The following is a 60,948-nucleotide window of genomic DNA, read 5'->3' as shown; positions in this document are numbered from 1 at the left end:
AAAAATATGCAAACAAGAAGTTCTTTTAATTACTTTTACTTTGCGCAAGTGAATAACACGGCACTGGCGACACTTATAACTCACGCTTAAAATCGATCAAATTTCTAATGAGCTTAATTAATAATTTGGATTTTTGTAAACCTTAAGAAAAAGAAACCAACTTCCTTGATCTTGATGTTATCAAAGTCATGAGTAATGTTCCCTGAGTAACGTTCAAAAGATTGTAGCCATCGGTCGTTTATTAAAAAGTTATAAACAAAATAATTTTTACAAATTATATTTCGGATGTAATTTTCAGACACTATGTGTATTCTATAAAATATATTAGCAAATTTATATATATATATAATACGACTATATAATATTATATGTATATTGTTATATAATATTAACAATAATTAAAACACCAATATTTATTATTTGAGTATAAAATAAATATCAATTTATAACAGTAATTTCAAATAATAAATTATCGCTAATGATAAAAAAAAATAAATAATTCAATTTATATAATTTAAAAATATAGAGGAAGCAGTAACTATACTGCACATACACACGCACACGCATAAAATTAAACAAATATGCAGAACCTTACATACTTCAGAAATGTCAAAAATTGAAAAATAAATTTATAATTGATAAATATAATGAGAAAACTCGTTAATGTAAATTACAAAAATAAGAAAGTATTATATAGCCTGAAACGAGCCAAACTGTAAATGAACAGTCAGTATTTAATTTATGTATAGGTCACATTTATTAAATAAAGATAGATTACAGACTTCAACTAGATTTACTAAACAAAGTCTAGTCCATATCTGTAAAAAAACTTAAGACGATCTGGTTTATTTCACATTGTCCCGTGCTTTCAGTATGAGAAACGAGTTTCATAATTATATGGTTTTACATCGAATATTGTTATACTTTGTAACTTTTTTTACAAACTACGATTTTTAAAACATTGTCTAGTGCTTGAAAGATATTTTTTTTACTATCTATTTTTGATAAGCAATACAGATTACTCCATTTTATGCGAGAGAAAATGTAAACTCATATAGAATCGTACATTTTTACTATTGATGAATACATATAACTTCATTACGCAAGTTCATTGTTTCAAATTTGACTTGTATTTCCGGTTTATTAATAATTCCACTCATATGCTTAGCTCTTTATATATAATCAAAATATGACTACTGTTTAGTAACAATCTTGATTTGAAGGAGACAATAACGTTTTTAAATACAAGTGTATTTAAGAACGTTATTATAAACATATTTATTACTATTATTTTAATGCTAGTTCTGTTTTTTTTATTTTCATAACTATGGATAAAAATTCAATTGATCCAGCCATGTCGATTCCGGCGTTTTACGCTGGACAAAGTATATTTTTGACAGGCGGGACAGGATTTCTTGGCAAAGTATACATCGAGAAGATACTGAGATCTTGTCCGGATGTTCGAGAAATATTTATATTAATGCGTCCGAAAAAAGGAGTACCTAACCTTAATGAAAGACTCGAAAAAATGTTAAACTTACCGGTAAGTTAGATATAAATATGTATATACACAATATTTCTTCAAAAATTGTTATAACGTATTAATAAAAAAAGTTTCTGAATAATTTTTATTATACTGTTATTTTAATAAAAAATTGACATTAATAACTTTAAAATTAGAAAGGGAAAAGTAGAAGTATAAAATCTCGAAAAAAAATTTTTTTAAAATAATAAATTGTAAGAAAAGTCATTAAAGGTTTTAAGCTTTTTGCGTAATAATATTTTAACAATTATTTAACAATTATGGCAAATTTTCTTACAAATAATTTTTATATATAATATTCTTTTATTTTAGTTATACGATAAATTACGAGAGGAACAACCTTCAAATTTCAAGAAATTAATTTTGATTTCTGGCGATACCAGTCAGGAAAATTTAGGTTTGTCGACTATCGATAGACAAATGCTGATTGAAAGAGTGACAATAATAATTCATAACGCGGCAAGCGTGAAATTTAACGACAGCTTAAAGTACGCTATCCTTACCAATACCAGATCAACGAGGGATGTATGTATCTTAGCCGAAAGTATAAAGAATCTAATAGTAAGTAAACACAGATTGAGAGAGATTCTGCATTCGCATATTTGTATAAAAAACTTTTTCTTTGTATTTCATTAAGTAAATTATCTTACATAGGATTTTATGCGATATATTAACATTATATTTATTTCTAAAATAATTTTTTATAAAAAATATAATTTTCAAACTTATATATATTCAAAGAATCTTAAAGAGACGTCTTTTTACATGAGAGCCATATTCATTTCTTAAATTGTGAACATTCTTCAATCTTTTACTATAAACTTCTTAATTATAGCATTTTGAGCAAGGTATAATTTTAATATTAATTGTTTTTATCTGTTAAAGGCTTTAGTATATGTTAGTACTGCATATACACATTTGGATAATCCGTTTATAGAGGAAAAGACGTATCCACCTATAGCCGATTGGCGAAAAATGATCAAAATGGCCGAGTCATTGGATGAGCATATCTTGAGTATTTTTACAGCTAAGTGAGTGTGACAAATATAAATTCAATATACATATGTAAGTACGTATGTAAATTTTAAATAGTGTTAATTGGAAAGAGAAATTACTGTTTCCATTTATAATATAATATTACAATTACTTTTTCAAGTTTTTTTTGCTATTTTTATTTGAAATTATGTACAGATGTTTGAATAATATTCCCAACACATACTTATTCTCGAAAAACTTAGCGGAGGGTGTAATACAGGAATATTCTTCATTTTTGCCTTGTGCGATTGTAAGACCATCTGTGGGTACGTAGGTTTTTTCGTGAATATTAAAAAGAAGTGAAGAAACAAAATTTGTGTCCCTAGAATACGGAGTCTGGACTCATAGATATCTTTTCATTTCACGTTCTTAATTCTGTTCAAAATGTCGAATGTGTAGCGGGAACATACTAAAGCATTCACGTATACATTCATGCATACATATATTGCATTTTGCGGACTTTGAGTCGAACTTTCAGACTCTGTATTCCGGGGACATTATAAAACATAAGTTTTCCTTTCTCTTTCTCTATCTTTTTTTCTCTTTGAATTTTATACAGAAAATCTTAAAATATGATATATTTGTATTGATATATTATAATAAAATACAGCATGTGTGTGTATGGATGTAATATACATATAAATATAAATAGCGCGAAAAAAAATATTCCAAAATTCTAAATTTTATCTAAATTTTAAATCTTACAAATGGTGATTTATCTTAACTCTTTTACTCTGCCTTTGCGCGCACGCGTATAATAGTTATATAAATATTATTTAAAAGTATTGTTATTGTTGTTGAAACAATTTATTTAATTATTTTATACAACAATATATTTACTAAATTAAGCAAAAATTAAAAGTAAGTTTTCGGGTTTGCACTTTTACTATTTTTTTCCATTTTTGGTTTATAAGAAAAGAGAAGATATGTCATTCTATGTACATATATCATAGTAGTCATGTCAAAATTTAATAATAATACGATAAAAACATATATTTTGTTTAATAGTGGTAAATTCGCTGAGGGATCCAATGCCGGGATGGATAGATAATTTTAATGGTCCTATGGGACTGATTGCTGCTGGAGGAAAAGGATTAGTACCAGTTTTGTATGCTAGTAACAATATTTTACAAGATGACATACCAGTAGACATTGTTATCAACACTATAATTCTCGTAACTTGGAAACTTGGATTGACAACGTATGATCATCAATTTATGTATTAATGCACATCTCTATCTGCGTTAAGTTACTAACGGAAATTAAATTTACGTTATACGTATTAATTTTTGTTATACATATATAAGTACTATTCAATTTGCTTCATTTTTTGCATTAGAGTTTAAAAAATTAAAAAGTCACATTTTTTTCGATTAAATTTATATATGATTTTCTCTCGGATAAAATTAGATAAAGATGTTTAAAATAATTAAATAATTTTTTTTTATCTATATTCTTAAAACTTAATTCGTTAATGTATGATATGTTAAAATAAACTTTTTTATATTTTGTAATAATATCTTGTAATATTCTCACTATCTCGTATTTGTCTAATTGTAAGATATTTTTTAAACTTAATGCAGTTTCTATAAAATTTTATATTTAATGCATTTATTTATAATATTATTTATTACTATTAGTTTCACACCACAGTCTACGTGTTTTGTTGTAAACTGTACTTTTCCAAATGAAAAAAGTATATTATTTCGAGAAGTTTCCAACATAGGATTCAAAGTTTTTAAAGAGATACCTTTTGAAGGAGTTCTCTGGACCCCTAGTACATTATTTGTTGAGAATTTAATTATATATTATACATTGACAATATTGTGGCATATCTTACCAGCTGTGATAATAGATTCAGTTTTAAAACTTTCGGGACATAAACCTATGTAAGTACTGAACAAATCAATTGCTTTTTAAATAATAGGTTATTTATGAGAGAGAAAGAGAGAGAGAGAGAGAGGGAGAGAGAGAGAGAGAGAGAGAGAGAGAGTGAGAGAGGGGTGGAGGAAGGGAGAAAGTAAGTGAGGGAGAGGAAAAAAGAGAGAAGGAAAAGAGGAGAAGGGGAAAAATTGATTGATTGATTGATTGAGCTTTATTAGCTCTCTCAGCTATTTGTAAAACTTGTTTTTTTCATATTTTTTTTAACATATAATCACAATGATGATTTTTCTATTATTATAAATGCTATATCCATTTTATTCTCTAATTCCGCACTGCTTACTCCATTTACATATATTAATGTATCATCTGCAAACATTTTTATACTACATTCTTCCAGGCAGATTTTAATTATATCGTTTATATATAAAATAAATAATAAAAGCCCTAAAACTGACCCTTGTGACACTTCATATTCTGTGGCAATTAGTTCTGACTATTTATTATTGAAACGAACCTGTTGTGTTCTATTATTTAAATACGATTTTAACCATTTTAATATTTTAATATTAATCATTCCTCTAATTCCGTTTTGATATATATATATATATATATATATATATATATATATATACAATTCATATAAACACATAACTACAAGATATTATACTTACAGGTAGATTTCTTAAAGTATAAAAGTAATCAAGGATAAGCAAAACATTTAATGTAACACAAAACATATATCTAATTATTTATTTTTTTATCAACTCAGAATATTAATTTTCATGTATTTTTTTACGCAGTGTTTTACAAATATTAGTTTGTAACGCCATTTTAAAATTGCACATTTTTTCAAATACTTTTTTTATTGTGGTGGTTTTGTGGATTCAACTTTCCCAGGACTCATAATAACTAAAGTTATGCCATTGAATATGTAAATTGTCTTATATAAACATGTTATATGTACTAGGCTCTTGGGATTGTAGAAGAAGATATATGTGGCTAATCGTGCTCTGGAACATTTTACGTTTAACGAATGGAAATTTGATAATACAAATAGTCGAGCTTTAATGTCATCAATCCCATTTGATGACCGAGAAGCGTTTTCAATCGATCTTTCTGATTTCGACATAGAAAAGTATATTAGGTAAGTATTCAATTCTCTCTTAACTTTAAATGAAAGAAAAAAGTATTAAATTTTAAAATCGATTCAGCACATTATTTAGAGCATATTTTTTTAGACTTTCATTTTTAATTAAAAACTCATTTCCATAAATATTTACTGTATTTTGCTGTTTATTAAATTATGTATCATAATTTTAAAAATATTGTCCTAAATTTTTAAACGAATTGCTTTTTCGTAAAACGCACAAAAATTGAAATTTACGAAAATAATTATTAAAATAATATTTATTGATAACAATATAAAAATATAATAATAAATAAAAAATAAAGTACTGTCACGTATTGAATGATATAACTTATACACTTCAATTTTAATATAAAATTACATTTTTTTTTATTTAACGTACTTAAAAATATAACATTTCTGATAATTAACACACATTCTTTCTTTTTCTATTCTTATCTTGAAAATTTGAAATTTTTAATAAAGAAACTTTTTATATATCTATAAAATAAAAATTTGAATAAATCCGTCGGATAAATTTATTTACATGTTTTAATTGGTACTGTATTAAAATAAAATATTAATGTATGAATTACAAGTTATGTTAGTTTATGAAACATTTTAATATCTAATTCTACTAATCGCACTGCGAGAGAACGAAGAAAAATGAAAACAAGAATAAATTAAATTTTTGTAACTTACACAAGCTGACAGAATATTACCAAAAAATATACTTATTGCTAATTAAAATATATATTAAAAATATAATAAATTTTAAAAATATAGAAAAGAAATTTTTGAATTTTAAATAATTCCTGTATAAGTCAATTTAACATATTGTGTAAATAAGCAACAAATGCATAATAAATTAATTAATTAAGCTTATCAGATTTATTTCAACTTTACGTTACTGAAAGTTTTTAATTGCTGTAAGATAGTAGTAGTATATTGATTTATAATATTGTTTAATTTTAACACCTTTCCTCTAATGTTTACATTATGTATGGAAAAAATTTTAAGGTATTAAGTATTTATTTTGTTGTTTAAAGAAATGGAATAATAGGTATAAAAAAATATCTTTTACACGAAGACATGAATCGATTAGATGCAGCCAAAACACATTGCAAAAGGTAAGTGTTAAATATAAACAAAACATTGTTGTTTATATGTTAGATATTAAGTATTTATTTGTAAAATGTATTTGTAAGATTAATTTATTAAATTATTAAATATCTATTTCAGAGTGGATCGATTCGTCGCAACTTTTAAAACTATTATTGCTATCGGTATGCTATGGATGATATATAAGTGGATATGTTTTTAAAGATTTTAAAAAGAAAAAGAAGGCCACTAATTTATAAATATTGTGCAATTTTTATAAATTAGTAATTACCTTTCTCTAAAATGTTTAATAAATTCTATAACTGTACATTTGTTGTATAATTCATTAATTATAATTTCTAACAATTACAATAAAAATTAAAACTATAAAGACATAAACAAATAGAATACGTATTATATTTTGTTCTCTTTCTCTTTTTCCCCCTTTTTTTTATTTTGCGTCAGAAAGATATGTATATATATATATAATTTTATTTTCTACAAACTCTGTTTTATTTCATACTTTTTCTATCTCTATATTGTATTTGTTTCACAAAACTGCGTGTATATGTACATAGAGCAGATATCTAATTTTTACAGTTTAACAATTAAAACAAAAATTATAAATAAGGCAACTTATAAAAGAAAAGAAAATGATTAAGTAAGTATGTCTAAAAGTTTCTTATTATTAAATCTCATATTAACACCTTTCATCTTTCATTGAAGACAATTATGACCTATATAAGATTTGATTAGAGCAGTAACATTTTTTATATATCATTTTAATATAATTTTTATAGGAGAAAATAATTTTAAAAGATAAATAAGAGCAGAGCAAAAATTCACGTGGAAGGTAATTATACACAATAGCTGTGTTTCCTTTAGATGCACGCACTGAAAGCATCAGTCTACTTTTGTTACTTATTATATCTCGTAGAAAAGTAAAATAACGCTTTTAGTGCGTGAGCGTCCAAAGAAAACAGCCACAGATAAAACATGACAAAATAATATTATTTATTAACAAAGTATTGTAAAATAAAGAATATAATGATTAATTACTAAATAAGCTAAATAGTATTGAAAAACATAAATATTATTAAAACGTAAAAATTTAAATATTTTAATTTTAATTAATTTTTTATAATTAATTTTTTTACATAATGACGATTTTTTTATAGTAACAAACATATAAATAAGTTCTTAACCCGAATAATGTTCTGATAAAATTACATAAACTATTAATAAAGAATTAACCAGTGAATAATATTTTTAATTCTTTTGTTAGTGTATGTTTTTAAAAATGTATATATATATATAATACTCTCATAAAACAGTTTACATTTACAAAAAAGAACGAATTAAAAATATCTCAAAAAAAAGCAAATAAAAAATTCTTTACGTATAGAGTACTCATATCATAATGATGGATAGTAACAAAATAGAGTTATTTATTAACAAAAAATCGTAAATTAAAGAAACATGATAATAAATCATTAAAATAATTATACATATAAAATTATATTCCATTTAACACACAGAATTATAGGAACAATTTCGGGAACAATTACGCTCAATGTTCAGAATTGAGTGTAGAAATTTCCGTTATGATATGTGCCTTGCTATTATTGGTCCACATATCGAAATTTAGTGAATAAGAAATACAACAAATTTAAAAAACTGCTTGAGTTGCTGATTATTACTAAAAAAATTTATATTAATATTTAGTTTGTGTTATTTATGAAAATTGATAGAATTCTCGTGTTACATCCAGGCCCAGAGAAGGATGTGCCAAAAGAAGAACATAACAATTACTGCATTAAAGTCAGACGTCTTATGGTGAATGATCGGGTCGAACAAATCGCAAAGTTCGAGAAGCAAGTAAGATACGGTTCTGTCGCTATTATTCCGCTTTTCCAAAAGCCTGTTCTGTGGTTTTTTTTGTAATAGAATTTAATCTCTTTTAGACGGAACGGAACCAAATGTAATCTTCAGACTGGGAGTGAGAGAAAGTTAATGAGAAAATAATAATTTAAACATAAAATCTAAATATATTTGCAAGTTAAAAAACAAAGTATTCATTAAATTCGTATATAATTTTATAATATTCATACATAATTTTATAATATATTAAATAACACTTTGTTTATTAAATGTTGAGTGTAAATCCATGTGTGCAGGTTTGAGTGTGTATGTTGTCTCGCAAATGTTACAATATATTTGTACGGAGGTTTTCAGTCAGAATGACATCAAAATGATTCCAACATTAAGTTATATATAGGTTTTGACTAATTATGTTATTTTTTATATAAATAAAATTAAATGTAACCAAAAGTGTAAATGTGTCCTGTGTGAAAATATGAATAATATCGAGGAAAGTGGTCAATAAAGAAGTGTAAATGTGTCCTGTGTGAAAATATGAATAATTTGAGATAAACACAAACAAACGTTTCGTTTAAAAACTCATGCTGACATGACGTGTCTCGTTGTTTGTGTTTATCTCAAATTAATTAACCGTTGATTTTAACTAAGTGACATATTTAATTGTTCCATAATTAAGTTCTACTTTTAAATTGGATTCTTTCTTCTCTTTCTTAATTTACGTTTACACTTGAAAAGGACCATAACCATATGGTCGAAACGTCGTGTGAATAAATTGAATGATTTTGGCTAGTCAGGTCGTTTTAATTAACCCGTTGTTTATAATTAAATACTAGCGACTTTAATCTCTAACTTATCTATTACTCTTATTATAATTTATCATATATTTTTAATAATATATTTACTTAATCCTTTATTCTTATTACATATACGTATTTATTATTACATATACGTATATATATATGTATATATATATGTATATATATATGTGAGTGTGTGTATTATATATTATATATTTAATAAAAACTGTTTGTATCTTTTTATTTTTATTATAAATATATATTATATTTATTTTATTGTTATTATATTTTATATATCTATATTTAATAATAACTACAAAAAAATTACCAATTATAGGCTCTATAATAATATATAATTTAAATTAAATATAACAAAGGCAATCAAGAGCCAACGTGGGTAAAGGATGTGAAAAAACTTCTCTCTCAATCGTGTTGAGTGTAAATCATCTATATTTTCTCAAACGTTTTGGGCTCTATTTTTGAGCCTTCTTCAGTGAATCATACCGCCGTTAACGTATGACGTGACGTATAGCGGTACGTTAACGGCGATAGATGATTTACAGCCAACACGATTAAGAGAGAAGTTTTTTCACGCCCTCCACCCGAGTTGGCTCTTGATTGCCTTTGTTGTATTTAATTTAAATTAATAAGAACTGTCGGCATTTTAATAAAACAATTAAAAAACTTGAAATCGTTTTATTTATTATTTTCCGTTTTTAAAATTCTCATTTCAAAAGTTTTTAATTTTAATTATATTTTAATTCAATTAAATTTATTTAAAATTTATAGCTCTTTTTGTTAAATATTTCTATATTGGAGAAAAATATTTTAAATCTATCATGATGTATATGAAAGAAAAAATTCAATTAATATTAATAATTAATAATAAAAACATAATTTATTTATTAAGTTTAACACTTATAAACAATTTTGACTTTGACATATATTGTCAAGATCATGATTCTAAATAATGAAAAAAATTCAACCGCTTGTTGTTAGTTAAAATAAATTATTATGGTAATATTAAGATTTTATTTATTTATTATTGGTTTGATGTTAGCGAATGGAACTAGTACAGTCCTTGGTTTATTAGACCTGGATCTTAAAGTTTCTTCGACAATGAGACTCTATTATTAAAAGTTTAAATAATAAATTAAGTTTAAATAATAAAATATTACTACGTAGTAATATTTATTGTTATACTAAAGTGTATCTAATTTAAAATTTTTTAAGCATTTAAATTTAAACTTTTTTATGTATCTTGTTTGTTAAGTATTAATTATGTGTAATATAAGTATCCTACACACATACACATACAATTAAACAAATATATAGATCTTTACATAAAATGTTTAAAAATAAGAAAAATTAAGAAATGAATATTTGAGCGACGAATAGGCTGTGCATGGACTTGTCAAATGAGATCCACTTCACATTACATGCTTTCAGTGCAAAAAAAGTTTATAGTCATATAGTTTATTTCACATTTTTCCATTTCATTATTTAGTGCTTTCAGTAATACAAGTGTACATAATTATATGATTCATGTGGGATTTTTATATTTTGTAATTTTTGCGTGATATAAGATTTTTTCAACATTATCTGCTTGAACAAGATATTTCTTTTCTATCTACTTTTAACCTGAAAGCACTGGCGATGTAAAATGTGGATCTAGCTTCCAGCAGAATATTAAACATTCATGTAAAAATCTCTTACGGAGATTGCAAATCCTCTCAACTATAACCTATTTTGGAACACTCTATAGGTATATATGTATAACGATTTATAAAGGTTTATAAACGCCTAAGTGTCTACATAATATAAGTATTAAAATCTACACAAGTAGCGTTAAAAATTGCATTTTTTATTTTGCCTTTTCCTCAGGCTGTATTTGATACGGGTGTATAGATTTATTCGTTCTCAACGTTTTTTAAATGATATATATATATATTTGCGAAACGAGTGTGATAATTTAATAATGATATCTGAGGCCCGTTGATTCGTGATGTTCTTCTCAATATTCTCCTTTTCTTAAAAGTATTGCGAGAGAGCCTCGAATTCTCTTTATATATGATACAATCCCTAGTCTTTTTCCTCCCTTAAAAAATCGGTCCAATTACCTATCTGATTTCAATGTCAGTACGTTAGTGGGGGTTGACACCTCCGCATTTCGATTCGCACACTTGAGACGATCGATTCGAACGAGAGCTTGATAAACATGCGACCGTTAGGATTGAGATGTAAACACGTTAAACAACAGTCGCACGACTACAATATATATATATATATATATATATATATATATATATATATATATATATATATACATACATACAATTCAGATAAACACATAACTACAAGATATTTTACTTACAGATAGATTTCTTAAAGTATAAAAGTAATCAAGGATAAGCAAAACATTTAATGTAACACAAAACATATATCTAATTATTTATTTTTTTATCAACTCAGAATATTAATTTTCATGTATTTTTTTACGCAAAGTGTTTTAGAAATATTAGTTTGTAACGCCGTTTTAAAATTGTACATTTTTTCAAATACTTTTTTTATTGTGGTGGTTTTGTGGATTCAACTTTCCCAGGACTTATAATAACTAAAGTTATGCCATTGAATATGTATATTATCTTATATAAACATGTTATATGTAATAGGCTTTTGGGATTGCAGAAGAAGATATATGTGGCTAATCGTGCTCTGGAACATTTTTTGTTTAACGAATGGAAATTTGACAATACAAATAGTCGAGGTTTCATTAATCTCATTTGATGACCGAGAAGTTTTCAATCGATTTTTCTGATGCCGACATAGAAAAGTGTATTAGGCAAGTATTCAATTCTCTCTTAACTTTAAATAAAAGAAAACAGTATTAAATTTTAAAATCGATTCAGCACATTATTTAGAGCATATTTTTTTAGGCTTTCATTTTTAATTAAAAACTCATTTCCATAAATATTTACTGTATTTTGCTGTTTATTAAATTATGTATCATAATTTTAAAAATATTGTCCTAAATTTTTAAACAAATTGCCTTTTTGTAAAACGCACAAAAATTGAAATTTACGAAAATAATTATTAAAATAATATTTACTGATAACAATATAAAAATATGATAATAAATAAATAATAAAGTACTGTCACATATTGAATGATATAACTTACCATATACACTTCAGTTTTAATATAAAATTACATTTTTTTTTTATTTAACGTACTTAAAAATATAACATTTTTGATAATTAATACACATTCTTTCTTTTTCTTTTCTTATCTTGAAATTTTTAATAAAAAAACTTTTTATATATCTATAAAATAAAAATTTGAATAAATCCGTCGGATAAATTTATTTACATGTTTTAATTGGTACTGTATTAAAATAAAATTTTAATGTATGAATTACAAATTATGTTAGTTTATGAAACATTTTAATATCTAATTCTATTAATCGCACTGCGAGAGAACGAAGAAAAATGAAAACAAGAATAAATTAAATTTTTGTAACTTACACAAGCTGACAGAATATTACCAAAAAATATACTTATTGCTAATTAAAATATATATTAAAAATATAATAAATTTTAAAATTATAGAAAAGAAATTATTGAATTTTAAATAATTCCTGTATAAGTCAATTTAACATATTGTGTAAATATGCAACAAATGCATAATAAATTAATTAATTAAGCTTATCAGATTTATTTCAATTTTACGTTACTGAAAGTTTTTAATTGCTGTAAGATAGTAGTAGTATATTGATTTATAATATTGTTTAATTTTAACACCTTTCCTCTAATGTTTACATTATGTATGGAAAAAATTTTAAGATATTAAGTATTTATTTTGTTGTTTAAAGAAATGGATTAATAGGTGTAAAAAAATATCTTTCACACGAAGACATGAATCGATTAGATGCAGCCAAAACACATTGCAAAAGGTAAGTGTTAAATACAAACAAAACGTTGTTGTTGTTTATATGTTAGATATTAAGTATTTATTTGTAAGATTAATTTATTGAACGCAATAAATATTTCTATTTCAGAGTGGATCGATTTGTCGCAACTTTTAAAACTATTATTGCTATTGGTATGCTATGGATGATATATAAGTGGATATGTTTTTAAAGGTGGTATATTTAAAAAAAAAAGAGAAAAGGCCACTAATTTATAAATATAGTGCGATTGTTATAAATCAATAATTATCTCTGTAATTATTATATTTATAAAAAATCTTTAATAAATTTTATAATTAATTATACAATTGTTGTATAGTTGTTTAATTATAATTATAATTTATACCAATTAAAATAAAAATTAAAGCTATAAAGACTATATAAATAAATGAAATACGTATTATATCTTGTTCTTCTTCTCTTTTTCGCTCTTTCTTTTTTATTTTGCATCAGAAAGATATGTGTGTGTATATAATTTTATTTCCTACAAACTCTCTTTTATTTCATACTTTTTCTATCTCTATATTGTATTTGTTTCACTAAACTGCATGTATATGTATGTACATAGAGCAGACATCTAATTTTTACAGTTTAACAATTAAAACAAAAATTAAAGCAATTTATGAAAGAAAAAGATAAGTTTATGTAAGTATGTCTTAAAAATTTATTATTATTAAAACTCATTTTAACATTTTTATACATTATTTTGATATAATTTTTATAAAAGAAAATAATTTTAGAGAAGATGAATAAGTGCAGAGCAAATTTACGTGGAAGATACTTATATCACAATGGCTGTATTTCCTTTAGATGCACGCATTGAAAGCATAATACTATCTTTGTTACTCATTATACCTCGTAAATAGTAAAATAATGCTTTCAGCGCTTGAGGGTCCATAGAAAACACAACCATAGGTAAAACATAACAAAATAATATTATTTATATTAACGAAACATTGTAAATTAAAAAATTGTTGTGTTCCCTTTAGATGCTCACGCACTAAAAGCATTTTCTTTTTGGAAATGTGAATTGTTTTATGGGAGTATCATATTTGTAAAAAGAAAGAAACGAGTTAAAAATATCCTAAAAAACAAATAAAATATATTCTAAAAATAATAATATCTGTAATAATGTGTAAATCCTTTACGTATATGTAAAGAACTCATATTATAATGATGGGCAATAACAATATAGAGTTATTTATTAAGAAAGAATTGTAAATTAAAAAAACATGATAATAAATCATTAAAATAATTATGCATATAAAATTATATTCCATTTAAGACATAGAATTATAAAAACAATTCCGGGAATTACATTCAATGTTCAGGATCGAGTATAGAAATTGAAGAGTGTTGAAATTTCTATTACGACATGTGCCCTGCTATTAATGGCACATGTTGAAATTTAGTGAATAAGAAATAAAACTGAAATTTAACAAACTTTTGAGTTGCTGATTATTATTTTAAAAAATTTAAAAATATTTAGTTTATCGTTTATGAAAATTGATGGAATCCTCACGTTACAGCCAGGCCCAGAGAAGAATGTGTTAAAGGAAGAACGTAACGATTACTGTTATAAAGTCGTCTTACGGTGAATATGATCGGGTTGAACAAACCGCTAGATTCGAAAAGCAGGTAAGCGACGTTTCTGTCTATTATTCTGTTTTTCCGAAAGTTTGTTCTGTGGTTTCCTTTTGATAGGAAAATTTGGTCTCTTTTCGATAGGACGGGACCAAATGTGACCTTCAGACTGAGAGTGAGAGAAAGTAAATGAGAAAATAATAATGCAAACATAAAATATAAATTTATTTGCAAATTGAAAAACGAAGTATTCATTAAATTCGTATATATAATTTTATAATATTCGTACATGATTTTATTATATATTAAATAATAATTTGATTATTAAATGTTGAGTGTGAATCCATGTGTGCAGGTTGAGTGTGTATGTTTGTCTTGCAGATGTTACAATACATCAGTACGGAGGTTGTCAGTCAGAATGGCATCGGAATGACTCTAACGTTAAGTTATACGTTTTGACTGGTAGTTATGTCATTTTTTATATAATTAAAATTAAATGTAACCAAAAGTGTAAATGTGTTCTTTGTGAAAATATGAATAACATCATGAAGAAAGTGGTGATTAAAGAAACTGGTCATTGAGTTAGAAAATAAGCGAGGGAATGGGAAAAAATTGATTCGAAAGATCGATATATTAGCATTAGAATATTGAATTAATTTATGCCTAAAAAAATTAACTTAATTTTAATGAGAAAAAAATATGAGAAAGGTTCAGTTGATTTATTATTTGAGCTACGATATGGCGATATGACTGTTTTTTTATTACCAAACGGTTATTATCACGACTTTGCGAAAGGAAGGAAACGTGAGTCCGACAGATTATAACATTCATTATTTATTCTCGGACATCCTGCATACAATCATTTTCATAAATGTTTTTTCTTTTTATTTTTTTCTTTAGATATTTGAACTGTTTTATAAAAATTAATATTCAAAAATATCTAATATTTAAATATTCAAAATAATTAGTCATTTAAATAATATTTGAATGTTAGCATTTTGGAAAACATAAATTTTTATTATCTATTTAATTAAATTTAAACTTTTTGTTCTTTTATTTGTTAATTATTAATTATGTGTTGTTAAATAATTAATTATTTAATATGAGTGTACTATACACACACGCACACATATATAATTATTAATAATTAATTAGTGTGGTATGAGCATACTACATACATACACATATAATTAAATAAATATCTTTATTAAATAAATCTTTATATAAGTGTTCAAAAATGGCAAAAATTGAGAAATGAATATATGAGCGACAAAGAGGTTGCAAAGTGCAAAAGATGTTTATAATTATATAGTTTATTTCACAATGTTTACTTCATATTATCTAGTGCTTTCATTAATGCAAGCATACATAATTATATTTATATGGAATTTTTATATTTTGTGTGATATAAGGTTTTTCAACATTGTTTGCTTGAAAAATATTTCTTCTTTTACTGTCTATTTTTAACCTAAAAAAAGGCGCACTAGAATATCATACAATTATAAACCTCGTTGAATTTTGTGTATGTGTATGGATGGATTGTGGCTCTAACTTCCAATAGAAAATTAAAAACTCATGTAGAATCTTTCACAGAGAAACTCTCTTAACTATTATATAACATAGTTTTAAATACTCTATACCATATATAAAGATTTAGAAAGATATTTGTCTAAGTATCAGCATAATATAAATCTATATAAACTGTGTTAAAAATTGTACATATTTTTTATTAGTCTACGTTTGAATTAGATTTGGACGCATGAATATCGATTTTTCTTAATAATCTTATAATAAATAACAAGTAACGATTAAAATCTTTTGGAAATTTTCCGGATCATAACCTTGATCATAAATCATAGTCTTGTCGTTTTTAAATGCGTAGTAAAATAAATATTTATTGAATTGTGTTGCAACATCCTATATTAATATTGTAAAATATACATATCTGTATTAATATTGTAAAATATACAATAAATTGCAATATATAAATAATGCAAAAAGAAATTTTTATGTAAAAAGGCAAAAACGATAGAACTGGAAATAATATGCATTTGTGTCATTTGAATACATTTAATTGCAAATTTCAATACAATAGAAGTATATCACATAATAAAATAATCGCATTAGTATATTTTGATCGATTTCAAGATTCAAAAATGGTGTTATATTTAATAAACAAAAATTTCATACTACATACAACTGTTTGGATTTAATTCAATATCTACATTGATTGTAGAGTTTAAAAGATTAAAAAGTGAATCTTTTAAACTTAAAGTCAATAGCATAATATATAACATATACTTTGTGTACACAGAATAATTCATAAACGTACAAACAAGTAATGTACACAAAAAAAAAAAAAATTAAAACAAAAATAAATAAAAAATATTAAATAGCTAATTAGTATACATATAGTTTTTATGTAATGAAAGATTTTAGAAAATGCTAATTTTACTTCCTCATTGTAAGTATAAATCCGTTGCCTTACGAAAAAATTACAGTTATGCAACATGATGCAAACAACTGATGTGAACTTTATGGATAAATTAAAGCAATGTAGGATAAATGAACAAAACATTTAACAAATGTAAAAAATTTTATTTAGTTTCAAAAATTTTAATTTTAAAAATTAAATAAAAAATAAAATAAAATGAAGTAATGTACTACTCAAGTGGAATACAATATCCTATTATCTGATAAAAAATAAATATTTCAATTATATTTTATTTATTTAATTTTAATTTTGAAAACTGTCAGATTTCCGTGACTTATTCTAAATAAAGAGATATTATTTGTATATAACTTTTTATGCTTTACTATTTACAATAGTTTTACATATTATAGTTTAATCAAGAAAAACGATTTAAATATATGTCCTTAAAAAACAATATAAGTGCATTGTAGCTGTGCGTCGTAATTTCATCGTATTTTCATACGATTTAAATATATTCAAAATTTCTATTAAGTTTATATATCCGATAATTTTATTCTACGTGTGGACATGTTAATTTGAATTGAATAAATAATTTATTTTTTATTGAATATTTTATTTTGAAAATAAAAGAGTTAAGCTTTGAATATCAGTACTTATACACCATGTATATGTATTCTATTTCTAAAATAAAAACCAGTTCAGATTCTTTATATATATTTTAGAAAGATTTTACTAGTAACCGTTCAATTGTCATTATACAACCAGTAATGTAGTGATTGTGTACCTATTTCATCTAATATATGGTACTGAAATGGAAAGAAAACATATAGAACACCTGTAAATCGAAGTAAAGATTTGGGAAGATTAACCTTTCTTTTCAAGTTTTTAATGCGTAGAAACTAATGAGTCAGGCATGATAGTAATATACAAAATTGTTTTATATATATATATATCTTTCTATAGCGGCCTCATAGAACTTTAAAACTTTTACGACCACGGAAAACATTAAATACAATATTTTAATTTAAAGCAAAATTGAGAAAGTTATTTTTATATAAAAATAATTTATTATCCCGTTATTGTTTCTGAAAAGTAACTCATAATTCAATTTTTAGAAGTAACTCGTTATCATTATTGTTACTGAAAGTCATTATAATTTCTTTTTTAATACAAGATTAAGTTAAATAATGAAACATTACATTTTAGACATTATTTTATACTAAAATGTAACATAAGCGATATAATATCGATAGTTGTTATATAGCTATTAATAAAATGTATAATATTGATTGTGATATAATATTGATAACTAAAATTAATAAAATGTGTAATAATTTTGAAAATAATAATTAATTTTTAATTAGAAAAAAACTTAAAAAAATAAAAAAACCTCTTTTAAATACTGTGAATGTAAATAAAAATGAGAAAATTCTCTTATTGTTAATTTTTTTATACTAGATTTATAAATATGGTCAAATTTGCCTTTTTTACATCTTCGGCCGTATATAATTTTAAAATTCTGACATGATACATTAATTTTTATAACGTCAAATTTTTGACTAATCATCGAATTGTTTGTCTAATTAACCTTTTTTACAAGTAGAAAGAAATAAGATTCTAAAAAGTGCTTTTAGCAATTTTTATGTAATACAACATTTTAACCTTTGATCAATATGTTTCTTTGCATAACAACTAAATCAAGTATGTTGGAAAAAATAAAGATAAAAATATTTAATCGTTAAATTCGTTATTTGAAAAATGTAACAAAGTTATTTTTTCTATTACAACTCGCATAATTTCTGAACCCTGGTTTAATTAATCGAACGATAAGTAGTTTAACATTTGCCTTAAGAAAAATTGTTTCAACCGCTGATCTTGAGAAAAAATATTTTACTCTTATAAATTTTGTTATTACTTAATAAAGGAAGTGTATCTCATATCTACTGATATTCTTTTACTGCATAAATAATTTAGTTATAGTCTAAATAAGAAATTTATTTTTCTCGTAATATAATAGCACGAAAAAGCTTCATAATCCCGTTATAATGTCTACTTTTATCTATATGTATATTCTTAGTTTGTAGCTGAGTATGTACTAAACTTTGACCATGCTGATGCGTATATCATGCTGATTATAATTAAACATATAATTATATAAGTAATTATATATTCTACTTTTCTGCGTAGTCGGTGGGGTTATTATGATATATATTGATTAGTCGCACAATTCACATATCTTACCTAATAGACAGTGTAGGATAGCATAGTCTTTTCTCTAATATCAGTTGTAGTCATCGTTAAGTTTTTATAGAATTTTATTTTTGCTAGAATTATCTGCTTCTATTTTCATGTACTTGTAAAACTGGTGGTGAGTATAAATTTTTATTGCTTTTCTTTTAGATTTTTTTTTTTTAATTTTTGAATAGATTATTTTAAAACTCATTGTTGTGTAATTGAATTATATGCGCAATATTAATAGTTGGTACATAATTTAATAGTATATAATTGGATCATTCAAAAAAAGAGATTCAATTTTGTACTAAATCATCATGAAAAATTCTATTTATTTTTTCGTTTTACTCATTATATGTACATACCTATATATATATATATATATATATATATACATATATTGTATATAAATATATAGTAATTTTTTTGTTTGTTTTGGTAATAAATTACATTTTTCTTATTAGTTTTGATTATTATTGTAATCTTACACAATTATGTTCTTTAATTACTAAAACATTTTAATTCAACCTGATTGAATTTGTCAACACATTCTATAAGCAAATTGTTAATAATGATGATATTTTGTATAAATAAATCAACTTTGTCTTACTATTATTGAAATTTTATATTAATACTAATTAATATTTGTTTAGTGCTTACTTAAAATTATATGATTATTTTTACTTTTCTGCGCATTATAAATTTTTAGCTGTTTTAAAAATAACTTTTCTAGTTTTAATATTGTCATATTTATAGTTCTAATTATGTTATTTATTATTCTAAATACATAGAATTTTAAAATCTAGAATTGTGATATATCCCTCTAGAATTATTAAAATTTAAAGAAGATGGATAATAACAAGCGATTCAACTCATATATCAGTGTTGATGCTGAAGAAGAAATCGTTATCTCTGGTATTGCCGGGCGGTTTCCTAATTCTGACAATATAAAAGAATTTCAGGACAATCTTTTTAATAAAATGGATCTTGGTACAAGCGATCATCAACGCTGGACTAACTGTAATAATATCTTTCTCTCAAAATTAAAAATATCTTTATTTTCAGTAGAAAAATATTTATACGTGTTAAAATATACATCAATCGTAGTTTAGAATTTATATTATTAATACCAATACATCTATAAACGTAATATTAAATTGGAAAAAAATCACAGTTAAAGTCATTAAAACAATTAATACTTTAAAACACTTATTACTTTGTGCAATTTATTTTTACATAAATCACTTTTTGTTAATATTTTTATAATTTTTTTCTGTTTGTTATTATAATATCACTTTCTGTTTCATATCAAAATAATTGAGATGTATCTCTTTAAGAATATTTTAGTACAATTATTATCAATGACTTAACAATATGAAAAATAATTTTTATTTAAATTATTTTAAATCTTGACAGATATCTATGAAATGCCTCCTCGAATAGGAAAAATCAACAATATACAAAAATTTGACGCAGAATTCTTTAATATATCGGCCGAAGAAGCTCATGTACTTGATGCTGGATGTAGAATGTTACTTGAGCATACTTATGAAGCAATTATTGACGCGGGTGTAAATCCTGCAGATTTACAAGGAACAAACACAAGCGTTGTCACAGCAATAAGTGTTTGTGAATCATATCAAGATTTGATATACGAGAAACCTCACGTATGTGATTCACATTAGTTATTTTAATTTTAAAAAAAATAGATAAAAGAAGCACGCGCTCTTAAAATAGTGTGTAAATATATTAATATATGTATACACATAGAAAGATTGCGATTAATATAAGAAAAATGTTTTTAATAAATGAAATAAAAACTGTAATGGGTAACAGATTGCTGGATTACCCATTCTTGGGTGCAATAAAGCTATGATAGCAAACCGAATTTCTTATTGGCTTGGCGTTACTGGACCATCGTATAACATCGATACTGCATGTAGTTCGAGTCATTTTGCTATGGTTGAAGCTTATAGAATGATTCGATCTGGCGTTTGCGATGCGGCTATTGTTGCTAGTGTAAATTTATGCATCCATCCTTTTGTAACTCATTCGTTTTTTCGTCTGGGTATGTAGAAAACAATATTAAGTGTTCAAGTTGTTGCGTTGTCAAATGGTATATATATTTATTGATACAATTAACAGGATAACATTATTTAATCAATGTTTGTATAGTTATTTTGTGAAATCTAATAGGTTCTGTTTTTGAACGATATAATTAAATCGCTTAGATATATTTATCAAAGTTTTCAAATATTTAGTATATTAATTAAGAAATTGTACGTTTATATGGATTAAAACAAACTACTGATATTGTTTTAGGAGTTCTATCTACTGATGGATACTGTAAACCTTACGATGAAGAAGGTTCTGGTTACATGCGTAGTGATGCAGCTGTAGTAATATACCTGCAGAAGGCTAAGGATGCAAGAAGAATCTATGCTACTTTTGTTTATGGTAAAACCAACTGCGATGGCTTTAAAGAAGAAGGAATTACTTTTCCATCACTTGACAAGCAAAAAATGTTATTGAAAGAATTTTACGAAGACTGTGGTATTTCGCCTCTTGAGCTGTCTTACATGGAGGCTCACGCAACTAGTACTATAGCTGGAGATCCTGTAGAACTTCGAGCCATCGATGAAGTTTTATGCGCTAAAAGAGACGCTCCTCTGTTATTGGGTTCAGTGAAGTCGAATATTGGACATTCTGAACCCGTTAGCGGTCATTGTCAAATTGCAAAAGTAAGTTTACAACAAGATACGATAAAATTAAAATAATTATATGATCTAATGCTACATGTAAGCTTATGAAAGTATTTTTTTATTTTTTATTATAATTATAGAACTTGCAAGATATTATTATCACTATACAAAACTGTATTTATCTCATAAAGGTTATAATAGCGATGGAAACTGGTATAATTGCGCCTACTATACATTTTAAATGTCCACGAAAAAATATGACTGCTATTATTGAAGGAAGAGTAAAAATAGTCACTGAAAAGACAGAATTGAAAGGTGATTATATCGGTGTTAATTCCTTTGGATTTGGCGGCGTTAATTGTCACGTATTACTGAAATCAAATACGAAAATTAAAGTCAATAACGAAGTAGACGGTAATTTATCTAGGCTTGTAGCTATATCTGGACGTACAGAGAAAGCAGTTAAAATTATATTAAATGACGTAAGTACACATTACAATTTCAATAATAATAATTTATAAGGTTCTAGTTTTAAGACATTTGCTCATCTATTAGAGAGACATCATCCTGTAGTGTTTTGTGACATACTACACGCTAGCTGTATCACAGACTAACGAACATCTAGAAAGTACATACATATAAACAGAGACAAATAAGATATATATCTCAACAGTAATAACATCAGAAGAAAGGCAGTGTAATTAAATAAAGCTCTCAAGTACCCAGTGTTAGTTATGCAAATTGTATAAGTATCCCAGTATTGTTAAAAACTTTGTTTAATTATATTGCTTGCATTAAAATTATATTGAAGATGGCCCAAAAATAGACCGAAATCTGTTTCAGGATTTTTTGAAAAATCTTGAGTTTTATTTGCATTCTTTACATTCTGCGCCTAGCTCATTTTGTTTTTTTCTGACGTTATTAACATTATTTTATTAATAATCTAATCTTTCTTATACTTATCTCATATGGTTAATACAATATAGTTAATACTACTACAGTAATCTGTAATTTAGTTTATTTACGAATTAAGCTTTTGTTAAGAAAAAAAGACGATACAAAAATAATTACAAGTATATTGTACATATATACTTAAACACAAACATATACATAAAATACATAATTATAATATATTATAATAAAAAGAAAAATAAGCAAAAGCTACACAATACAACATTTATATATTACATTATAAAATAGTAATAATATAGTAGTACAAATAATAAAATATGTTAATAATAAGTAATGCAAAGAATAAAAAAATAAATTCTTACTAGAAGAAATTAAAACTAGAAAAGATTTAAGAAAAGATTTAAGTGTTTCACGTGATATATAATATTTAAAAAAATAATTTAAAATATATTTGTAATTTAAAATATATTTAATTAAAATATATTAAGTATGCTTCATTATTAATTTTAATAATGAAATTTATGTAAAAATTATATAAATACTTAAAAGTCTAATTATAACACGTATATAGTTGCGATCACGCACAAATACACACACACGCACACACATAGACATATACATATACATATGAGTTACTCAGATATACCAAGTGGTATGTACAAATCCATTAACAGAAGTTAGAAAAATAAAAGCCCAGTAAACGCTACATATTCTTGAAATATTTATAAAATGTTCCCAAAATTTAAAATAAACATTCCAAAAATATTCTAAAACATTCCGGAATATTTAAAGAATGTACAGAAAATATTCAAATAAAAACAAAATGTTTTGATTTTTTATTATTTTGTATACTGTTTTATTCAATTTTTTATTTCATTTTTTGTTTCATATATGTGGGATATGGGGGACAGAAAGATGTTATAAAATAAGAAAAGGATTTATTGAGGATATAGAGTATAATATAATGGTGTACGCACAGAATGACGGTTGAATACAGACTGCCCTGAGAGACTTTTCTGTTATAAACAATGCTAGATACTCGTGTCGTATGATCTAGCCGCTATCGCCTGCAACGTCGCACGCGCGCACATAAAAACTTATCTTCTAATAACAGTGCTCTGAGGAATGCAGTATGTTAAATAATGCGTTATTAATCCTACATTTCGGCCATCCTGCAAGACATTCGCCCCCGAATGTTCGCGTCACTAATCATGATTTTTATCGATTTCCTCTTCATCTTCGCTTTCCATTTCTTCTGTATCATCGAACTGCAACCAAGGCTTCATATAATCGGCTGATGTAGATGTTTCTTATGGACCTTCATGTTCGCCTACTTTTACAACAGCATAACAATTATTACGCTTTATTTTACTTACACTATACGAACCTAAAAATTTACTACGAAATTTAAGCCCTGGTCCAAATTGAGTTCGTTTAATCGCAACAAGATCTCCATCCGTGTATTTTGACACGGTTTTCCGCTTTTTGTTAAAACCTCTTAAATTTTCTTTTTAAATCGCAGCAATTTTTTCTTTAGCTTCTTGTCTGATATCATCGCGTTCTTCTTCAAACATTTGCGTCCATTCTTTTTCAATCATTTCGCGAATTTGTGAATCTTCTTTTAAACGCATGTGAGTACCGAACATTAATTGAAACGGTGTCCTACCTGTGAGAACAATAAAAGAAGTGTACTTCCTACTTTCTTCAGCTACTTCAACGTGAAAGAATCCGTTTTTTAGATCGAGTGTACTGAAAATTTTCGCGCCTTGTAAACGATCTAATTAATCCTCAATCAATGGTAAAGGGTAATGGTCTTTTATAATTTTCTTATTCAATTTTCGGAAGTCAACACAAATTCTTGTATCACCATTTTTCTTTTTGACTAACACGACAGGACTTGCGTACTCAGAATTAGAAGGTCTTATGATACCATCATCTATCCATGTTTTTAATTGGTTATCAACTTCTTGCTTTTCCGACTGAGATAATCTACGTGATCTTTGATAAACTGGAATATCATCTTTCAAAATTAATGTCATATTAACATTGACTTCACGCGTTTTCTTGGACTCATAATTTTTTGCAATGACTTCTAGTTCTTGTCGTGTGCTTTTATCGGAAACATATGAAAAATCAAATGGATTCGCGTCTTCTATTACATCAACTTTTAACACCTCAGGTAATTCTGAATTATTCGCATAAATTGATTTTTCAGGAATTTTTCGGATAGTTACCTGACCTCCTACTGCATGTAATTCTATCTGATTCAAAAAGTCAGCACCAATCAAAATTGCATGCTTCATTATTTTATCGTCGACAACATGAAATATGATCTTATATGTTTCGCCGTCAATAATAACATTTATTTCAAATGAACCGTACGTGCTATTGTTTAACGAGCCTAAACCGTCAAAGTTTATCTTATTATTTAAATTCGGACGACCTATTTTTTCATAACATTCTCGATTCATCAAGCTCAGATCACTACCCGTATCTATTATACTAATAAAGCATTGATTCGCAACTTTTACCTGCTTTATCTGCTTCTGTTGCGGATTTTTAGCATTTACACATGCGGCTTCTTTCTGCGCACTTACTGTCCCTCTACATGATTTCGCGATATGTCCATATTGATTGCATTTAAAGCACTTGGTACCTTGTCTTTCGTCGGACACACTTTACCCAAATGATCTCTGCTACCGCAGTTGAAACATCTTCTTGTCTCTGTCGAACTTGTGTCTTCTTGTGTCATCTTTTTCTTTTCCTCCCACTTCGACTGCTTCGTCTTTGATTTGCCTTCCCCTTTTATCGCTTCGTATTGCACGAACTTTTCTTTTAATTCACGTATTGTTTTTGCTCCATGTAATATTGTTTTATTAACTGCGTCGTCTTGAATACCTTCAATAATATATCGAATTACCGATGGCGTATCAATATTAGCTTGTGCAGCGATCTCGAGCATTTTATACATGTATGCTTGATATGATTCGTCAATTGTTTTCTTTCGCCGCGATAACTCTCGATGCACTGCATGACTGTCCACAACATTGGCAAATTCTTCTTTTAATGCTCACCGTAATTTCTTCCACGTCTTTGTGCATCTTTCATAATTTACGAACAGCTTCGCTGATCCACGAAGAAGGCGTTTCGCATATGCTACCTTCTGGGCGTCGGACCATTCGCACAATTCAGCCATTTCCTCGAAGTCTTTAATCCATATTTTCACGTCGACCTTGTCATCTCCGTTGAACGTCTTTAAGGATTCTTCAACATCTCTGAATGTCAGTAACTGATTTACTCGAGCTTTTCTTGTTTTATTTTGTCTTCTTTCGGCAAGTGGTGCTTCATCTTCGTCACTCGAATGTGTATCACTTTCACTATCATCTTCTTGCTCATTCGTGTGTCTTCCTTGTGCATTTTCGTTGTCACTTTCATCCTCATCGTTGTGATATTCCATTTCACCATGCTGAAGTTCGAGTTGCATAAATGGTAACAGTCTTAGGATGAGTTCATTTTTTCGGTCCCGTCGTTTTCAACTTTCGTCTTTTTAATTCTTGTTTCAACTTAACCATCGTCATATTCGTGAGTTTCGTATGCAGGTCGTCATTTTCTGTGCTAGCGCCTGGTTCCGACAGCATCTCAGATACCTTTTGTTCTAAATTGTTTAATTGATTTGGTAAAGTTTTTAAAGAAAAAACTTCTTGTCGTAATGAGCTTAATATTGAACTGAGACTATTTATATCAACAGCAGCATTTTTTTCTGCTTCAAATCTTTCTTTCAAGGATTCAAATTCTTTTTGTTGTATGCTTAAGGCAGTTTATTGTTCCCGTACAAGTCTTTCCTTATTTTGTAATTGTTGCATCACGACCTCAATTTCGGCTTGTTTTTTCTATAAAGGAGTAACTACAGTAGTATCACCATTACCATGCTCAAAGGTAGTTTTGGAAGATTGAGATCGAGTATTTTAACTCATTGTTAAAAACTATTATTATTACGTCTTAACTTCTTGACTTTACGCCTCAACGTCTTAACGTCTTAACGTCTTGAACTTTTCACGAACTTCTTTAAATTACGTCTTGAGATTCGTGAACGTCTTGAACTTCTTCAACTTCTTTTGGCACTGCACTCTAAAGCCTCGATCCTGATCTCTGTCCCTATCCCGGACGAGAGCCCCCAAAAATATGTGGGATATGGAGGACAGAAAGATGTTATTAACTAAGAAAATGATTTATTGAAGATATAGAGTATAATATAATGTACGCACAGAAAGACGGCTGGATACAGACTGCCTTGAAAGACTGCACTGATTCATCGTGCTCTCTCAATATTTTAATCTGTTATAAACAATGCTAGATACTCGCACCGTATGATCTAGCCGCTAATGACGCAACGGTGAACCGATACTTTTCTGTTATAAACAATGCTAGATACTTGTGTCGTATGATCTAGCCGCTATCGCCTGCAACGTCGCACGCGCGCACATAAAACTTACCTTCTAATAACAGTACTCTGAGAAATGCAGTATGTTAAATAAAGCGTTTTTAATCCTATATATATATATATATATATATATATATATATATATATATATATACAATTCACATAAACACATAAGTACAAGATATTATACTTACAGGTAGATTTCTTAAAGTATAAAAGTAATCAAGGATAAGCAAAACATTTAATGTAATACAAAACATATATCTAATTATTTATTTTTTTATCAACTCAGAATATTAATTTTCATATGTTTTTTTTACGCCAGTGTTTTAAAAATATTAATTTGTAACGCCATTATAAAATTGCACATTTTTTCAAATACTTTTTTTATTGTGGTGGTTTTGGATTCAATTTTCCCTCGACTTATAATAACTAAAGTTATGCTATTGAATATGCATATTATCTTATATAAACATGTTATATGTAATAGGCTCTTGGGATTGCAGAAGAAGATATATGTGGCTAATCGTGCTCTGGAATATTTTACGTTTAACGAATGGAAATTTGATAATACAAATAGTCGAGCTTTAATGTCATCAATCCCATTTGATGACCGAAAAGCGTTTTCAATCGTCTTTTCTGATGTCGGCATAAAAAAGTGTATTAGGTAAGTATTCAATTCTCTCTTAACTTTAAATAAAAGAAAACAGTATTAAATTTTAAAATTGATTCAGCACATTATTTAGAGCATATTTTTTAAGGCTTTCATTTTTAATTAAAAACTCACTTCCATAAATATTTACTGTATTTTGCTGTTTATTAAATTATGTATCATAATTTTAAAAATATAGTCCTAAATTTTTAAACAAATTTCTTTTTTATAAAACGCACAAAAATTGAAATTTACGAAAATAATTATTAAAATAATATTTACTGATAACAATATAAAAATATGATAATAAATAAATAATAAAATACTGTCACGTATTGAATGATATATGTATAATTTATATACATCAGTTTAATATAAAATTACATTTTTTTCTTTTATTTAACGTACTTAAAAATATAACATTTCTGATAATTAACACACATTCTTTCTTTTTCTTTTCTTATCTTAGAAATTTGAAATTTTTAATTAATAGACTTTTATACATCTATAAAATGAAAACTTGGATCAATCGGTCAATTTATTTATATTTTTTAATCGATACTGCATTAAAATAAAATTTTGATATATGAATTACAAACCATGTTAGTTTATAAAACATTTTAATCTCTAATTCTATTAATCGCACTGCAAGAGAACAAAGAAAAATAAAACCAAGAATAAATTAAATTTTGTAACTTACACAAGTAGATAGCATATTATTTTATAAAATGTACTTATTGCTAATTAAAATATATAATAAAAATATAATAAATTTTAACTAATCTCTGTATAAGTCAATTTAACATATTGTGTAAGTAAGTAACAAATGCTTAATTAATAAATTAATTAATTAAGCATATCAGATTTATTTCAAGTAAACAATAATAACAGTTTTTAATTACTGTAAGATATTAGTATATTAATTTATAATATTAGTTAATTTTGACATCTTTCTTCTAATTTTTACATTATGTGTACAGAAAAATTTGAGGTATTAAATATTTATTTTATTGTTTAAAGACATGGATTAATAGGTGTAAAAAAATATCTTCTACACGAAGACATGAATCGATTAGATGCAGCCAAAACGCATTGCAAAAGTAAGTGTTAAATACAAACAAAATGTTGTTGTTGTTTATATGTTAGATGTTAAATGTTAAGTATTTATTTGTAAGATTAATTTATTAAATGCAATAAATATTTCTATTTCAGAGTGGATCGATTTGTCGCAACTTTTAAAACTATTATTGCAATTGGTATGCTATGGATGATATATAAGTGGATATGTTTTTAAAGGTAGTATTTTTTAAAAAAAAAAGGCCACTAACTTATAAATATTGTGCGATTGTTATAAATCAATAATTATCTCTCTAAAACGTTTAATAAATTTTATAATTAATTATACAATTGTTGTATAGTTGTTTAATTATAATTATAATTTATAACAATTAAAACAAAAATTAAAGCTATAAAGACATAAACAAATGGCATACGTATTGTATTTTGTTCTCTTTCTCTTTTTCGCTCTTTCTTTTTTATTTTGCGTCAGAAAGATATGTGTATGTATATAATTTTATTTTCTACAAACTTTCTTTTACTTTATACTCTTTCTATCTCTATATTGTATTTGTTTTACTAAACTACATGTACATATATGTATGTACATAGAGCAGACATCTAATTTTTACAGTTTAACAATTAAAACAAAAATTATAAATAAGGCAACTTATAAAAGAAAAGAAAATGATTAAGTAAGTATGTCTAAAAGTTTCTTATTATTAAATCTCATATTAACACCTTTCATCTTTCATTGAAGACAATTATGACCTATATAAGATTTGATTAGAGCGTAACATTTTTTATATATATCATTTTAATATAATTTTTATAGGAGAAAATAATTTTAAAAGATGAATAAGTGCAGAACAAAAATTCACGTGGAAGGTAATTACACACAATAGCTGTGTTCCCTTTAGATGCACACACTGAAAGCATCAGTCTACCTTTGTTACTTATTACATCTCGTAGAAAAGTAAAATAATGTTTTCAGTGCGTGAGCATCCAAAGAAAACAGCCATAGATAAAACATGACAAAATAATATTATTTATTAACAAAGTATTGTAAATTTAGAAATATAATGATTAATTACTAAATAAGCTAAATAGTATTGAAAAAGTGTCTGTGAAGTTGGCACGTCATTCTATTAATTTTTAAAAAATAATGGGAGTTCTAATAGCACTTTTCATAGTTCTGTAGTTCCTGATAAAAATTTAAAAAAGTTCCGCATTTTTAATATAAAAAATATCGAAAATAAAAAATGATGTGCTAACTTCACGTTCCAGCACGGCACATTCTCCTCTAAAGTACAAGAAAACATCGAAAATCAAGATGTTTATTAAGAGTTCTCGTTAGTTCTGTACCAATTCTATAATTATATATCATTTCAAGGCAAAATTCCAACAAATTACCAAAAAAATCAAAAATAAAGAATGACGCGCTAACTTCGCGAATTTAGCACGACACTCTCTCCTCTAAAGTATTAAAACGAATTGAAAATTCTTATTTTTTACAAGAGTTCCCGATAGTTCTAATTGAGAGTCGCATACATATATAATTTTAAATCGATATTCCACCAATTAACTTTTAAACAATTTTTGTTTTAATTGCGTATTACAACACTTAGTAAAAATATGTTGTGCTGCTGATTTTTGGCAGTTTTGACGATAGTTCTCGACAGTTCTGCAACAGTTCTATGCATTAAAATCAGTTTTAAAGAGAGTTCCGATCATTATTTATTTTTAAAACAATTTTTAACAATTACGTCCAGCACGTCACTTAGTGAAAATGTGTCGTGCTGATGATTTTTGGCAGTTCTGACATAGTTCTCGACAGTTCTGCAAAAGTCATCAGCACGACATATTTTCACTAACAATAAGTGACGTGCTGGACGTAATTGTTAAAAATTGTTTTAAAAATAAATAATGATCGGAACTCTCTTTAAAACTGATTTTAATGCATAGAACTGTTGCAGAACTGTCGAGAACTATCGTCAGAACTGCCGAAAATCAGTAGCACGACATATTTTTACTAAGTGTCGTAATACGCAATTAAAACAAAAATTGTTTAAAAGTTAATTGGTGGAATATCGATCTAAAATTATATATATATATATATATATATATATGCAAGTCTCAATTAGAACTATCGGGAACTCTTGTAAAACATAAGAATTTTTAATTCGTTTTAATACTTTAGAAAGGAGAGTGTCGTGTTAAATTCGCGAAGTTAGCGCATCATTCTTTATTTTTGATTTTTTTGGTAATTTTTTGGAATTTTGTCTTGAAATGATATATAATTATAGAATTGGTACAGAACTAACGAGAACTCTTAATAAACATCTTGATTTTCGATGTTTGTACTTTAGAGGAGAATGTGCCGTGCTGGAACGTGAAGTTAGCACATCATTTTTTATTTTCGATATTAAAAATGCGGAACTTTTTTTAATTTTTATCAGGAACTACAGAACTATGAAAAGTGCTACTAGAACTCCCATTATTTTTTAAAAATTAATAGAATGACGTGCCAACTTCACAGACACATTGAAAAACATAAATATTATTAAAACGTAAAAATTTAAATATTTTAATTTTAATTAATTTTTTATAATTAATTCTTTTACATAATGACGATTTTTTTATAGTAATGAACATATACATAAATAAGTTCTTAACCCGAATAAAGTTCTGATAAAATTACACAAACTATTGATAAAGAATTAACCAGTGAATAATATTCTTAATTCTTTTGTTAGTGTATGTTTTTAAAATGTTTTTAATATATATATATATATATATATATATATGTGTGTATATATATATATTAAAAAATTTTAAAAACATACACTATATATATATATATATATATATATATATATATATATTGTAGGAAAATGCAGAATACGGATAAAAATTTAATATATATATATATACAGGGTGGACCATTTTAATCCATCCAGTCGAATATCTCGAAAACCAAGCCCGGGAGAGAAAAATGTTTGAGATAAAAGTTGTATGGTTTCGAAGGGGCCATAAGATGGTACCATTGGTTTGACCTTGAAAAGTCATTTGAAGGTCACGTAAAGGTCACGTCAAGTTTTTTAAATGGAACACCCTATATATTTTTACATATTCTTGTAGCTCATCTCGAGAGCTTTCCAAAATACTTATGACAAAGTATTTTTCATTAAGTATTTTTTAAATTATAAGGCTTCAAAGTTGCAGTATTTTGACATAAAATACAAGATATCTCATAAAATATTCATTTTTTGATTATCTTACTCTAATACTTTTATGCACAGAATAACGAGACAAATCAATTGGCATAATTAAAACACATAATTATGTTAAAGTAAAAATCTGAATTTGCAACTAACAGTTACACATTTTTACTTTAACATAATTATGTGTTTTCTTTACACCAATTGATTTGTCTTATTATTTTGTGCATAAAAGTATTAGAGTAAGATAATCAAAAAATGAAAATTTTACGAGATATCTTGTATTTTATATCAAAATACTGCAACTTTGAAGCCTTATAACTCAAAAAATACTTAATGAAAAATACTTTGTCATAAGTATTTTGGAAAGCTCTCGAGATGAGCTACAAGAATATGTAAAAATATATAGGGTGTTCCATTTAAAAAACTTGACGTGACCTTCAAATGACTTTTCAAGGTCAAACCAATGGTACCATCTTATGGCCCCCTCGAAACCATACAACTTTTATCTGAAACATTTTTCTCTCCCGGGCTTGGTTTTCGAGATATTCGACTGGATGGATTAAAATGGTCCACCCTGTATATATTTCTTTTGTTAGTGTATGTTTTTAAAATGTTTTTAATATATATATATATATATATATATATATACTCGAGAAAAAATAAACTTATGATTATATATGATTACATATAATTATAATTATATATAATTATAATAAGTTTATTTTTTCTATATATATATAATTATATCCGAAATTTAGGCCTTTCTGACTATATGTAATATAATTTGTTCATATATAATTAAATCTGAAATTTAACGCCATATAATTTGATCATATATATTATATTCGAAATTTGGCATGACATGAGCTTGTCTTTATACTCGTATGTACAATTATACTCGGCTAAATCTGTTTCCATATATAATTAGATTTAACCAAATATGATTATATGTATAAAAATATGGTCATATCGCGCCAGCCGAATTTCGGATATTATTATATATGTTCATATAAAATTATATATAATACCAGATCTAATTATCCATATTTACATATAAACATACTATACTTATTTTTTTCTCGAGTTATTAGTTTTTATTATTTCTAATCGTATACAATTATGTTTTTTAATTACTATAACATTTTAACTCGACTTAATTTAATTTGTTAACACATTTTATCAGAAAATTATTATTAATGATAAAATTTTGTAAAAATTTATATTTTTGTATAAATCAACTTTGTGTACTATTGTTGATTTAAAAATCTGAAAATTGTACATTGTTTTTGAATGTTAACTACTTATTTAAAATTATGTGATTCCTCCCTTTTTTGCACATTATAAATTTTCAGCTGGTAAAAAGCTAAAGAATGCTTCTTCTAGTCCTAAAATTTTACTTCTTTTTATTCTAATATAATTTTAAAATCTAGAATTATGGTATATTTTTCTACAATTGTTAAAATTTAAAGAAGATGGATAATAATAATCGATTCAATCCATATATCAGCGTTGATGCTGAAGAAGAAATCGTTATCTCTAGTATTGCCGGGCGGTTTCCTAATTCTGACAATATAAAAGAACTACAGGACAATCTTTTCAATAAAATGGATCTTGGTACAAGCAATTCTCGCTGGAGCAACTGTAATATCTTTTTCTCAAAATTGAGAATATTTTTGTTTTATTGAAAAAGTTTTATATTTTTTTTATTGTAATAAATATATATATATCATAGTTAAAAATTTGTAATATTTGTGTCAATATATTTATAAATCTAACATATTAAATTCGAAAAAGTTTCATTTACAAAATCATTAAAGCAATTAATACGTTATGCAATTTATGTTTACATAAATCACTTTTTGTTAACATTTTTAACAATTTTGTAACAATTTTTTTTTGTTTATTATTGTAATATTATTTTTCATTTTATATCAAAGTTTAATTGAGATGTCATGTATTTTTTTAAGAATATTGTAATACAAATATTATCAATGACTTAACAATATGACAATATTATATTTATTCTTATTATAATAAATCCTAACAGTTGCACATGAGATGCCTGCTAGGGTAGGAAAAATGAACAATATACAAAATTTGACGCAGAATTTTTTAATATATCGACCGAAGAAGCTCATGTAATTGATCCTGGAAGTAAGATATTACTTGAGCACACTTATGAAGCAATTATTGATGCAGGCGTAAATCTTGCAGAATTACGAGGAACAAACACAAGCGTTATCACAGCAATAAGTGTTCATGATACACATCTGGAGTTAATATACAATAAACCTCACGTATGTGATTCAAATTGATTATTCAATAATATAAGTATCAGAAATCAATAAAAAGATACGCGCTATTAAAAAGTACATAAATATATGTGTGGATTTATTTAATTTTAAATGTTTAATAATTACACAAAGTGTTATCGCTTTAAAAAAATTATTTATTAAGGATTTATAAAAGAATTACAAGTAAGAGGAGATACTGTTTCTCCCGTACGTTTTTCTCGTTTCGCGTCTATCGTTCGACTTCGATCGACTTTTTTCTCTTCGTTTTCGATTTTTGATTTGCTCTGTCTTTCGAGCTCGTCTCTTATTATTATGAATTAGAAAGTCGCGTACATAAACATCGTCATCGAAAACATATGTTCGACGGTCGAGAATTTTAAATATAACGATCGATATAATAATACGACACATATATACAAAATTAAATGTCCTTTACAAAAATGTCTTTTACGCAAAAATAACTCCCCACATATGTTAATATGTATATAAAGTATATTACACTGAATACAAAAAGATATAATAAAAATAAATATTTTTTTATACATATAAAAACTATATGATAATTACTAACTAGATTGCTGGATTACCCATGCTTGGAGTCAATAAAAGTATTCCAGCAAACAGAATTTCTTATTGGCTCGGCATTACTGGACCATCGTATAACATCGATACTGCATGCAGCTCGAGTCATTTTGTTATGGTTGAAGCTTACAAAATGATTCAATCTGGTATTTGCGAAGCGGCTATTGTTGCTAGTGTCAATTTATGCGTTCATCCCTATGTAACTCATCAGTTTTTTCGTTTGGGTTTGTGAAAAATAATATTGGGTTCAAAGTTATTGAGTAGTCAAATTATCTAATAAATATGTTAATAAATATTTACTGACAAATTCATTATGTTTACAAAGGAACAAGCCCTGAAAAGGAATGGGAGAAAAAAATGTAGTAATTAGTCGCTAATTAAATAATCAAAACCTTAGTATTAATAATCATTAGGATAATTCAAATTTCTAAATTACTTTTAATAAACGCTCACGAAGAGCATAGCGCTAAGAGCGGATTTGTTCGCGCTGACTGCTGCGCTAACAAATCCGCGAGCGCTGCGTAATACGCGCGCGACAAATCACATCGTGACAGGCGCTACTTAAAATCAAAACGGTCGCCCGGAGAAGTGACAAACAACAAAAAATTTACTTTAACAAAAGATGACTTTGATCAAGGTTTAGATTAATAATATAAAGAAAATGAGAAAATTCGCGAACATTCTCGAATCTTTAGCTTATAAAAGCTCCTGCGCGCGACCGCCACTTCGCGTTTGAACTCGAGCTCCGAAGCAATAGTGCGTGATCCTTCTTTCTTTAGCAAAATTCGTGGTAACTATTCGAAATCTTTGCTTTCTTTGAATAGCTGTAGCTTGCAGACAGTGAATTTTCATCTTCGCTTACTAAACAACGTGCCGATTACTTTTGCGTTTGAAACACGTCTTACTGCAGCTGCAGCTTGGTGCGACTTAGTAACAAATTGTTAGTTGTTCAACCTGTAAATAAGTGTAAATAGTTATATTTTAGACAATAAAAATGGTTTATTGCAAATCGATTAGTAATTTAAGAGAACGTTGGACTTATCGGATCCGTGATTTTTACGAGTCTTTGTCGCTTTTTATCGCGCACACACATTACATAATTTTTAATTAATTTTTTGTTTAATCATATTTTGTTAAATTTGATAGTTTTTGTTTTTTAATAATAATTAATTTGCTCACATATATTTATCAAAGTTTACAAAGAGATACTTGTTAGTATAATGAAGAAACTAGAAACAAAATTATATCTTTATTATTGCTTGAAACAAATAAATTACTGACATTATTTTAGGAGTTCTATCTGCTGATGGCTACTGTAAACCTTACGATGAAGAAGGTACTGGTGACATGCGTAATGAATCAGCTGTAGTGGTATACCTACAAAAAGCAAGAGATGCAAGAAGAATTTATGCGACTTTTGTCTACGGTAAAACCAATTGCGATGGCTATAAAGAAGAAGGAATTACCTTTCCATCATTTGACAAGCAAAAAATGTTACTGGAAGAATTTTACGAAGAATGTGATATTTTGCCTCTTGAGCTATCTTACATGGAGGCTCATGCAACTGGTACTCTAGTTGGAGATCCTGTGGAACTTCAAGCCATCGATGAAGCTTTGTGCGCTAAAAGAGACTCTCCTCTGTTATTGGGTTCAGTGAAGTCGAATATTGGACATTCTGAACCCGTTAGCGGTCATTATCAAATTGCAAAAGTAAGTTTACAACAAGGTACGATAAAATTAAAATAATTATATGATCTAATGCTACATGTAAGCTTATGAAAGTATTTTTTTATTATTTATTATAATTATAGAACTTGCAAGATATTATTATCACTATAAAAAACTGTATTTATCTCATAAAGGTTATAATAGCGATGGAAACTGCTATAATTGCGCCTACTATACATTTTAAACATCCACGAAAAGATATGACTGCTATCATTGAAGGAAGAGTAAAAATAATCACTGAAAAGACAGAATACAAAGGTGGTTACATCGGTATTAATTCCTTTGGATTTGGCGGTGCTAATTGTCACGTATTATTGAAATCAAATCCAAAAATTAAAATTAATAATAAAGCAGACGATAATTTACCTAGATTAGTAGTTACATCTGGACGTACAGAGGAAGCAGTTAAAATTATATTAGATGACGTAAGTACACATTACAATTTCAATAATAATAATTTATAAGGTTTTTAAGTAAAACTAATAAGAAGAAAGGCAATATAACTAAACAAAACTCCTAAGTATCAGTTACAGTTACACAAATTGTACTAACAAGATATGGAAGATATGGAAGTATCTCCCTCCGATTTTAATGCGCTTTAAATATGTTGTAGTCTAGGTCAAAATAGGGGACATGTATTTTTTTACGTGCCCATACGGGCGTTAAAGTAATAAAACACCCTCTTGAAAAAAATCGGTTTTTATATTTCTAAGCAAATACCGTCGAAATGGTAAGAGATATAAAAAAAAGCTTTAAATAAAAGTTTTACAGTTTCTAATGTGCTTTAAAACTGTGCAATTATATTTTTCGAAAATATCATATTTTTTAAAATCCTCCCTCTTCCCTTCATTTTTGAACGTTGCTTGTAACGTCGTTACCGTTACAGTTACTTTTTTCAGTAACTGTAACAGATTAACGGCGTTACAAATTTTGTTTGTAACGGAAAAAGTAACTTCGTTACATGTTTCAATAACGAAATTAAGAGTTACTTTTATCGTTACTTTTCAGATAGCACATATCTTTAAAAAATGCTTAAGAGACAACTTAAAGACGTATTATTATCTTTTCAATATTTTTAAGACATCTTTCGACCTTTCTGTGCAGTCTAGGATTTTTTTCAAGTATACTTGAATATACTATACCTTTTTCGAAAATAATTTTCAAATAAAGAAACATTGATATTTTTCATGCATATGCACGCATGCATTTTATATGGTACATGTAACATTATACTATAGATACGTGCACACATATACGTGAAATGGAACTTAAGATTGATAAGAGTATTGAAACGCAATATCACATACTTAAAAACTGGTGGCATCTCTTTCTAGTATTTATCTACTTTGTAAAAAACATTTAACTAGACAAATAATTCAATGATTAATCAAGAATTCGATGTTATGAAAATTATCGTATCCTGTTAGAATTTTAAAATAAAAAAAATTGAAAAGACGCAAAGAAAGCGATTAACTATATATTTACCAATCTATTGAAAGTAAACTAGCAATAAGAATATTACTTTATTTATATTTACAGAATCTAAAAGTGTTTAAGAAAACTTGTTTAACTTTTTTCCAAAAGTTTCCTTTATTGAAAATAATTTATTATTATCAAAATTATTACACACTTTATATCAATATAGCAATATCACTATCAAAAAATTATATCATTTTGATTACTTTACTGTAAAATAATGTTCAAAAATTTGTAGTGCTTAGTGTAAAAATTTGATCTTATATTAAAAAAATTTTTATGTAAAGTTTGTATTGTATACAAAAAAAGTAACGGAAATTGTAACAATTCGTTACTTTTTGAGTAACGGTAACGGTAACGAGTTACTTTTTGGAAAAAAGAACGGTAACGGTAACGAGAGTTACTTTTATAAAGTAACTTTCCCAACTCTGGTAAACACACTTGAAACACACTTGACCGCAATTGACGAATACACACGTATATACTTACGTATATATGTTTACTAAAATCAGTCCCACACACATATATAGTATGTACGTATTCTGTAATCTTATAATTTCAAAAATTTACAACTTTAATCGGTATATTTCGAGAAAAAATCGTATATTGGTAAAAAAATATTGATTTTAAAGAGAAAAAATAGAACTATATGAAATCGTGGATTAAATTTATAATTTATATAAAATTATGTCTCATTAAAGTATTAAACTAGGGTTATTTTCTGTTTGCAACTTTCGGCTACATTTCGTGATTCACGCCTACTGCCGCCCCATTTATTGCTCACGCGTTAACAACATGCCGTTTGCATGTAACTAAAGAGCGTGGTATTTATTGTTTAGTTTCAGTTCTGCAAATATAATAGGATAATATATGTGCCGCACTCCTTTTCCTATAATTACGCGCGTTTCGTTGTTAACGAGTGAGCAATAAGTAAGAAAGCAATAGATGTGAATAAGAATCAAGAAATTTAATCGAAAGTTGCAAATATAAAACAGCCGTATTAAATATCTCATAAACTATTCAATTTTTAGTCATAATATCTTCATAACTTTTTACACCAAATATTGCAAACAATCAATTTATATAAAAAAAATTGATTTTGTTTAAAAAGCTAGGTTTATCTGCACATCACCTTGGTACTTACTTAAGGTCAAACTAATTGCATCATTTTATATCCTTTTCAAAGTTACAACTTACTTTGTAGGAAACATTTTTCGATAGAAGCCTTGGTTTTCGAAAAAAAACATTTGAGCTCATGCGTGAGCTCTGATAGACTTCATACATATATATAAACTTTTAATTTTATTTAACTTCCGAAATATAATACTAACAATAAGATGATATTATAAGATAATTGTTACCATATATAGTTACAATTAATAATAACTTATTTATAGGTATACAGTCGACCAATAGATGTAGACTATATTTCTCTGCTACATCATATTTATAGTGACAATATAAAAGGTCATCCTTACAGAGGATACATAATTGCTGGATCTAAACTATCTGATAACGCAATAATTAAGATGGAAAGCAACGTATATACAAAAAGACCGATTTGCTTCGTGTTTTCTGGAATTGGATCTCAGTGTTTTAACATGGGTAATTAAATTACAATATACACACACGCACGCGCGCGAGCACGCACTCACGTACGCACACATATATGCATATATATATATATATATATATATACAGGATGCGGCTATAATCTGGACAAAATTCGATTTGAAATTCTCGCTATATTATAATTCCGCCGGATGCGCTAAGTGGAACTAATGTATAGACACACATGTGGGTAAAAAGCTCGTAAATAAAAAATAACGGAACACGTGTTGCACAGCGCAAAATATAATCAAAGAACAGCGATAATTGAAAACCTTCGCGCCGGACAGATACTGCTTGAAATAATCAATTTTTACGGATACTCCCGATTAATAGTTACGACATTGTACAAAAGTATACGACTTCAGAGAAGTCTGAAGAAGAATCCTCCACACTAGCAAAAAAAGATATAGATTTGAAACTCTGCAGCTTAATAAGAAAAATTATCTTGATGAATTCAAGTAAAGTTTCGTAAAGTACAATGTTTTACCTACAAAATATATTTTTTTTAATTTTCCTACGATTTTGACCAAATTACATGACTTTGAAACTAATCTGTATTTTTCAGAAATATTGTCGACACTCGGTGAAAAATCATCGTAGGAAAATTTAAAGAAAAGCATTTTGAAGCTTAAAGTTTCAGTTTTAACGTGCTATCAATAATTTTTTAAAACAATTTGATCTTATTCCTACGCTCTAAAAAAGAAACATTGTTTTTTCTTTAAATTACATATTTTTGACATTCTGCAGTTCTTTAAAACAATTTTTCTCGAAAAATTTAAGTCAAATTCCTTAAACTACAACATTTTTCCTACAAAATCCTTTTCTTAAAACTTTCTTAAAACTATTTTCTTTTTGACCGAATTACATGACTTTGAAACCAGTCTTACATTTTTATTGAAAAAAGACGTTTACCGCCGGCATGTGCGCGTATGTGTTTGTAATAAGTGCTGAATTATCTGATATCTGGTTATCCGGTACATCTCTAATTGTAATAATTATACTTCATTTTTTTACCACTCTGCAACGCGCTATTCATTATCTGCAGCCGTATTTAAGTTTATGTCATAAGCAAATACACTTCTCAACAAAATTAAAAGATCACTTAAAATTAGCGTGAAAAAATAAGGTCAAATTCAATTTCACGTATCTTTGCGAAAAATGGCAGCGTAGAGCGATGTTTAAAAAAGCATTTTAAACCTCGAAACCTCAAAGATACATGAAGTTGAATCTGACCCTTTTTCATGCTAATTTTAAGTGATCCTTTAATTTTGTTGAAAAGTGTATAAAGCTTGCAAAATGCAACTAATAATATTATAACTACATCTATTAGTTTACTTCTTATACAGTCCGTATATAAAAGATTCAGATATATATATTAAACTAATTTTTATAAAATTAAACAGATAAATATGTCTAAATAAATGAAAAAGTCTAAAACTACAATTTTTTCGACTAAAATATATAATTATAGAAAATCACAACTTTTAATATAGTTGTAGAAAATCACAATTTTCTACGTACATTTATAGGAAACTATAAACATGCTTAAATCACATAATTTGACATAAAAATTACACAGAAATAATGTAAAAAGTTTTAGTCGCATTATAAAAAATATAATTTTCGCATAGTTTTCGCGTGAAAAGTTGTAAAATTATTTCCAGGGATGCACATGCAAAATAAAGAAAAGAGGGTAGGTAAAATGTTGGTATAAACATCTGCAGACGAAGATCTACTAAAAAATTTAATGCACTTTTAGGTGAAATTAGGAGTGGTGTGAAAGTCCCCTATTTTAACCTAACATATTTAAAACTATACAATGTATGCAGTTGCATATTTAATAAGACTTTTTGAATAAATTATCTATTTTTTTTAATTTTTATATTATATTGATTTTGCTATGTTAGATGTAACATTTCTAAAAAATTTTATTTTAAAGTGTTTTCTTAGTTTTCAGTAAAAAAATTACAAACTAAACTACAATATAATACAAATAATTAAATAATTGCAACAAAATCGACACTAATCAAATTACTATTAAAAGTGACATTTCGATCCCTTTGAAGCGAATTTTGACCACTTTCCCACTTTTTTATTTTCATGTTTAGTAGCTCAAAAGAGAAAGAGCTATAAGAAAACATATGTAACTTTCGTTACACTTTTTGGGCAAAAATCAGTACATTTTACCCATCCTCTTTCAGAGATTTTATTTATATTTAGATTTATTATGTAAAAATATTACATTATTTGAAACAACGCGTATATCAACAATATTATGCAATAATATATTCTTTTAAAATATTTGTAGGTCAAGCTTTAATGAAATTTCTAGTATTTACAAAAGCAATCCATAAATGCGATACTGTCTTAAGACCTCATAACATATTTGTCACAGATATTTTAATAAATGAAAACAAACATATTCTCGACAACATAGTTAATTTACTTGTGGGCCTCACTGGATTGCAGATATGAACGTATTTGTATGTATAAATAAAGTATACTGTCTGTAGGTCGCAAGATTTTTTTGATATTATCTAATTTTTGTAAAGCTTTATACTAAAGATCATAAGAAAACTAAAAATTCTTAAAAAGCGGTTGCAAATATTATGGGTGAGTTCATAAGCAATTATTATATAAAAGATTCGTGACGTAACGAAAAGAATTTTTAATTGTGGGTTATTCATTTGGATCTTTAATCGCCATTGAATTAGCAAGATTATTAGAAACAAGGAATTTTTCTGGACGTTTAATACTTATAGATGGAGCTCCTAATCAAGTAAAATATTTGATTGAGAAATTGTTTTCTCATACTTCGGAACAAGAGTTACAAAATAATATTTTACTTCATTTAAGAAACATATATCTTAACTCTAAGAATGAAATGATTAGTCAATCATTAAAATATATTATATCATCTTATTGCAAAAGTGATTAGTTAACTGTGTTTATATGTAGTTAGTAGAAAAAAAGGTTATATAAAATAACTTGTTAGAATGAGCATTAAAATAATAAAATAAATTAAATTTTTTATTATTTTATTTTATAATCTTTTTATAATTTACATTACAAAAGATTGTAAAGTTTCTTTAACGTTTTTTGACTAAGCAAAACAATAACAATACATATATAGATATATATACAGAAGATATATAATATTAACAATAACACTATTGGACAAAGATTTCTTCAGGGATCTTGACATATATTTCTTAGTAAATTTGTGTGTGCTAAATTCAAATTTGATCGTAAAAATGTTAGTTTATCAGGATTTTGAAAATATTACATTATTAAACGTGCAAGAAACCACAATTCAATTTTTGCAATCTTTGAGTAGCTATATATCGATAAGCTGACATAATAAAGGAGTTTATCACTGTTCAAATTAAAAGTTAAACATTCAACACTTTACGACGAAAATGTGTAAAGTTCCTGAAAGAACCGCAATTTACAAAAAAGTGGCGTTAAATTGATAAAAAATGCTTTTGTTACATTAACTTATGAAAGTCTATGTATGTATGATTTAGCTGAGATAGTAAAAACTATTTTGTGTTTAATATATAGGTACACACAGATAACACTCTTTGACACAATTTTTGTAACAGGAGTGTGAATAGTCATTTTCAATGTATTTTTTTCGCTGAACACGAATCTATTTTCAAAATTTGGCTACCACGTCACAATTTGAAGAAAAATAGCATTTAAGAAACTAAAAATGATGATATTTATCTCCCAAATTTAGAAAATGGATTCATGTTTAGCAGGAAAAATACATTGGAAATGACTATTCCCACTCGTGTTACATAAAAAAAGTCAAGTTTTGTCAGATAGTATAATTATCACTATATGTATATATCTAAACTTGCAAAAATTATGATTTTTTTATACATTTAATCTTAATTTCCTCAATATCATAATGAGTTAAGATATTTTTAAATCAAATTTGAATTCAGTACACCCACTGAAAAATATATGCCACGATCTCTGAAAAAAAAAAATTTATTCTTTCGGACAGTGTAATTAAAATATAATAGTTACTATTTGAACGTATATATATAATCGATATTAAATTATAACAGTAATTTCAGATAATAAATCATTACTAATAATCAAATAAAGAAAATAATTTTACTTAGTTTAAAAATCTAAAGAAAATAACTTGATAATAAAGATATAGACGCAGTACTTCTAATATGCGAAAATAAATACAGTATATTATTCTTTTTATATTCTTAATGTAGACTATTATTTTATGCAGACTCTATTAATTTATTTATTTTATCATATTTATTTTACCAAAACGGCTAAATAGGGATAAAGTTAATAAACTTATAGACATGTGTTCATAAAAGTTAAATAGTAATTAATAATAATTTTACTTTTCAATAATGACAAAGTACAGAATTTCGAATATTATTGTGCACTGAAAATCATATTAATGTAGTATATTGTCAAATAAATTATCCTGCATTACTGATTTTTATAAACTCATACATTCAATGATTATTCAAATATAAAGAGAACTATATAGATTCTTATTATATGTAACCACTTAAGTTCTTAATTATAATCTTAATTATATCCAATTATACATATTCAATATCTTTACGAAATTTTTTACTTTTGGTACTTTAATAATATATAGACTATCGTTTCAAAAGTTTGAAAGCAGTTAAGAATTGTTAACTATTAGTTATTAATTTCTGAGAAATATAATTAAAACAAAACGTTTTCTACAAAGTAATCGAAATATATAATTAACTTTTATTGTAAATAACTTTTCGAACATATTACCAAACAATTGATTATTTAACTAAAAAAATTGACTATTTTTATACTTTGGAATGATAGTAGATTTTGAATAAGAATCTTGTTATATGTATATTTAATACATATATGTATGTTATATGTATATTTAAGTTGGCATCAATAAAAATTAAAAAAAAATTTAGATCTCTTTATTTATTTTCCTATTTAACGTCCATATTTTGTCGATAACTTTTAATTCAATTGTAATTATTTAAAATCTATAGCTCTTAAATTATTTCTATATAAAATAAAGATATTTTAAATATATCAGAAAAAGTATGCGGAAAAAATTCGAATAATAATATAAATAAATAATAATTAAAAAATATAATTTATTTTAGTTTAACACTCATAAATAACTTTGACTCCAACATATATTATCAACATAATAACTCTGAGTAATTAAAAGATTTTAATCGTTATTGTTTAAATATAAATATACAATAAAAACTTAAAAAAATAGACGTAGACTTTTTAATTTTAACTTTTTGTCTTATAATATCGTCTGGTACTTCTTTATCTACTTTAATAAAAGAGTGAGGTACAAAATTACATGTAAAGACTGCGCGATGTCTCGTATATCGGTCAGACAAGCAAACTTTTAAAGACAAGAATCAATAAACATAAAAATCATATTTCTACAACTAAAACACATCACACAAAAATCTGTTATCACGGACCACAGACTGAACAAATAATAAAATTCATAAATTTGAAATGTGGAAATCTTGGATGCCTTGGAGTCCTTTCTAAATAAAAGATTTGTGTCGCAAATGTTGCTTTATTAGACTCCAAAAGAAGTTTAAATCGATAGAAAGATACAGAATGCTTATATTATATATACACGTTTATTGTTAAAAATATGTTAAGAGTTTAAGAAATTTCGCGCTTTCAGATTCTCTCTATTTAGAGGTTTACCATATTTAGAGAAATTATTTAGAGATTTGAGTTTATTACTGGCGACTTGTAAACAGCGTCCGACGGTTCTGTGTACTTTGTCCCAATTATACAGATGTGTGATGAGTTTCTTTCTGGTTCCTATTATTTTTCTCTAAATTTTGCCATTATAGTATTATATCGGGAAGTGCATTTGAGCACGCATTCGGTATTTTTGTCTGTAAAGTTTGGAGCCGGTAAGAAACTTATTACATTTTGCGTGTCTGGGTACTACCTTTTTAAGTGTTTTAATACGTTATATATGATTATATTAGGGTGTCCCATAAGTTTCTTTCCTTTTTTTTATACGAAATGAATACACGATATTTGTTGCTAAAGGTTGATTTATTGCGTTATATATGAACCGTTCTGCTCTATCACCTTTTTCCATCTCTCTCAGGAAGCCTCATTATTCCCTCTTTCCAAAATTGTTGGGGCTTACTTGCAAAATATTCTTCGAGGTGCATTTTTATTTCGCTTACGGATTGGAACCGTTTATCATGGAGAGAATTTTTGGGTGGGAGTCTATTGACGTCGCCAATTGGCCAGTTTAAAATGAGACTCTCTGATTGGTTAATCGTTGCTGATGACCCTAGGCATCGGTATAAGTGGCTGTGGTCAAACGGAACGCTCCCGAATTTTTTAATGACAGGAACAAGTATATATGTATATATATATATATATATATATATATATATATATATATAAGTTTCTCTAATTGATAGAGGTATTACCGTAGTGAAATAAAAGTGTATGTCTGTATTTTTATAAAGTATTTATTGGAAAATTAAATAGATTAATAAATGTATACTCAGTTTGATAAATTCTAATAATAAAGTAACATCGACAAAAGTAAACCACGAAAGAAATTTTTTTTTACCTAATTGAAGAGAAATAGAGGAGATGTTTAGAGTCTTCTCGCGCACGAATAACTACAAAATTTATAACAAGAAAACATTTAACGTCAAATAAAAATTTAGAAGCATACAAAGTAAGTCATTTATTGAAAATGTAAAATATTTTATTATACAATATTGAATTGAAAATGTATATAATTCGGACCAAAGTGGACTTCAATTAGAATTTCATTCCAGTCGTTCAGTGTCACCTATTGGCACTAAAAAAATGGAACGCATAGTACAATCCATATCAGCAACTACACATAGTTATACTATACAACCTATTGTTTCAGCTGATGGTAAATTATTATTGCCTCTTTTTATTGTTTTAAAAGAACCTGCTGGAACATTTGGTCCAACGGTAAAAGAAACAATGTTTAAAGAAGATAATATCTTTGTCATGGCATCAAAATCTGGAAAATTAACATAATCAAAATTAGCATCATTTTGAAATCTGGATGAAAGAAGTGTTTTTTCCAAATGTTGGACCAAAATCAGCTTTATTATTAGATTCTTGGACTGGTCATTGTCCTGATATAATTCAAAGAAACAAACCAGATTTTATAGAAAATATCAATTTGTTAACTATACCGGCTGAAACAAGGGGAAAAATACAACCTTTAAATGTATTCGGTTTTTGTTTATGGAAAAATTTTGTTAAACATTTTTCGGATACCGTCATGCTTTTACATCTTGAGATCAAGCTTCATTCAAGAAACAATATGTTAAAATTACAATTATTAACACATAATCAATTTTCATCACCGAGGTTTAAAAATTTATTCAAATATGCATATAAAAGTGGTTATTTAGAAAAGAGACCAGAGGAATTTGATACACCAGTAGATTTTTGTTTCAAAAATAATTTAAAACCAACATGCGATATTTGCGGTGAAGTTGCTGTAATTGCCTGTGCATGGTGTAAAAAGTCTCTTTGTATAAATCATTTCTTTCACAATCATCATCTTTGTAACCGATGTGAACCATGAATATTTGTTATTCTTGTATGCAATAATTATGTACGCTATTTTATGTATACTTATGTAATATTTCCATATGATTTCCATATGATAAGACAATGTTTTGTGAGTTATTCGAGCGCTGTGGAATCAATTTAGATAGTTAAGATCACATGTTATTTGCGTGGTAACTGTGCTCTCTTATTCCCTTTGAGGTGGGAGAAATTTGGACAAGAGAAGAAAGAGAGTCGTCGCTCACCCCAGTCGTTCTCGAACACGGTAGGATTCGAGTAGCGGAGTTCGTCTGTAGATCGGTATTAGAAAGGTATAAATTAATATGTGTCACGTCGTCGTACTCAGATGGTATGAAGATCATTAACTATTGTAACGCGGATGACTCTAAGAAATGAAATTACATTAATTATCATAAATTATAATAAATTATCGCATCCTGACGAAGCGAAGTAAAGCATGTAAAACATTAAATCTAAAAACAGAGATAATTCGAGAGCAAATTAGTGGTCTAACCGGCATGAGCTGCACTATAAATCACGGTTGTAGATTTTCTATAAAATCGCGAACGTCAGATTTCAATTTGAATTTACATTGTTTGATTGTTCCTAAAATAACTAAAGCTTTACCATCTTTCTCTATACAATCATCGAGGTTGGTGATTTCCAAAACTCTTAAACTAGCAGATCCATTATATTTCAACCCGGGTCAAATCGATGCGCTTATAGGCAGGGAATTCTTTTTGCAGCTGTTAGATCACGGTAGAATTGAGCTTGGCAGCGATATGCCGATTTTGCAAAATACCAAGTTCAGTTGGATTATTGCGGGTTCAATACCATCACATTTAGTTGTCAATCGAGCGATCGATCATTCGTCTTCAGTCAATCACACGTGTTTATTGACTCAGTGGATGTCGATCGACGATGCCATGAAAAGATTCTGGGAATTGGAGGAATACCGAGATGATAATACGCGATTGTCTGGAGAGGAGAAATGCTGTTAAAAACATTTCGTAAATACAAGGCGAGACGCGTCGTCCGGGCGGTTTGTCGTTCGATTACCCTTTCGCGAAAACGAACTTTTGTTGGGTCGTTCGAGAGAGGTCGCAGTGAAAAGATTGAATTATTTAGAACGTAAATTCCAAGGAGATTCTAATTTTCGCGAGCTATATACCGAATTCATGCGCGAGTATATTGACTTGAATCACATGTCTCTAGTTAGCAGAGACGATAACGCATCAAATGCAATATATTTACCACATCACGGCGTGGTTCGCGAGTCAAGTTTAACAACAAAATTGAGAGTAGTATTCGACGCTTCCGCAAAAACTACATCCGGTGTTTCTTTAAATGACGCTTTAATGGTGGGAGCAAACTTACAGGATAATATAATCGATATTATTATGCGTTTTCGTTTATTGGCTATCGCGATCACCGCAGATTTACAAAAGATGTACTGTCAAATTTTATTACATCCAAATGATCGCGATTATCAGCGAATATTGTGGCGATTCTCTCCGAGCGACCCAATAGACGAGTACCAACTGAAGACGGTTACGTATGGTCAGGCGTGCGCTTCTTTTTTGGCCATTTGTTGCGTGCGACAATTGGCGGAGGATGAGGCTGGCCAGTTCAGCGAGGCATCAAGAGTGTTGTTGAACGATCTTTACGTTGAAGATATTATAACCGGAATTGACTGCGAGGATCGAGCGATAGATCTAATTTTGCAACCAGAAGCATTGCTATCTAAGGGAGGCTTCGCGCCTCACAAATGGCGTACAAACAATGAAAAGGTCTTACAAAAATTGCGAACGATCAATCGACTGGAAAAACCTTCTGCACTGGTGATCGAGTCTAGTATTATAAAAACTTTAGGATTAAATTGGTGTCAGAGAGCGGACATGTTTCAATTTTCAACAGATTTTTTGACGAATTCCGTTTCAACTAAACGCGATGTTCTCTCAACAATATCAAGATTGTTCGATCCACTCGGGCTGATCGGTCCCATTTTAGTTCGAGCTAAACTAATAATGCAAGAAGCATGGATGTCGAATTTGGGATGGGACGAGCCATTGACCGACAATCTTCGTCGAGCGTGGGATGCGTATGCGGAAGACTTGCGGGGAATCGACTCGATTCAGGTTCCACGCAGAGTTATTCGGGGAGATAATTTTTTCGAACATATTAACAAAAATTTGTTGTTTAATTTAAAAAATTGACTGCTTTTGAATGATGATATATTTAATAAGAACCTTGTTATATGTATATTTAATAGATATATGTATTGCCTTTGTTATATTTAATTTAAATTAATAATAACTGTCGGCATTTTAATAAAACAATTAAAAAGCTTGAAATCGTTTTATTTATTTTTTTTTTTTAATTTTCATTTCAAAAGTTTTTAATTTTATTTAAATTTTAATTCAATTAAATTTATTTAAAATCTATAGCTCTTTTTGTTAAATATTTCTATATCGGAGAAAAATATTTTAAATCTACCAAAAAAAATACGCATTTTTGGAAAAAATGTTTTATACAAAAGTTGTAGGGTTTTAAGTAACGCATTATATAGTAATACTAGTTTGGCTATGAATAGCGTTGTCAAGGTCATGTAAAGGTCATCTTCAATTTCTTAAATGAAAATTCCCATTTTTTGTTTTGTATTATTACAGTATACCTCGAGAGCTTTTTCAGACACTATAATAAAGTATTTTTCCATAAAGTACTTTTCAGGTTACGAGGTTTGAAAATTACAATACCGACATCAGTATTACCCAAGGTGTATCGCAGATGGATATTATACGGATTTATGGTATACCTCTTTCGTGTGTATACATTTTGTATATATATGTGTGCATAATATACATTTGTTTCATTTTTGTACAATTTTTCATTTCGGAGGTACAGTTAAACGAAAACCATTAGTTAGCGCGTGCACATAGCATCAACATCATTATTGAGCATGATTATTTTTTCAATGAGTACAGATAGCCATTTTTTATATATTTTTATCCGCTGAATAGCATATGGAGTAAAATATTTCACTTGAGGACTAAATGATATAAGTTGTACTTATTGTTATGTGTTATGTGTACAAGAAAATTTCAGGAACGGTTGAGATCGAGGATTTTTCTCCAAGCAAGGGTATTTTATTACTACAGACGAACTCAAAACCGAAATTTTATTCCGAAGTCAGAGTGACACTTGGACATGTTTCCTTGTGAGACCTTATTATTAAAAATTTAAATAATAAAATATTACTGTGTAGTAATATTTATTGTTTATTGTTATATTATAAAGTGTATCGAATTTAAAATTTTTTAAGCATTTAAAATTTAAACTATTTTATGCATCTTGTTTGTTAAGTATTAATTATGTGTAGTATAAGTATCCTACACATACACATACAATTAAACAAATATATAGATCTTTACATAAAATATTTAAAATTAAGAAAAATTGAGAAATGAATATTTGAGCGACGAATAGGCTGTGCATGGACTTGCCAAATGAGATCCACTTCACATTACATGATTTCAGTGCAAAAATAGTTTATAGTCATATAGTTTATTTCACATTTTTCCATTTCATTATCTAGTGTTTTCAGTAATACAAGTGTACATAGTTATATGATTCATGTGGGATTTTTATATTTTGTAATTTTTGCGTGATAAGATTTTTTTAACATTATCTGCTTGAAAAAGATATTTCTTTTCTATCTACTTTTAACCTGAAAGCACTGGCGATGTGAAGTGTGGGTCTAGCTTCCAGCAGAATATTAAACATTCATGTCCTCCAAACCTAACAAGTGCGTCGCAGCATTGTTATTATATTTATTTTGATCCATTTAAATATTCAAAATCCGTATTGTGTTTGCGTATCCGATAAATGATAATTTTATACCACGCGTGAACGTGGTAATTTAAATTAAATGAATAATCTATTTGCATAAGCGTTATTTTTGTTAATAATCTTTTAATAAACCATAAATTTAATAAAACACGGTTACAATATTTTGAAAATTTTCAAAATTATGAATTTCACAAAATACATCAAGGTTTAGTCCTCTCCTAGACGTGCAATAAAATAAACATTTATTGTGTGGTACTATACTGTATTAATATTGCAAAATATACAATAAATTGTAATATAAATAATGCAAAAAGATAATCTTATGTGAGAAAGAAATAACAATAGAACAAGAAATATGCATTTTTTATCTAAATTGTTACTTGCAACTTGCAAAACAATAAGAAGTGCGCTACACAATAGAATAATCACATAATAATGTGCATTTTAATTCAATTAAAAAATTTAAATTTTTTGCTATATCCGATAAACTTTGATACAGACTCCATCTTGAATTTAATTGCATATATAATCTACTACTGTTATTTGATTGCAAATTTTAATTTAAAAAGTTCTAAAATAGAGCTCTTAAAATCAATGACATAATATGTAACACATACAAGCACACTACGTACTCAAGATTCTTAGGCCCGTATTCTGAGCGTACATTTAGTGGCACATTTATAGATCACTTTTAGAGTTGCTGATAAATGTTCTGGTAATACGACTAAGATCCTTCATATTCTCACCGCACATTTATAGCGCCTTTAGCTTAGAGGTACATTTTGACTATTATGTCATACATCATGCGAATTGCTCGTTTATAATAACACTGTGATTGGTCGTCGCGCGGTCAATTACGCGCCATAAGATAAATTTACAACTTCATTATAAATTTCAAAAGCATCTATTCTATTTCGAAACACTCGCGACTCACGTTCACGTACTGCATTTATTTCCCGAACTTCAATCGCATGATCAATATCTTCCAAAATACATCCATGATTATATGTACTTTCGTACTTTTGTATCTATTTTTGTATTTATTTTGTACTTTTGTATGTACTTTTCTAGTTTAGTACTATTGTATTAACTTTTTGCAATTTATATACTTCGCTTTACACACTGATGCACTGTTAAGATAAAGAAAATTTTTAAAGTGCCCAAATATCATAATTATTGTTGTGTAAAATCTCTATTAATTGTAAGAAATTCGATATATATCCATTTTATTAACAAAATCAATCATATAACGTTGATAAAATCAATTAAACTTGTCAATCGTACCGTAACTGTTACGCACAGAGCGCTTTTATCTTGCTAAAATGTGCCTCTGACAATATTTAGCGGCGCATCTATCGATATGGCATAAATGTGACTCAGAAAAGGATTTTCACCATAAAGTTGCGCTTTTAGGCTAAACATGGCGGTCCGCCTCTAAATGCGCTGTTAAATGTGCGCTTAGAATACCGCCACATTTAGCGCATCATCTAAGGCACATTTAGAGGCACATTTAGCGATAAATGTGAGGTCAGAATACGGGCCATTGTGTTTGCGTATCTGATAAATGATAATTTTATACCACGTGTGAACATGGTAATTTAAATTAAATGAATAATCTATTTCGTATTGCACATTCTATTTTGAAAATTAAAAAGTCAAAATTATTATTAGTCTTAATGCTTAATAAAAAATCTTATTTTTTTTATTCAAAAAATGAATTTCTTTTAATTTAAAAATGAATAAGCTCAAGTGATACTCAAATAGTATTCTATATTTTTATATATACGTCCTATTTATCTAATAAAGAATAAATATTTAAATTATATTTTATTTATATATTTTATATTGAAAAAATAATTTATTTCATTGTTAAGTTTCCGTGATCTATCCTATACATATAATGAGATATATTATATATGTATATAATTTCTTTATGCTTTCTATTTTACAGTAGTCTTACATAAATCGAAAAATACGATTTAAATATTTGTTTTTAAAAAACAATTCAAGTACGTTGCAGCATTGTGTCATTATATTTATAATTCACTTAAATATTAAAAATTCCTATTGTGTTTGTGTATCCAATCTAATTTTATACCATGTGTGAACACTAATTTAAGGGGACAATCTGGGTTTAGGATAAAAAAAATTGATTTTTTTGTTTTAATTGATAGTAACACTTTTAAAAAATATACTGTTAGAATTATATAATAAAGCGAAATTCAAAGTATTTCCAAAGTTAAAAAGCTTAAGAAACAGGATTGTCCAAGTACACGAACGTGCAGCGGGAAAGCTTTAGCAGATGTCGGACGAGTATATATATATATATATATATGTTGATAACATTTTATTATCACAGCACAGTATATACATATACTTTAAAACTTTCGAGTCGAACGTCGACTCAGAATGGTCGATATTTTTAGCTGTAAGATAGCTTTTAATTAAAGCCAATCTGTTAATAAAGTCGTCAGGATATTTCCACGGGAGAAAGATATTATCGATAATGTTCCGTGAAATATATTTTGAACTTGTATAAAAATAACACTCACTATTATTTAGAATGTTAAACACAAATATTTATTTATATATAAAAGAAAGTAAAAGTTAACACAACTTTCTTAAAATAATTATAGGACTTTAATCGATTAAAACACGGAAAGGATCTTAGACACAACCGATCACTCGCGCAGATATCGATAAAAGACGAATCTGCAGCGTGAAATGACGTGACGAACCCTCTTGTTATTTTGTTGTTAAGCAATGTACTTAGAATATATAAATACTATTTAATTTTACCGTGTATACAGACGCATATTATATAGGAATTTTTAATATTTAAGTGAATTATAAATAATGACACAATGTTGCAACGTAGATTTCCTATATATATAGGAAATCTACATATACCTTTTTATGGATAAATATAGGTGAACAGGTAATTCAATAGGTATACAAAAAAATAAATTCTGGTCGGAAAATTGGAAATTGCCGCTTTTATTTGTACGGGTGTCTTCAATGAAGATTATTCTGCCATTCTAAAAATTATGAATTTGTTAGAATTAAATATTGGTACATAATGTAAAATATTCGCCGCGAGCAGCGGATAACGATGCAGAAACGACCCCACTAAAACAACACAGAGGAAGCTCGTATAGTTTGTAGGCTCGAGCAAATTCAACAAAATGAATTTTATGACAATACGGAACAATTATTATAGTCCTGGTATAGCAGATTAGCATTAAAATGCTGTAAGTTATAAATAACCATTATTTTGTTGTACTGAAAATTTTAAACGCGTTTTTCTTACAATCACTTTTTTCAAATTGGCGGGAAAGATAGAAAGAAAACTATTCGACCGACTTCTTCCAATGATTTTTCGTTTATTAATAAACGAACTAAAAAAATTGTTAAAAAAATTATTTTAAACATTTTTTTGGCATATTTAAAGCGAAAATTTTGCGTTAAAATCGTAATTTTTTTTAAAATCCTATATTTTTTATTTTTAGCTCAGCAACGACAAAAATATATGCAAATTAAGAATATATTTGATTTTTTTGCTTCAAGCAAAAATTATAGACTCCAGATTTCCCACCAATTTATATGAGGCATGCAAAAGAGCGAGTAAAAACTTTATGTTACTATCATTTTTTTAAAATAAAGAAGTTAATAAATATAATTTCAATACGTAAATTTCTCTCAAAGTTTCAGAAAGATCGGATTTATTTTTACTTAAAAAGATTCTCAAAATTCACCTCTTTTTTGGCGTCCTAAACCAGGTTGTATCCTTAAATTAAATAAGTAATTTAATTCTTATTGCATATTATATTTCGAAATTTAAGAATCAAATTTTTAAGATCAGTTCTTATAATACACACATATGTATATTATTCTATTTCTAAAATAAAAGACAGTAAATTTGTATACATTATAATGAAGAAATGTTATATGTATATACATAAATATAGACTCGTAAATATTTTATTTCTGTATTAGAGTTTTACAGTTTTTACTAGAGGAAAAAAAATATATAGCATATTTCATATATATATTGCATACATATATAGTACTAATCCAAAACAAGCTATTGTCAAGTAGTATGCGATACGAGCGTAGGATATGTGCACGAATAATATACATATATACAATCATCAATTGTTTATTTAATTAAATCTTTCTTACAAAGTAGAGAGAAACAAGATACTAAAGAGAACTTTTAGCAGTTTTTATGTAATGTCACATTTCAACAATTGATCAATATCTTTTTTTTCATGACAATTAAATCAAGTATGTTCAAAAAAGTAAAGATAAAAATATTTAATTATTAAATTCGTTACTTGAAAAATGTAACAAAATTTTTCTTTCCATTACAAGTAACGCGCGTAATTTCTAAACATCTAACCTTGATTTAAGGTATTAATCGATACGATAAGTAGTTCAACATCTGCCTCAAGGAAATTGTTTCAGCCGCTAAGTCTTGAGAAAAATTTTTTACTCTTGCAAATTTTATCATTTATTTAATAAAGAAGATGTATATCTCATATCTATCGATAATTGTTTATAACTCTATACACATTTTAGTCATAGTCTAAATATAAAATTTATTTTGCTCTTTCAAATATTTTGTCGTAATACAATAGCAAATAAAAACATCATAATCCCGTTATAATGTCCATTTTAATTTATTTATATATATGCTTAGTTTGTAGCCGAGTATGTATTAAACTTTGACATCACGCACACCATGCAGATTATAATTAAATATATAATTATATAAGTGATTATACATTCTACTTTTCCGGGTAGTCGGTGGGGATATATATATTGATTGGTCACATAATTCATATTTTACCTAACAGTGTAGGATAGCGTCTTCTCTCTAGTACAAGTTCCAGTCATCGTCAGTAGAATTCTATTTTTGTTAGAATTGTCTGCTTCTATTTTCAATCCGATAATCCGATAAACTTTGATACAGACTCCATCTTGAATTTAATTGCATATATAATCTACTACTGTTATTTGATTGCAAATTTTAATTTAAAAAGTTCTAAAATAGAGCTCTTAAAATCAATAGCATAATATGTAACACATACAAGCACACTACGTACTCAAGATTCCTAAACTTCAGAAATAAATGTGCATTAAAAAATTCCAGGCAGATTTTAATTATATCGTTTATATATAAAATAAATAATGAAGGCCTTAAAACTGACCCTTGTGGCACTTTATATTCTGTGGCAATTAGTTTTGGCCATTTATTATTGAAACAAACCTGTTGTGTTCTATTATTTAAATATGATTGCAACTATTTTAATACCATTCCTCTAATTCCGTATTGATATATATATCAATACGGAATTAGAGGAATGGAATTTAATTCCGTATTGATATATATATATCAATACGGAATTAGAGGAGGAAAAACTAATATATATATTAGTTATGAGACACACTGTATATATATATATATATATATAGAGTGTCTGATAACTAACGAGCCAACGCTCGTGAGCGGGTAGAGCGGGTAGAGCGGGTTAAATGGAATAGAAAAGTCCTGTACCATTTTGCGATTTTCAGAATAATTATTGAGAAATTAATTTACAAAGATCGGCAAATCCAACACGAGTATCAGCCTGCCGCAAAAAAAGATGGCGAGAAGGACGGCCCTAAGGACGGTCACTAAGTGCGGGCGGGATAAATAGGAGCCATTGCCTGGCGGTTACCAGGGGCATAGACGAAAAGCGTTGATAAGAACAATAGATTAGCGATTATTATTTAGCGACCGACCTAGCGGTGGGTCGTCCTTCTCGCCATCTTTTTTGCGGCGGGCTGATACTCGCGTGTGAGTGTGTGTGGAATATGTGTGTAGGGTGCGTGCAAGTGTATGTAAAGTGTGTGTACGTACGCGTGTGTGTGTAGGGTATGGAGTATGTTCGAATTTTACCTTTACTGGTTGCATCATGCTCAGATCTTGCCTTCACTGGCTGGATCATGTTCCGATCTTGCCTTGACCGGTTAGATCATGTCCAGATCTTGCCTTGACTAGTTGAATCATGTAAGATAAGACTATCGGAAAGTGAATATTTTACGAGATATTTTGAATTTCTTCAAACTGCAATTTTGGAGCTTTATAACTCGAAAAGTACTCAATGAAGAAACATTTGATTATAATGTTTTGGAAAGCTTGAGGTCAGCTACAAGAATATGTAATAAAAAATAGGGGATGCCATTTAAAAAAATTGAGGTGATCTTCATGTGACCTTCAAATAATTCTTCAAGGTCAAACCAATGATACCATCTTATGGCCCCCTTGAAACCAAACAACTTTTGTCTGAAACATTTTTCTTTCCCAGGCTTGGTTTTCGAGATATTCGACTGGATGAATTAAAATGGTCCACCCTGTATATATGTATGTATATATATATATATATATATATATATATATACATACATATATACAGGGTGGACCATTTTAATTCATCAAGTCGAATCGTATATATGTATATATATATATATTGTAGAAGGCGTATTTACCGTTTTGTCAGGCTATATTTGGTACGGGTGTATAGATTTATTCGTTCTCAATGTTTTTTAAATGATATATATATTTGCGAAACGAGTGTGATAATTTAATAATGATGTCTGAGGCCCGTTGATTCGTGATATTATTCTCAATATTCTTCTTTTCTTAAAAGTATTGCGAGAGAGCCTCGAACTCTCCTTATATATGATACAATCCCTAGTCTTTTTCCTCCCTTCAAAAATCGGGCCAATTACCTATCTAATTTCGATGTCAGTGCGTTAGTGGAGGTTGACACCTCCGCATTTCGATTTGTACACTTGAGACGATCGATTCGAACGAGAGCTTGATAAACATGCGACCGTTAGGATCGAGATGTAAACACGTTAAACAACAGTCGCACGACTACAATATATATATATTTATATACATACAATTCAGATAAACACATAACTACAAGATATTTTACTTACAGGTAAATTTTTTAATGTATAAAAGTAATCAAGGATAAGCAAAACATTTAATGTAACACAAAACATATATCTAATTATTTATTTTTTTATCAACTCAGAATATTAATTTTCATGTATTTTTTTTACGCAAAGTGTTTTAAAAATATTAGTTTGTAACACCATTTTAAAATTGCACATTTTTTCAAATATTTTTTTTATTGTGGTGGTTTTGTGGATTCAATTTTCCCAGGACTCATAATAACTAAAGTTATGCCATTGAATATGTAAATTGTCTCATATAAACCTGTTATATGTATTAGGCTCTTGGGATTGCAGAAGAAGATATATGTGGCTAATCGTGCTCTGGAACATTTTTTGTTTAACGAATGGAAATTTGACAATACAAATAGTCGAGGTTTAATGTCATTAATCTCATTTGATGACCGAGAAGTTTTCAATCGATTTTTCTGATGCCGACATAGAAAAGTGTATTAGGTAAGTATTCAATTCTCTCTTAACTTTAAATAAAATAAAAAAGTATTAAATTTTAAAATCGATTCAGCACATTATTTAGAACATATTTTTTTAGGCTTTTATTTTTAATTAAAAACTCATTTCCATAAATATTTACTGTATTTTGCTGTTTATTAAATTATGTATCATAATTTTAAAAATATTGTCCTAAATTTTTAAACGAATTGCTTTTTCGTAAAACGCACAAAAATTGAAATTTGCGAAAATAATTATTAAAATAATATTTACTGATAACAATATAAAAATATGATAATAAATAAATAATAAAGTACTGTCACGTATTGAATGATATAACTTATACACTTCAGTTTTAATATAAAATTACATTTTTTTCTTTTTATTTAACGTACTTAAAAATATAACATTTCTGATAATTAACACACATTCTTTCTTTTTCTTTTCTTATCTTGAAAATTTGAAATTTTTAATAAAAAAACTTTTTATATATCTATAAAATAAAAATTTGAATAAACTGGTAGGATAAATTTATTTACATGTTTTAATTGGTACTGTATTAAAATAAAATTTTAATGTATGAATTACAAGTTATGTTAGTTTTTAATTGCTGTAAGATAGTAGTAGTATATTGATTTATAATATTGTTTAATTTTAACACCTTTCCTCTAATGTTTACATTATATATGAGAAAAAGAGATATCTTTTTTTACTAATATCTCTATTGATCTTGCTTTTGAAAGTGTTTCTAATAGATGGCATTTAATCGAGGATAATTGCCAATTACCAAAATTAGAATTCATGACCGGGTTGCAATGATTCTGAACTCAACATTTTTTAAATTTAACAATATCATATATCGTCAAACGTTCGGTACCTCTATGGGTTTCCCTCTATCCCCCATAATAGCTGATAATAGTCATACAAGATTTGGAATCTAGAGCCTTACAATCTTTAAGTTTTTCTCCTCCATTCTATTTCAGATACGTGGATGACATCTTATTAGCAACTCCTCCGGAATTAGTGAACCACACACTTATAACATTTAATTCATTGCACCTGAGATTACAGTTCACATTGGAATTAGAGAAGGACAACAAATTGAACTTTTTAGATATCACCCTTATCAATAATAAAAAAGAAGGGGTTATTACAGATTGGTATCATAAGAGTTCATTTTCAGGCAGATAACTTAACTTCTTTTCTCAACACCCGTTTTGCCAAAAAAAGGGAACAATTATTGGATTGGTGGATCGGGCATTTCTACTATCTCATTCAAAATTTCTCCAAAAAAATTTACACAACACCATCAACACACTACTTGAGAATGGTTACCCAAAAAAATTAATATTCGATACTATTAACCAACGATTAAAATTTCTGCACAAAAAAAACATTATTAAAAATAAATCCAAATAAAAAAGAAAAATTAAACACTTCATACTTTCCCGTCTCTTATCTACCTGGTTTAACTGATAACTACAATAATTATATTAGAGGATATAATATTGTTGCCTTATTCTACAGCATTAATAAACTCAACAGATTCATTAAAGTTCATAAAGACACCATTCCCAAGTCTAGCAATAACAATGTAGTCTACAAAATTGAGTGTAAAGATTGTAATGCATCTTACGTAGGGCAAACGAGGGGAAAATTAAAAACTAGAATTACTGAACACCGTAAACATATTAATAAAAATACGTCCATAAAATCGGTCATCACTGATCATAAATTTAATTACAACCACGATTTTAAA

General features: G+C 27.1%; 2 protein-coding genes and 3 pseudogenes across 2 annotated transcripts; all 5 read left to right on the top strand.

The window, feature by feature from the left end:
• The first annotated feature begins 1,203 nt into the window (after window positions 1-1,203).
• On the top strand, window positions 1,204-28,310 carry LOC140674223 (fatty acyl-CoA reductase 1-like). The gene is made up of 7 exons (XM_072907613.1): window positions 1,204-1,543; window positions 1,856-2,104; window positions 2,429-2,574; window positions 2,735-2,844; window positions 3,587-3,779; window positions 4,219-4,467; window positions 28,130-28,310. Exons 1-7 carry the CDS (start codon window positions 1,328-1,330, stop codon window positions 28,308-28,310), a joined length of 1,344 nt encoding a protein of 447 aa, XP_072763714.1. The 5' UTR covers window positions 1,204-1,327.
• On the top strand, window positions 19,588-22,294 carry LOC140673776 (fatty acid synthase-like; annotated as a pseudogene).
• Window positions 28,311-34,629: 6,319 nt separating the features above from the next.
• Window positions 34,630-42,737, top strand: LOC140674222 (fatty acid synthase-like; annotated as a pseudogene).
• A 4,395-nt stretch (window positions 42,738-47,132) lies between these two features.
• LOC140674221 (uncharacterized) lies at window positions 47,133-47,895 on the top strand (annotated as a pseudogene).
• A 1,162-nt stretch (window positions 47,896-49,057) lies between these two features.
• On the top strand, window positions 49,058-60,380 carry LOC140674220 (uncharacterized). Its single transcript, XM_072907612.1, has 2 exons — window positions 49,058-49,980; window positions 60,173-60,380. The coding sequence occupies exons 1-2, from the start codon at window positions 49,058-49,060 to the stop codon at window positions 60,378-60,380; spliced, it is 1,131 nt and encodes a 376-aa protein (XP_072763713.1).
• The last annotated feature ends 568 nt before the right edge of the window (window positions 60,381-60,948 follow it).

The sequence above is a fragment of the Anoplolepis gracilipes genome, chromosome 15 (genome assembly GCF_047496725.1).
Source record: "Anoplolepis gracilipes chromosome 15, ASM4749672v1, whole genome shotgun sequence".
NCBI classification, from domain to species: Eukaryota; Metazoa; Arthropoda; class Insecta; order Hymenoptera; family Formicidae; genus Anoplolepis; species Anoplolepis gracilipes.
The sequence above is the reverse complement of the archived record's forward strand: the minus strand, read 5'-3'. Positions and strand labels throughout refer to the sequence as shown.

What these genes read in the sequence shown, in the direction of transcription:
- LOC140674220 (XM_072907612.1), top strand. Translation starts at nt 49,058, where the DNA reads ATGCGCGAGTATATTGACTTGAATCACATGTCTCTAGTTAGCAGAGAC. An exon ending in CTTCGTCGAGCGTGGGATGC is followed by an intron (nt 49,981 to 60,172) that starts GTATGCGGAAGA and finishes ATTCTATTTCAG; the next exon opens with ATACGTGGATGACATCTTAT.
- LOC140674223 (XM_072907613.1), top strand. Translation starts at nt 1,328, where the DNA reads ATGGATAAAAATTCAATTGATCCAGCCATGTCGATTCCGGCGTTTTAC. An exon ending in TTGAGTATTTTTACAGCTAA is followed by an intron (nt 2,575 to 2,734) that starts GTGAGTGTGACA and finishes AATTATGTACAG; the next exon opens with ATGTTTGAATAATATTCCCA. An exon ending in GATTGTAAGACCATCTGTGG is followed by an intron (nt 2,845 to 3,586) that starts GTACGTAGGTTT and finishes TTTGTTTAATAG; the next exon opens with TGGTAAATTCGCTGAGGGAT.